The following is a 52,252-nucleotide window of genomic DNA, read 5'->3' as shown; positions in this document are numbered from 1 at the left end:
TTTAATATCAAATATGAAGTATAAATTCGTTCTGGTAAACAGTCTTTTTTCCTATCTTATCTTCTAAGTATGTTTTTGCATATACAAATTTTTAACTTCTACCTGCGTCGTGTTCCTCCCTACTGAGTATTCTGCCCCTCCTTGGAATGACGTACTATATCGCGCCGTTTGTGCCGGTCTTCGACGAGGTATGACATCGGCCATTGTGGCGTTGAGCATGGTTTAGACCTGATCGAACCTGCGAATGGAACTGTACCGTTTACCATTCAATGAGTGATCAAAAATTTTCCAAATTGTCATCTCATATTTTCACACAAAGATTATCATTGAAATACATTTACAAGTTTATTGGGAAGGTATGAATTATAATAGAGGTAAAAGAAATTCGAAATATATTCAATAAAAATGTGTTTTATAAAATCAATATTCGATTTCATAATACGTTGCTTACTCTAGACGGCATAATATTCAGGCGCTTTCACCCTTTGTGTCCAGGACAAATTGGCAATATCCTGCCCTGCCCATGCAATACGTTCCAACGATATACCTATTTTCGAGAGATATCCTGGAATGTTAAATCATTTGTAATGTGTAATGTACATGTAAGTAGAGATCTTTCAGAAATTTTATTTTACCAAAGGAATTTATTAAAGAGTTATTATTATAACCTACCTTTAAATAACTATTTGCAACCAAACCTTAAGATCTCTGAATAAAACTCCATTATAAGGTTCCAGTTGGGCAGAGCCTCTTCACACATTTAGTACCAGCATGAAGGTCGTACAAGAAATATTCCTGGCTAAAGTCAGAAGAGAGAGAGAGAGAAGAGCAGTGCTAAAAGCCTCCACCAAGTCTCGTTATTAGCCGCCTTTTTACACTGTTTTTTATCATTGGCAATTTTCAAGTCGTAAAATAAGAATAAATTATTTGTTAATATAAATTCTGAAACTGTAAATGAGTTAAATATAAAATAAAAGTAATTTTTAATACTCGCATCTAATACTGTATGAATTATTGTTTAATAAACTTGTAATACTTTTCAATTTACATAAGAATAAACAGTCGGCCTTGTCCTCGTTGACCCTAAACGGTGTGTAGTTACTTCTCTCGAGTCGTTAACACCCAAATTATGGTTCAATATAAAGACCTTACCCTTCAAATTTATTGTTATTCTTGAACCCACGCTACGAACTTAAGTTGGGAACAACCTTTTCTGATACGCAATAATTTTGAATTGGTTAAGTTTGCCATATCAAAGTAAAAAAACGAAAATACCTAATATAAATATACAACAGATTATATTAAATATTAAATATATATCAACAGATTTAGATATAGTCGTTTAAGTACAACAATAGTTATGTTAGAAGACACTGCACTTCTTTAATCATATATGATATATGTTGTTTTAATGATAAAGTCACTGGCAGATTCAATTATAATTTTAAAAATACAAATAATGGACTAAGTTAAAAATTTAAAGGGATATAGTAGGGTGTGTGGATGTGTAAATCACACGTGTGTAGTATATGTGTATTAATATATATGTGTATATGGGAAAGTATGTGTGCGTGTATCGTATAAGTGCAAGCTAATCGATATAAAAGAAAAAATGTAAGAATAATTCTATATTAGTTGTTTTTTTATTTCAAGACAGAGAAGGCAGACGGTAACTGAAAAAAATATTTTATGTATTATATTTATTCATTATAAAATAAAAAAAAATAAAATTAAAAGAGTAATTAACGTCTATCGTAAGATTATTATAAAATAAATTATTGAATATAAATAAAAAGTACAGTAGAACCAATCAATAACGTGGTGTTGCTTAAATTTTTGTAGTACAAAAGCCTTTGCATGCAAGACTTATAAATTGGATATAATAAATAATAATTACGTACATTTGCCGAATAATTTTAAATTTACAACCTTCTAATAATAAAAATTAACCATCAACATTTTGTCAAGTGAAAAATTTCACACTTAAAAAATATTAAAGTATTTATTTCAAAGTTAAATTAAAATAGCTTTATTATATGATATTTTTACAATAATATATATCGTCAGCTTAAAATTGAACTTACGTTAATTCGTAAAGCGTTATCTACTTAGTACTAACATGAAACTTTGTGTGATTTGTAATTTTTTCGGATGATTGAATTAAATTTTTTTTAAAAATTAAAACAATATCCAAACATCGTGAACATGCTCTAAATTAGAGTTATATGCCAATTTACAGAGCCTATACTTAATAAATATATTTAATTTATAACCTCGTCGTTTGGTAGTATGTTATAAAATCATATATATTGACATATAAATGCGTGAAACACAGAGAGCTAAATAGCGGTTAAAGTATTTATTGTTATTATCGTGAATAGTTAACAATTCGCTTACTTTTACAATAGAATAATCCATTCGAAATATCGACACAATAAAAATACTCTAATAGTATAACATTCACATTTTAAACTCGTTCATAATTGTATTAATAATAAAATAAAAAAATAATAACTTCGTAAATCACTTAAGAAAGCGTCATAAGAAAGTTCAGGGACACTTAGAGAGAAAGAGAGAAAAAGAAAGATGAATGAGGAGATCCGCAGAAGAACTAAGAACGCTGACATGGCACAAATACTTGCTCATCTGAAATGGCAGTGCACTGGGCAAATCGCTCGTGCAATTGATGGCCGGTAGACTCTCAAGTGGCGACCACAAGCCGAAGCGCTGGTAGGCCCCTCCAGAACGTCAATTGGCTGAAAAGAATAAAAAGAAGAATATAAATTAAACTTGTTTAATATCATCACGATTGCAACCTTATTAAGTCCACATATAGATGCCTCCCTTAGATCCAATGGGAGCATTTGGAATCGGAATATACCTAGCGTCTTTCGGCGACATTACCAAGTTCATCTGTTGACCTTTTCGGTTAAATTCATACCTCATTGGCTATCCTTGCTATTTATTCTGCCCACTGCTATTTAAATTTGCCAATCCGCTTGGCTATATCGGCTACATTTATTCGTCAACTGATTTACTCGCTTATGATTCCATCTCACAGATTAATTCCGAGATTTTCTCTCCCCACGGCTATGCTTGCTAATTTGGCTCCAAGTGAGAGACCACGTTACATTGCAGAAGTCATACTCAATCTAAATTTAAATAATATTCCCTATATTTAAAAAAAATCTTTGATTACATAAAATATTTTAAAGTGTAAAGACCTGAAGGATTACGTATTACGGTTATAAATAACATGTTTCGAGCAAATGTAACATTATTAGACGCTGTCCCTTCAGCATTTTTATAGACGATATTTTACGTTTAATTTTACATAAACTCATATTCCAACCCCATACCCTCTGTCCCAGGGGGTTAGAAGCTTGCTGTATGAAAAAGTACAAATTTAAGAATACATATTTACTTTTTACACGTTTTTTTACATTGTGTCATATTTTGCCCTTTTACAAGAGGTTTATTAAAAAAAGTTTTTGATATTTTGTTTATAGGACATTCATAAGTTGTGATAATGGAAAATGTATCCATATTTCTATGGTAAAAGCAAAACATAGACATGTATGTACAGCGTGTTTGGTTATGGGCATAAAAGCTTGAAAGGGGTAAATTTTTAGCTTATTTTCTGACGATTGATTTATAATGAGTAGTAGTTGCCTAATGGTAGAAGACTAAAACTTATGATTGGGTTTGATCCCTGGAATATAATCTTAAATAATTTACATTTTGTGCTTTAATTATGAAGGATTGTCACTGCTCAAAAACAAGGGTGATGGGCAAGTGTAGCATAATACCACACTGCGATTGCCAACCCGCCTACCTACCGTGGTGATTATAGTATATTCCTCCATAGATATTTTTGGGGGAGGTCCATGCCTGCACTGGGCATCTATGACCTGAAACAACAAATTTATTGTAAACTCTATCTAAAATTATTGGTTTAAAAAATAATTAACATCGTAATATAGTATGAAAAAGTGTTTACAAAATTCAGATAACTTATAATAAAATTAATTATGGTTTTCTGTTTAACAAAATTGAAATAGAATTTCAGAGACATTACTTTATACAGAGTGATTTGAAATAATGCAAAGGCTTCGAACTAGTGACATAACGTAATGTATATAAAGATAACTCCTTGTCCAAGGGATCATGACCCTCAGCAATGAGAATAACGATACTGGGTAGTCACCTCATTTGTACAAGTGAAATTATCTAAGAGTCATATATTCATTAAAATAACTTGAACCATGTCGATTGTCTTTTTTTACGGCCTTAGTTATTGGGTACCTTCTACACTCCCTATCTTGTTGTAGGACAGGGTTTGATATTTTTTAATATTTTTTTCAAATTATTACCTTTTTTTCTGTACTCTTCTATCATTCTTCATATGATCTCTCTTTCCTCCTCTTTTATTCAACAATTTTCTTCCTTTTTTATATATTCTCCTTCCGCTTCCGTCGCCTTGTTCCTTAAATATCACAGATCCGGGTTATATCGCATTTCTTCACCTCTATTTAAATTTGTTTTGTGCTATATTACATTCTTATTTTATATAATAATTTATTACGAATTATGACAGTTTCCAGTTTTTATTTTATTTATCGAACATTATTTTGGGAATATATTATTTCTCCCTAGTTCTTTTCATTATAGTTTTATTTTTCTTTTCTCTACCTACTGTTTATTTGGTTGCTTAGTCGACCTATCTCCGTGTCGAATGTCTTAAGAGACAACCCGAATATAACGAATGACATCATGACAAGAGTGAAAATTATTTTCTATTACCCACCTTTGCATATATAAACTTTACCTGCTATTTTTCATTAAATGTCAACGACCTGAATATCCAGAATATTCATATACATATAACACACATATATCATCATACATGTTTAATACGTCATAATTCCAAGGTTTAAACGTGAGCATATTGAATTTATTTATCCTGCCGTTAACGTTTAATAATAGCCGATATAACACAGCGTATTACCAAATCGGAGTAGCAGTGTACAGTCCATATGGCGCGCAGAACATATGGTCGATTGGTGGTTAAGGTTCTAAAGAGGAGACCACAAACCGACTAGCACGGCGTGGCATATCCGCCCATAAGATGGAAAGACAATATTGTTAAGTTCATCAAGACCCAAGATTAACCAAGCGGTCCTATTGTAAATTTACAGACGAAGTCTATGGTGATGATATTGTAAGACTTTACAAGGTCTGACACGTTGATGACGACATAGAGTGTCGCCACATCTCCTGGTCGTATTTTCGAAAAAACAATAAAGAAGGTGATATGTAGCAGATCACGTAAGAAAAAGGATAAGATAACAAATTCTTAATAAGAATAAAGAGAATATAGCTATAATACAATAAAAGTGTAAATTCCGAAATAAAAATAATTTAAACTGTACGTACTGTGATATACCAAAAAAGGATGCGGCGAAGAAAGAGAGGCGACGTGTGAATGGAATGTAAATAAACGGTAAGGGAATGAAAAGAAATCTGAAGAACCGAAAAGGAGAGTGAAAGTAAAAACACAATCCAAAAAAAATACATTGAAAATAATAAAGACCATGTTCTCAAAATGATAGGAGGTCTTAAAAATAGCCTTTTTGAAGAAAACCCGTACACAGTTGCCAGAAACAAAATTAATAAATTTTATGATATATAAAGAAAACATATTATCGTACATATTATACCTTTACGATATTATAGTAACATATCAATCTGTATTGCTAGATTATTTGAGCATCACAATTCACATGCAAATTAAAAACATATGCGTAAAAATAGTTTTTCCGTCCTGTGATAGCGCTGGCACGCGTCCAATATTCTGGAAAAAACTACATTTATTTTTTCAAAGCGAAAATAAAAACGATATTTTGCCTTTTTAGCTTGTACACACTGTCGATTTAGTTAGAAAAAAATAAACAGAATACAAATTTCGCAAGTCTAATTCGTTATCATTATCTTTTCAGCCAAAAGACGCTGCAAACAGGCTGCTCTAAGATACTTAGAATTTAACAAGACTGATAGCGTTATAGAAATACTTTTGTTTTAATTTATCATTCACCTCTAAAAAGTTTGTGCTCAAATATTTAATTCTCACTAAATGTAGCTTCGGAATGAACCGTACGATTAAAAAAAAATAAAGATGTGTTCGATAAAATTGTAGGCGTTGACCCGTTTGATTCTAAATTCAAAATTCTGTCTGATACCACGTAAACGACTTATCACAATATTGATCACCATATTCATTTTTAATTATAAAATGTAAAGCTAGATTAAACAATACAACGAAACAAAGATATGATAAGGCTGTGCAAGAGTTTCATCCATAACTTGTTGACATACACAAAAGTCGAACTAAACGGTTTGACAACTCGTTTTTAGTGAGAGTCACCGAGATTTTGAACGACCTGTCTGGGTCTATTTTTCCTGATGAGTGGAACTCTGAAGCCTTCAAGAGTAGAGTGAACATGTTTCTTTTGGATGTGCGTGCAACACCTTCATCTTCATCTACACTTTCCATCGGGTGAGATGGAAGACAGACGCTTATTCCATTACTACTATATAAAAAAATTAAAGTCACTAACGTTGATTTGAGAGTCAATATAAAAAAATAAAACAATATTAACTAAACAATAGCGAATATATAACTGTTAAAACAAAAATAGAAAAGAATTACAAGATAATAACTATAATCTATTGTTGATATTATTGTTACACGTTTTACATTTTCACGGTTGACACAAATCTCTAGAAAAAGAGAGTGGGACTCTATTACTACGAGATTACTCTTGTGCTATCAAAATATAGTATATACAGGTTGATTGGTTGAAGCTTTAAAAGTTTCTAAAGTGTGAAAGTACTATCAGCAAAAAGCTTTAAAGCTTTTGTAACTATTTTCGAGTTCCGCGCATAAAAGGCGATCAAAACATAAACTTTTCTGATAGAGACACGATATCCATTACCCAAGATATATATTTGTCTTGAACGATGGTGTCGATTTGAGCAAGTCTGTCATCACGCTTTTAAAATACCAGACTATTTCTTCGATATGTCTACAGGTGATTGGTTAAAGGTGTTAATTTCTGTAAAGCTCATTTGTTAACAAAATTTTCAAACAAAGGTTCTAACAAAGGTTTCAAATTTTTACATACTAAAAATGAACTTTGTAATGGGACTGGCCAATATAAGGAATGAAAAATCTGCGATAGATAGTATACGATAAATAATTTTAACATATAATATAATTTTTAGAATGCTTTCTCTAACTATATTATTTTTGTTGACTTATTGATTATTAGATATGGTAAATATGTTTACATCAACAGTACATGATATTCACTCCTTTGAAGCTTAAACAACTTTAAAAAATCATAGATATATAAGGGATATATCTATCTCTCTATAAATAACATCTCTTTTATATTTATAAATTTTATGAACCTAAAAATATAAGATAATATGTTTAAGCCAGATGTTTTTTCACTTCTATACGTTGTTATAAATTTTAAAAAATTACACGAATAATATTGGTGCGTTCGTAAACGCGGTAAGCTTTTCGCATTCTAAAATTTCGGTGACGCGGAATATAAAAACAAAGTCGTTTATTTCAATAATGGCTCCAATATTTTACCTGTGATCGGCTATAATACCTAACAGAGATAAACGAAAAAAAATTACGAGAAAAAATTAGCGTTTTCACGGCATAAAGTTAATTGGTGCCGCGCCGGCTTGGAAATTTTTACATAAAACTGAACGGGTAATTTAAATTAAAGCAATTGGCCAGTGGTAGAGCTGTGATACTTCCCATCGTAGGTCGTTGGTTCGTTTCCTGAAATACAACCATAAATAATTAAAACTTGTGTGTGAAATTATAATATAGGATTGCCATTACTTACAAGTTTCCAAAGGATTGGTTGAGTCAACTTATCAAATAAGATTAGTTTTCTGTTTTATGGCAATGATTTTCTGATTCGACTAGGGACATATCACAACCTACCTAGTGAATATCTAGTCAGGATTATATCTCTCAATGTGAAAAATATTTGACATGTGAAACTACCAACAACCTAACAAACCGAAACTAAAAGTACGACGACTCAGCGATAATAAAACGAAGTCCCGAGTCAGACTGACCGCGCATACTCATCCGAGAGACTGTAAAATAACTTGGGCCGGCTATAAACTCCATGCGGCACCCTAAATATCTAAGGAACCCTTACTTGACAAGTTTATGTACAAGAAAATGCTTTTGTCACATATGTGAAGAGAAATTCTCTAATACAATGTAATCTGCTAAAACAAAGCTACAAAGAAATAAAGTACACTCCCCGCTTCTCGCTTCTGTTAAAGCGGAATATAATTAAATTCCCCTACTCATCTCAACGTCAAGATACTCACCACACATCGAGCCACCGTCGAGTACGATGCACCGAACACGCATCACACAAATACCTACAACATCCGCGGCCGCGTCCGCTTCGCCTGCATTCAAGCAAGGGCGATCAGGGTCAGTCCGTGACTCTCGACCGCCGAGTAGTCCTCGCTTCGCAACACTTACAGTCACAACACTATACACCTACACGCGTATAGTCCCTCTTCGTGTTAATTGGGATACAATCACCCGGGAGAATTTTTTTAATTATGAAATAGGAGGTCCGCTGGTTCAATATCGATAAAGGTACCCAAAGCCAAAACCGGCTAGAAGCATAAGATCAATCAAAACACATATAAATAAAATAGAAACATCTTTTTCGTTTGCTTTATCACCCTTACTCTATCTCATCTGTAGTAATACTAGCTCGTGTAATATAACTTAAACTTACAGCGTTACCAAATCTGCTGCATAACAGAATTCTCCATCGCCTTGAAAACTCACATCTTCTTCTAGCAAATTCACTGATACGTGCAATATTAAAAACATATGTAGCGTCACATACGCTCATCTGCAGAATTACAAGTACCAGAAGCGATACATATGATAACAAATTTCAGCGACGTCGATGACTTATGCAATTTACATGAATGTATCATAGAAAATGCGTAAAAGATACTTGAAACATTACAAATACTTTCAGTAGCACTACCAATGACACAACAACATAAAATTGCTGCGTCATTGGCACATGTAGCATCTTACACAAATGTATTGTCTTGTCTCAGCGGGCTGGTTTCCGCAACCAAGCGACACTGCGCTCATTTTGCATCACGGTTGTCCTTACTCAAGCCAATTCAGCTCCTCAGGAAAACCCAGCAGACCCTTGATGTTGCTAGCAATCTCGGAGAAGCACCTCAGTGAACCGAGATGGTTAACTCTATAGGGTGCTACAACCGGAACACGGAAGTAGTTCATGAGCAGCAGTCTCGTCCTCTTCCAGGCTCTGCACGAAGGATTGTCCGCAATGCCTGATGTAAATAAATTTTTGTTACAAAAATCATGATCGGTTAAGGTTCCTGCCACTAAGATCAGGTTCGCGACTGCCGGAGCAGGGCGTTAAAGAGCCGGCAGCTTATGGCACGTCCATTACTCGGTTCTTGTCGGTAGAATTCGAAATGTATCGTCGCATATACGCAGAGATAGACACCCACAGCGTCACAGACAACTCCTATTTCTGTTTTCTATTTCTATTGAGATTCAGCATAGAATTGTTACGAGTAAAATGAGAACCTTTAGCAGATTTAACTCTGGAATTATTCCTAGTTATTTCATTGACTAGATCTTAATACTTTTTCACCTTAGTTATGTAATCTTTGAATTCATTTGTTTCCCAGGTAACAGTAATTTCTACAATTACCACACCTTTCCACGTTATCAATAATATTTATAAATCTAGTCTAGAAGACATAATTTCCATGTCCTGTGAAATTCCATACTCTTTATATAACGTGAAGTAACCGCAACGATTTAAAAGGTTCCGCACTCAAAGCAAACGCAATCAATCAACGCCGGTAGAGAATAAATCACGGGAAGCATTCTTGACACTTGCATCTAGGTAATTCAAAACGAGACCATTAGTAAAGAAAATACGACGTTTGTTTTATATAAGAGATTTAACACAGGCGATGTCGTTTATTTATTTATTTATTTTCACTTTAACAATAAAATGTTTTTTAGTTATCTATGCTGTACAAACAGCTTTATAAATCTAAACAAAGAAACAATTTATGTAAAGGTATAAGAGGTGGTCTTATCGCACGAAGCGATCTCAACCAGACAACCTTTGGATATAAATGAGAGACAGGAAAGAGAGGGCAGTTACATTACATACTTACATATGTCGTTGTTTTACAGTAAAAGATTTTTTTGTACTTTCAAAAGTTATCAAATCGTAGTCATTATCATCATAATTTCAGATCAAGGTTCACTACTGAATATAGACCTCCCCCAATTTGATGGTGTTATTTGTTCCAATAGGCCCGGTTGAAAGCGGCCTCTAATAAAAGTCTTTTCATGACCTTATTGAGACCGTGTGTCCACCGACGCCACAAAGGCCGTCACCGCCACTTTAACTAGCAAAACCGCTGGGATTCTGTTGACTACTTTGTTCGTATCTTTTCATTCCTGTTACAGCATTTTTTACATTATCGAATTTATGGACATGAAATATTTTTTTTCCTTTATTTGAATTTTATTAAAAATACATTTAATTATTTAGTTAGTTAATATTCTTTATTGTACACGCTACAAAATATATACATAGTTGCATAATAGTAGAGCAAAAACCACTTAAATGACCACTTGAGGTAATTTCTTTTAGACAACTATGGTATGGAAACAGTAACAGTATAAATAACGGATAGTTAACGTGTATATATAGACAAAACTTACATATATACATCCATAAACATACATTCATATGTGTATAGACTTGTAATAAATATAACTTAAGCAAACTTAATTATTATTAAATAGCTATGTAATTTAAATGATAAATTTCATGAAAAAACTATAAAATGCATATTCCGGTACCGGGAATCGAACCCGAGCCTCCTGGGTGAGAGCCAGGTATCCTAGCCACTAGACCATACCGGATACAGCAAAGTTAGTGTTTTTTAACCATTACATCAAACGTTTGATGTGTATTTAATGTTATATGTGGTATAAGAATATGATGAATCTACAAAAATACATAAAATCGAAGTGTCTATTTAAAATTTTAAAATATCCGCATTTCACTACATGAATATGAATATAAATGGTACATATACCAAAATTATTTATTATTTAATTTTGTCTCTTTTTTTTTCCAGCTAATCTTAGAAATGGCTCACCGATTATGAATTTTGACTGGACTTATACTGTCCAATGTCTGATGTAATGAATAGTAACTTCGGCTACTTTTATTTCAGAAAAATTCTTTAACTAAAAAAAAAAAAAAACTAAATAATTCTTTTGTTTAATTTAACATGGACGAAGTCGCGGGCACAGCTTGTAACAAATAAATGAGAATTACTTTAATGTATATTAGTCAAGTACTTAAATATATATATATATATATATATATATATGTATAAATATATATTTATATATATGTATATGTATATAGTGTATATGTGTGTGCATCTGTGTATCTTTAATACCAACAAACAACGGAACTTCAAAACAATCCATATAGAATGTGCTGATAATTTATTTGAGGGAGATAATCAAAAAACAAACAAGCACAAACTTAATCTGACATATAGTCTCACGTATTACGTACGTATTGAAATTGGAAGTCTATTTTTCTTAAATATAGCTGAAAATAATTACCCTCTATATACAGCGTGATTGATTATTGATTTGAAAGCTTTAATGGCGTGAATACATGTTTCATTCATTATCAATTAATATATACAACACCCTACACATAAATTATTTGTTTCAGAATAAAGCGTTTTAAAAAATTAAGTAAAAAAAGCATACTATAATTAATTATTATTTACTATCTGTACTAACAAATTTTGTACTCCCAAAATTTATTGGCCTGCCGTATTCAAATGGAAAAATAAATTCATGTTATTTGAATTAATTTAAAAAATCATTCCATGATTCAATACACGTACAATTCTAATGTAAATATCACACGATAATATCATTAAGAATTGATATATGAATAAACACAAGTAATTTATTTTTAATTATTTCACCAACATATAAAGCTTCATGTAACGGTCAGAATCTGTTTTAAACGAGGTACATAATTCCAGGGCAGCCTGGCGTTGCAGAGGCATTCATATTATGTTTAAATGACGTAGGCATTTTTGCTTGCCAGCGTAAAAATTGGGTTTTCCTTGGATATTTGCCAACCTGTTATCACAAGAGGTAACATATGTTATGCACGAACAGATAACAATTTTCGATTTCCTTAACTTGTTATGACCCTTGTAATAAGTAAAAATGAGTTTTTATATTTATAAATTCGACGAAGATATAATAAATTTATGAATAATTATACGTATAAGACGAATATTAAAACAACCATAGCGTCATAAAGTCATATCTCACTAACGTTCTTGGACAATATTTGATATATAGCAATAGAAGCTCATGAAACGCCCACTACTGGCCATGGGCGTCCCACAGATTTATATCTTTACTCATAAAGTTGTGTATTTTATTTTATCTTCGCGAGACACCGATGCTCTTCCTTCGTATGTATACATAAATATATATATAATTATATATATAGTATGTACATAAACACACACACACACACACACACATATATATATATATATATATATATATATATATATATATATATATATATATATATATATATATATATATATATATATATTTGTGTGTGTATATATATATATAGTTATACACACATCTATATATATATAGATGTGTGTATAACTATAGTTTACGATTGTTATACTGTGCAAATACGAACTCTTATATATCATATAAAATAGTGAAGAAAAACCATAATCAAAACCGATCAATTATATAAATAAGCCAAAGCATTTTTGGCATACGATAAATTAACCTATTGAAAGATTAAAAGTGTAAATAAATCAAGAATTTAGAATATGCCGAGAAGAATTTTAGAGCTATAAATATTTTTTTTCTCCTATATTTCACAGACGTTAGCGTCCGTGCCTTTGCTTTTATAACAGCTATTTTAAATTTCGAGTTTTGTTTTGCTCGCGTTTCTGCATATCAGTGTTTACTGTCTTTGAAAGTATTCTTAACTTAAATCTTAGGTTTAAATATCTTGAATCTCACTGAACTACTAACTCTAGGCCCCACCCCTAAGAGGCCCGCCAGTGCGAATGAGTTGAAACGTGGTTTTTGCGTTTTAAGATGCCTAATGTCTTATCCTTGGATTAATTAGAAGTTTAGTTAAGATTATTTACGGGTACAGGGCTACCTTTCCTATCTCCCTAACGAAACGAACATCTATCCCTTAAGCAATAGAGCACCACATCTGTTAAGTTTTTAAAAAATATTGTTCCTACAAAATTTAATATTAATATCATTCTGTATGTTTAGAAATTCATTATATATGTATTCACTGTGACACAATAAAATTCCTTGCTAGCGTAAATTTGTCCCCAATTCAGGAGAAAGTTGAGATGGATCGTAAAGTTCCTAAAGGTCGGTATGAGGCAGTAAAAGTCGAACTACTTCCTGAAACGAATATCCCCTACTTCGATGTAAGCTTAAAAGTTCCGTTACGAATTGTATAGAAGATATACACATAGGCTTATCTTACAATTTTATCACTAAAAGCTATGCCTGAAATAGCATCAAAAGTTTATATTAAATAAAAGATAAAAACTTTGTTTTCTGACATAATTTGTATCTACTCATATAATCAAGTAGGAAATCTAATCTGAATATCTCATATACATTATCTTGAAAGTTTTCTTTGAAAAAGTATGATTCTATGTAAGAAACATCAATCATGGCTGTAAAAATATTTAATTAAATGAAGGTTTTATGCCATAAATAATTGACAAAATTCAATGTCCAAAAAAATTATAGTTTCAGTTTTTTATTTGAGTATTGCAAATACACTATAAATATATTAATTTGCTATATTTTCGAATTTGAAAAATTTAATTTTAATATATGCATCATACTGTATTTCTATACATGTAGTAAAAAGTTGTTATTTTATTGATACAAAATCATCAGAGTCATCAGAAATCATCAAAATATTATATATATATATATAATAGTATCACGTATATTGTTAGTACACATCTAATGTTTGATATAATTGTCAAAAAATACTGACTTTGCAGGATCCGGTATGATCTAGTGCCTAGGATACCTGGCTCTCACCCAGGAGGCTCGGGTTCGATTCCCGGTATCGGAAGATATTTTTAAATTTTCTAATAATGGCTTCAACGTGTCCTGCAGTGGATCTAGTCAGTGTCCTTACGACAGGTGTTAATGATAAGAAAACAAAAATGTTTATCTATTTTTTGTAAAATTTAGATTAGAAATATATTGGTCTCATTATCCAAATGGGTCGCTAATGTCACTTAAATGCCGCAAATACCATTGCATAGCACCTTGTGATGCAGCAAGCGATGACGGCAGACTGATGGAACGACGCGGCCTATGCTTCACCCCGTCTCTCCGAGCGTATACGGGGCTGTATAACGATTTCGGTAGCACTATAGCATTGAATTAAGTGATATACAAATTATATTTCAAAAGCAATTAATATACTTTGAAATTACATCTGCCATCGGATAACAATAATTTTATAATCAAACAATTGAAATATCGTCAAGCCGTACTAAGCGTTTTCATACTACTTTTATAGTACAAACAGTCAAGGTTTTTTCCAACTAACTATAACTTCGAAGTGTTCAAGTTAAGAGTAAATAGATTTCTTCTAGGCAACTGTGTAGCATCGCAGACCTCGTCATCGTTTAACATCAGGTAAGACTGAGGTCTAATGCTTTGCCAATAGTCGATATTAAAAAAAAATTACGCAATTTCCCCAGATTATGAGTTCAACTAATTACTTTCCACGTAAACCTCTCGTTTGTCTGTTTTTAGCAACATTTTTTTTTAATTTTTTGTAAAATATACTTATCGTTATTATGTAGTTTTGGGCGCTGTCGAAAGATGGCGCTAGTAGTTTACCCAAATATACGTAGATAAAGAGTCACCGCGCGGTAGAATCGTTACTAACCAAGAAGAATCGACATGTAGACAACATATCAAGGCATAAATGATAATAGAATCCTCTCATAATTCTCATAATTCTAATTACTACATTTTTTTTTACTATAATGAAATTTTTTACGTAATAAATTTATGCCAATTTATATATTTAGTGCTCATAATGTAATTTTATTCGATGTTTATTAGAGTGAGTGTACGTCCAAAAATTAATGGTTTCAGAAATAATATATAAAGTAATGATGTACCATAATACTAACACTGTGATCGCCAACTCGTCTGCCAAACATGACGATGTGGTATATCCCCTATAAACATCTTTGAGACAGGCTTATACCTTATAGCGGGCGCCTATGAGCTGAAACAACGACTCATGGGGTATTTTTTTAGATTCTGTGGGGCTTCTGTCCGGAGCACAAAAAAAGATTTGAGTATTCAATAAAAAGTAAACGATGTAAATTATTTTTGGAAGTATATGAGCTATAACAGAGAAATATTCTTAGTGGTGCTTCAAAAAAGGTGATATCAGCTTGACCGACATCATTCAAGTAATTGTAGCAATAACAAAACACTTCGAATTACGTATTTTATGAAAGTCTCAGAAAGCTTTTAGCAGTATAATCCGCTGCTAGACGTAAGATATTGGAAGGCATGGGTAGGGAGGGAGGAAGGGGTATTGCTCTGTTAACATGACTTGCAGATTGACGTGCGCAGTTGTTTTTATTCCACATGTATGCTAGGGAGATGCTGCTGTCCATCGTCGGTGTATTTTTTCTCTTAACCAGCTCCAACGACAACCACATGACTGAAGGTGAGGATTCTATTCGTAGGTACACCTCTGCTTTCATATCAATACACGAAATCACTTCGATAAGTCAAGCGTCTTCAGATAATAATAAAAAATAGTAACCAACCAATAAGATATAACGTTCGCTGTATAACCTGAGTGGACATTGAACAAGTCAAACTCGTTTATTTGGAAACTCTAATAGAACTTCGAACATCGTAAATTGCAGATGTTGTCTCCAACTTTCAAACTTTACTTACCGACTGTACGAATGCTCCGTCGAACAGTTCTTTTTTTATCTACATAAACTGATATGTGTGATATAATATGGTTTAAGAATATATGGTATAGTAAGAATATATATAGTTTAATTATACTACGATTCATACAGGGTGTTTGATTATAGGTGTGAAATATTTAAAGGGATGAATATAAAGCTCCTTTGCTGTCAAATAATTTATAGTATATTCCATCTAAAATCAACAAGTACAGAAATAACAACATTCTTACGTTTTGAAAATTCCAATTACTGTATATTTATATAAAAATTATTAACTTTTTACTATCTGTCCCTGAAGTTTTTTCACAGCCACAAGTTACAGGCTTGTTGCATTCACATTCACAAAACACTTTCAGAGTGATCAATTTATACTGAGTGATTGAAAATAGATGTAAAAGCTCTAAAGCTTTTTGCTTACATATGATCTATACATTTAATAGACCTATATATTTGTTAATATACATGCTTTACGTAAAATAGCATGACAAAAAAGAGAACCAGATTTAATTCTAGTTTTAAATTGGGCTCTTTTAGCATTCTTTTTATGGCAAAATTGTAAATGTGAATATAATTTGCTCAAAAACTCAACAAGTCGATAATCGTGCACAAGTTTTTGCAAATACTCGGCGAATTAATAAAGCGTAAACAAAAATAAAAGGTGGAGCCTACAAATCTCTCGGCACGTTTTGACTTGCACTGTCTTTAAAGTAGGGTAATTTGACAACGACAATCCGAGGCATTAGTTCATTATGAAAAAAGGACAATTTCCCAAAAAAGTTTGGGAATCTCTGGTACAATCAAAAATGATCTATCCATTCATTCGAGTAGTGGAAGCCCAGCGGTGGAGACCTAAGACTTGAAACGTAATTCACAGTTTGTGCATTAATTATATAGGGTTGCCACTGCTATCAAATAAGTTTCCAGAATATGGATGTCAAAATCCTTTACGTGCCAACACTGTGACCACTAACCCGCCTGCCAGGCGTGGCGATTATGGTCTATCCCACTATAAATATCTTTGGAGATGGTCTATGCTTTCCAGTGGGCGTCTAGAAGCTGAGACAAAGACGACGATCTTTTCGAGGCCCACTTTATACACTAACCTTTTGATTTTCGTTTTTCTACTGGGAGATTAAGCTCTCTGTCATAAAATCCGTCTTAAATAGTTTTTTGTACGTTTATTCAAAAAAAATTGAATCATATTTTAAAAATGATTTTAAATTTATTTTAATCCATTCATAAATAATCATAAAAATCCTGGATATATAAATATATAAATGTATGTTTTTAAAATAATAATAACCCAACACAGATCGGCGTTTCAGATCATTATTTTTCAACTTTTCATCGTGTCAACTTATCCTGACTACAGTAACACCGGATATAGTTAAATAAGTGTATAATTGTGCAAAAAAAATAACTAAATATCCGTGAATAATATTTTGGTTGTGAAATAAAAAAAATAGTTACGTAGTTAAAATGTTTTATTACATTTTTACAGTTATGTTATTAATACAAATTTAAACACATTGACATAAAGAATTACTTTTATTTTTAATATGTGATCGCGTCGATGTGAAATTCTATATGACAATAATATTGTACGGCCGTTTATTAAGTTCTTCGCCCACGACTCAGACGCTATGAAAACGCGTTACTGTCGCGCTTCTCTCGCGATGTAGAGAGAACCTCCGTTGTCTCCCAGACGCTATGCAGTAACGCGTTGGCATTGCTTCTGTAGCGCGCTGTAAATGCGACTAACAGGCCTTTAATAAACGTACGACAATATTGCTACAAAGGTCAAGTAAAAATATAAGTACACAATCGCCTCACTTACAGCACATAACGACAGGCCAACGTACATCGAATGCTGCAAGATGATAGTAAAGAAAGTAATGAAAATTAACAAAACAGATACAGGTCGATAGAAAAGAAATAAATAAACAGTTGAACCAATTAAATAAATAATCAATAATTCTTTGATATAGTAATAATAAATATATTTAAAATGATAAATAAGTATATACTATGAAAATAATTGAGATAACAAAACCTATGATATTAAGGAACGGGGCAAAGGAAGTGAGGCGACAAATGAATGTTAGTTAGTAAGGATAAGAAAGATAGAAATTGTAGAATTTAATTAGAAGAAAGATAGACCATAAGAAGAATAATATGAGAACATAGAAAGAAAAAAAAGAAAGCGACAAAATTATGAAAATAAAACAGACGACACTGTACACTAAAGATCCAAAAACCAACGCTACAAAAAGTCGACATGGGCCAACATGATTTCTCCAGTAATTGGATAACTTACATTTAATACGAGCTACAAGTTACAATTTGATGCAATTAGAAACAACGTCGAAAGCTAAGAACAAACAATTCACACGTATATATTGCTTTTTATACAAAGTTTACAAATTCTCAAGGAAGCCTTAAGTTAGAAAAGGACCAATATGTAGCTACTTCCGCCATGCAGCAGTAGTCGTGCAAAAAAGTGCACCGCCCGCCAGCCCGCTGATAAATGCGCATGCGGCAAACAATGCGAATTACACAACTACCACCGCAAAAAAAAACGCCTAAATCCATTATAAATTGAAAGTATTCTTAAATTATTTATATTCATATAACGCTCCATTGAGGAGCTTACAATATTTCATTTAAGAACATAGCTAACATATGTAATATATAATTTTTTTTCAATAAAGGTTTTGGTAAAACTTATATGGCAAAAAACACGTGTTTCCTATAAGTAGTCAATGTATATTGCAATAATTTCTTGGTAAAAAAGAAACTCTATTTACACATATAATACATGAGGTTAGAAGTGGTAGTGGACAGGGCAAAACTCTTTAAAAACTGATGGCCGTTGTTGCCCAAAAATACTTCTGCGGCCACCACAAGTCTGTAGACGCAATGTGGTAGATCTCCCACGGGGTGGAATGACGACATAGTTAAAGTAGTGGGAAGTCATTGTGGCAGTCTTTGGAGGAGACCTTTGCCTTGCAATAGAGCTTTATCATCTGATATAATGATGAAATATATCATATCAATATTTCCCGTACCTTTAACAAAGCGACCGAGAATAATCCAATTAATGCTTTACAGTTTATTTTTCTGAAAATCTTTTGCTTTTAGGTGATTTAACAAAAACAATTGGTTAGTGATTTCTTGATTAAACAATAGTTATAACCTTACCGACATTACAACCGTGCAGCAGTATTACAATCTAAAATTGACTAGATTAATTTTGCTACTATTGATATATAGGTAAAATATTTAAATAAGAACAAGTACAAACTCTTCAGATAATTTGATCATGGCTCTGTTGTTATAAAAGTTCGCTTCTCACAAGAGACCACTAATTTGAATAAGAACAATCACGTAAGAAGTGCAAATACTGATAAATTTAAGAACCAGCTTTTTGTTCACCTCGAACATTTCAAAAACGTTAAAATCCATTTCCCATATTTCGGTCAGTTCTATGAACATTTTAGTTTGCTGTCTCATATTCTTTGGGAGATCATGGTAAATTACCATGTTTTTTAAACTTGTTTTTATTTCTTCCCTAGCTTCCAAAACCTTTTCACAGTAGTAAGATATAAAGATGATGGAGCTCACCTCACCTATGTTCCAATAAGTCGTCGTTAATAAATTTAAAAGAAATTTATCATTGTTTTTTATTTTTACTAAGCTTAAAGATGACCAGAACACTATGAGAATGAATACAAAAGCTGATACGATCGCCATTAGTATAATAAGATTGTATATATCATTTATCATTTTAAATGCTTCACCCACATTAATGAACGCTGATGCCAGATCAAGTATTTTGTTATTTCTATCAGAAACTTGACCAATAAAATTATAACATTTATCAGATTTATCTTTCTTTAACATTGTAGTTGCGTAAGTCATTCGCTGATTCCGATCGCTAATAAACTTTATAAAATACTTCTTCATCAACTCTAACCGTTGTCGGAGAAAAAACATCATTTCACAGAACAAAATTATTTCTATTTTTCTTGCGAAATATATAGCGCTAAATAATATATCTATTTGGCCTTGTAATAAAATGGTTACAGTGGCCATTAAAATGCAGAAAAGTATAAATATCACAAATAATTTCTTACATTCGCTGCTCGAGTTCTTGTAAAAGCTGTCGTTCATGCGTACATGCAATGAAATATCGATATTAGCTAATATTTCGAGTACTTTCTGGTTATCCTGAGCGTGAAAAAATATCACCGCAAAGTTCGTTAATGCAAATTGAAGTACTGCAGCTATCCAGTGAAGTGTAAAAATTAAGTTTCCCAACACATCTCTCTCATTAACCAGAACTTTCACTTTAGGCACAATGCAAACAATGGTGGCTATTGATATCCATAACAAAGTTATTATTACAGCAATGATTTTCATTCGCAGATTGATCGGCGTCAGAGATCGTCCAATGACACGATACCTGATTATTCCGTAACAATACTCGATTACCAGCGAAAGCTTCATGTTGTTCACCATGTCATCGCTTATTTGAGCCACGTTTCTTTCATAGTTCATTTTAATTATGTTCAGAGGTTGTTCTGCTTTCGTACGACAGTTCCGTTGTTCATTAGAATTAAATTCGACTATTGTATTAATGGAACCATGAAAACTTTGTTGCGTCGATTATGTTAATTGTTTCAATTCACCTTGATGCCATATTGAACGAAATATCATTATTAATTCATTTCAACCGACAACATCATGTCAGACGATAGACGTTCACTGCTGTGTTTATATTAAGCTTTGAAGTCTAAGATTAAATGAAAAATAACTAACAAATTTCTATTTTAGTTGCAATTATTGATTTAACTCTAATCAACACTTACTTAGTACCTATTTCTTCCATAGCGGGTCAAATGACCAACAAAACGTGACTTTATATTTCTTGCTTGAATGTATAAAACATGGTTGTTAGGAAGGAAATATCATAAATTCAAATTCCTATTAAGAACGCAAAAAGTAAGGATTTTGGTACATTGCTCATTACATTTTTTGCATTTTTAATGTAAAATTTCAAAATAGGTTATTTGACCCCTTGTGCTATGATTTAGTGTTAAAATATCTAAATAATCACCACTAACACATTTAAAGAATCACAATAAATTTGATCACGGAAATTAGCACGTTCTTATATGACTCCACTGATTTGAATAAAAATAATGAGGTAAGAAGTACATATACTAATAAATTTAAGAACTATCTTTTTGTCTATCTGGAACATATTAGAAACGTGAAATTCCATTGGCCATGTTTCGATGAGTTCTATGAACACTTTTGTTTGTCGTCTCATATGCTTTGGTAGATCATCATAAATTATGATGTTATTCAAAATCACTTTTATTTCTTCTCTTGCTTTCAACACCTTTTCGCAGTAGTAAGAAACGAATATGATAGAGCCTAGTTCAACAGCGATCCAAAAAAATGTTGTAATTAAATTGATTGCTATTTTGTCGCTGCTAATTACTTTCAAAAAACTTAAAGAAGTATAGAATATTGAGAGGATGACTAGAAAAGCTGAGATAATCATCAACAGGATGATGAAATTATATATATCATTAATTAATTTAAAAGCTTGGCCTGCATTATCATAAGCTGTTGCCAGATCAAGTATTTTCTTATTCCTATCAGAAACTCGGCCAATAAAATTAATGCATTTATCACGTTTTGCGTTGTTAATTAACTTTCTAGATGTGTAACTCATTTCTTTGTTCCGATAAGACAAAAACGTTATAAAATATTCCTTTATCAACAGAAGCCTTTGTCTTAGAAAATACATGATTTCAGCAAACACAATGATTTCTATTTTTCTTTCCAAATATGCAACTAGGAATATAACACCCTTTATATCTATACGCACATTTACGTAACAGTTTACTGTAAACATTAAGAAACTAAAAATAATAAATAGAACAAATAATTTTTTACATACGTCTTTTGAGGTCTTATAGAATGTATCGTTCATGCTTGCGTGCAATAAGATGTCGATTTTAGCGAAAGTTTCTATTACTCTTTGATTATCCTGAGCGTGGATAGACAACACCGTAAAGTTTGTAAATCCATAATCAAGGCCAAGTATCGTCCACTGCAGTGCGAACAGTATATTTGTTTTCACCATAATGTGATTGTACAGGGCCTTTACATTCGGTATGATGCCCATAATGCAGATCGTGGTAATCCATACAGAAGTTATGATAAAAGCAATTATTTTCATGCGCAAATCGATCGGCGTCAAAGATCGTCCGTTGATGCGATACCTTAATATCCCGTAACAATACTCAATAATCAACGAAGGCTTCATACCATCCACTATTCTATCGCTTATATGTGCAACTGCGTTTCTTCTATTCTTCATTTCAATTGCCTTTGACATTCGTCTGCTTTTATACGTTACTGGATTGCAAATGCATTTTTTTAATACAATTACTATTTTTTTAATGAAATAGGTAATCATACATTTTGTGCTCGTTATAAATAGCTATTGTATTAATTAAAAGAAAACAAATGATTACATTACTTCGAAACGGATGGATCGATTGTTCATTTCCTAATGGACATTTGCTTGTTGGTATTTGTTTTTGTGTGAAGCATTTTATTTTCTTTGGTTATTAAAAGTGTCTCCCATTTATTATGTAAAATAATAGTTTATGATATAATACAAATATGTACCTTGCCAGTTAGACAGTTTCTTTATATATGGAATACTAGCGATTTTAAATTTGATAAATAAATTTGATTCTTTTGTAATTATTTCAAAATTAAATAGGTGTTATCCAAATTCAAATGTACGTATATAATTTTCGTACCAAGATTATAAAACTATTGCTGTTTACAGTATGTATCGTATTAATGGAGGATTTACAGTAAAATGCTGCTCTTACTGCACAATTTATAAAAAGTCTACCTTGAAATCTAACTTTTCATTTAATTATCATCATCTTTTCCGCTGTAAAACGTCCACTATTGGACATAGGCTTTTCCCAGATATTCCAACGAGACCGGTCGTCTGTTTTCCTGATGGGTTACCGTCCTACTGCGGACTTGTTGGTCTGTCGTCTTTACTCCTAAAGCCACCAACGGCCATCTGTCCTTAATAGAGGAGTCGGCTTGAATTAAATCTTATCGTAAGGCGCCTTCTTAAACAACTCTGTACCGCAAACAAAACTAGAAAAACGACGGGTCTTAGTTCTTTTGTCAGAACATTTTTTTTTAATTTTCTCAATACTTTTTGAATGTTACTCTTATTTTTCTTCTTTCATTAATCATAAGTTATATGAGAAATTTTGGGTTTTATCTCTTACATATAGATTCTAGTTGGTTACCAGAAATGTGTTCGTTTCTAAAGACTATGTTAATCTAATTATTAGACTCAAAAAACTGAATATATGTACGGTACGTATGATAATGTTAATTGCGTATCAGATGTAACATCTCCAAACTTTCGTCAATCTAGCATTTGCGTTTTTTATATACTAATCTCGCGTTATTTCGCCATTTTGTATCATAAACTGTCTCAACATATCTTATTAATCATCCAAGAACATCGTTTATTATATTTCACGTGACCGATACATAAAAACCCTAATGTATTTTTTAAGATAATATTTTATTATAGCCTCTAATTGTGTTATTAAACAGATAAGTAATCTTCAGATTAGGTACGGAGAACATTTGTTTTATAGTCTTATAATTTAGGCCAAAGCTGTACGTTATTTCATCGTATTAAATAAAAAATAAGATATGTCGTATTTTTTATATAAATACGTTAAAGAACGACGAATCTTCAGAATTGAAAATTTCCATTCTCTGAAGTAAGAACTTTGGACATCTAGTCTATTTCGAACGAGTTAGTGATGTGGAAATACAAAGATAGGAAATTTTCGGTTACTTATTCTAGAAATAATAGAATTGGAGTATAGGAAAAAAGATAAGAAAAACGCGCTAGTAATTCCTAATTCAAATGGCTAGCGATCGATTTGTTATTTTAAAGGTAGTAAGTTTTTTTAAGACGCCTACCAGGGGTAATCAAACTGTTTTGTGAAAGAGTTCCTTTTTCTTATATGAAGAGGTACCACAGATTCTCTTCGTCAAATTACCCACAACTTTAAACATATAGAAAGTTAAAACGCTTCTGTAAGAAATGTACACTTTGAAACATTACACTGTACATTCTCACGTTTGCTTTGACTAAAGAGTTCTACTAAAAACTTCGTCAAAACGCTCTTGAAATAATGACATGTATGGTATCGTCTTGAGCCATAAATAACGCGATCCGCTACTGGAAGGACACTGCTACCTTATATCGGGCCCCCGTAAGTAACAATAAAAGAAATAAAAACAAAAAAAGGATGTATAAAACTTCAGATCCTTTTTTTATTTAATGATCAATCGCTTTTAGTAAGTCCTAGTGAGGTTGCTATTTTCTGTACTAAAAGTCTTGAATTTACACGTAAACTGTTAAGACTCTGTAAGCAATAAGCATAACTATTGGTCATTGCTCTAGACTTGTAAATATAATTAAACTTATAAAAACGCCTCACGTGTAAAAAAAATCGTAGGAAATCAAATCTGACAAAAACTAATAACTTTAATAACTTTATTTTTATATGTATGTACGTATCTTTGACATATATTTAGTGTAAACTGATATGTTTTATATATTCAATTAATAATGAAATTACAATCGATATGGAATCAAAAACTGAAATAATTGATATAACCTACACAACACATTTTCATAGTTCCATTAATACAATGGTCGATTTTAATTATATTGAGTAACGTAAATACAAACACATGCATTTACACTCTGTTGACGTACGAAAGCAGACAAACCACGAAGACAAATATTTAAAATGAACGATAGAAGAAACTCCGTTGCAGATATAAGCGACAGAATAGTGAACACTATGAAGCCTTCACTGGTAATCGAGTATTGTTACGGAATATTCAGGTATCGTATTAATGGAGGATCTCTGACACCGATCGATTTTCGAATGAAGATTATTGCTGTAATAATAACTTCTTTGTGGATTTTAGTAGCATATTTATTCGCCATAATGCCGACAGTGAAGATCCTGTTTAATAAGACAGTTGTGGCGGAAACTGTAATTTTTGCATTGCACTGGATAACTGCTGTTCTACATTTTGCTTTAACAAATTTTACGACTCTATTTCTCCGCGCTAAGGATAATCAAAAATTAATCGAAATTTTTGCTAAAATTGATATTTTATTGCACGCAAACATGAACGATGGCTTCTACGAAGCATCGTGCGGCGAATGTAAAAAAATATTTTTTGTATTTATTATTTTCTGCATCTCTATAATTACTGTAAACTTTTCATTAGAAGGTCATATAAATACAATGGATATATTATACATCTTCATATATTTCAAAACTAAAATCGAAATAGTTTTGTTCTGTGAAATTATGTTTTTTCTCCGACATCGGATGCTGTTGATAAAGGGTTATTTAACAAAGTTTATAAGCGGTAGGAAACAGCGAGTGAGTTACGCATGTAGAAAATCAATAAATGATACGAGAAGAGACAAATATTTTAATTTTATAGGTCAAGTTTCTGATAGAAATAAGAAAATACTTGATCTTGCATCAGCGTTTAATAATGCCGGCGAAGCATTTAAAATGATTAATGCCATATACAATTATATTGTATTAATGATGATCATTTCAGCATTTGTATTTATTCTCACAGTATTCTGGTTTTGTTTAAGCCTTATAAAAAGCAACAATCAAGTCATTGTAACATTATTAAAGACCGTGTTTTGGAGCATCGCTGAGTTATGCTCAATCATAATAATTTCTTACTACTGTGAAAAGTTGTTGGAAGTTAAGGAGGAAATAAATATGATTTTAAATAATATAATTTGCGATGAAATAACAAAAAATATGAGAAAACAAACTAAAGTGTTCATAGAGTTAACCGAAATATGGTCAATGGATTTTAATATTTCAGATATGTTCCTGGTGAACAAGAAGCTAGTTCTTAAATTTATCAGTATTAGCACTTCCTGTCTAATAGTTCTAATTCAAATTTCTCACCTTCTGTAAGAAAATGAAGTCACTATAATTATATAGAGAACAAGCAAAAAACTTATTTAATGTTACATTCCTTACAAGGTCACCTACTTCTGTATAACCTACTTCTATCCCAGACAATATGGATACATTGCACTTATTTATACAAATGTTATAACAAAAACAGTATTATTATTATTAGTAATTCTTCTAGATTGAGATTCTTCTAGATAGAGGAACTATTAATATCTAAATTATGTTATAAACGATCCCATGGAAATATTGTTTAATAGGTAACGATTATTTTCCTTTAATTATGGCCTGTATTTATATTACCAAGAAATGTCCGGTAGCAGAATTTGTAATATATATTCACTTTTTGTGTAAATATTAAGCAAAGGAACTAATAAATTACATTATTTACGAGGACCTATTATTCATATTACCATTTTTGAGGAATAATTAATTTGCGTTTGCAATGAAAGCGCATTTAAAAGTCTTTGGTTCGAAAAGCGTTAAATAAATTGTATCGTTTAAAGATTATAGATGTGTTCATGTAATGAATTGGGAGAAATATAATATTAGTTAGTAGAACGACACAGGAACCAGATTCTTAAGCCATTAGGAAACATTTAAAATACAGCGGGGTTCCAATGTGAATAAAGTATATATAAACTTATTACAAATATTTACATGTTTGCCTTATTAATGTGAAACCTTAACATGAAATAAATGCATTACATTTAATATGTCTTTTGACTTTTATCTTTACTCTAGATTTACGCACTGCTTGTTTAAAATTAAAGTAACTTCTTATATGTGTAACTTATTTTACTTCCTCTATCTATAAAAATGTACCAAAATTGCATTCTTTTTTTAATTTTTGTCGGTCAGTCAGTGTGTTTATTACGGCTAATCTCTGAAATAGCTGGGCTGGAAATTATACTGACATGTGGCTGTTGTAATAGTGAGTAACTTAGGTTACTTTTATTTTGGAGAAATTCTCAAACAAAAGATAAAAGTAAACAAACTAAATATATTTTTGTTATATTCTAAGCGAACAAAGTCGCGGGCACAGCTAAACTAAAATATAATTGACGGTCTTTTAGTAAACAAAAGCATTTACTACAAAAAGCAATGTTTTTGCTACTTTTTCCTATCATTTAATAATAATACAAAAATGAAATGCGTGAACATACAAAAGCTATACTCACAGGCTTTATGGTGAGACATAGAGTTATAAGTTTAAACAAGACGCTAAACTGTTTCTATAACCACAAGCTTAAATACTTCTTATTATTTTTATGTATATTTAAACCGTTACCGAACTGAGTATTGAATGGTAATAGAGAAACGATCATAATGTCTAGACAAATATTTTAGTTAAAACTGGTAGAAATCAATTTATAATATTATATAACTTTATTTAAAATTAATTTATTTGACATAGAAATTTTTATTAATTCTGAAATTCTCACTAGCACACAGTCACACACGCGAACACGCACACACGCACACACGCACACATGCACACACGCACACGCGCACACACGCACACACGCGTACACACGCACACACGCGCGCACACACACGCGCACACGCACACACGCGCATACGCACACGCGCACACGCACACACGCACACACATAAACTTATATATGTATAAATTGATATATTTTTAATTGATTAACAGAACGATTACGTACTCGTCTATAATGTCATACATTTAACGCAACGAGGCTGTTAATAAACAAATGAATCGAATATGGTATTACGTTCGACATGACATCAAGGAGAGTTGAAACAGTTAACATAATCGATCCAATACGTATTTCATAGTTACTTTTATACAATCATCAATTTTAAACTGTATTGGCGAACTCAAGCACAAACACACTCTATTGTCGTACCAAAGCAGACGTACCGCGTAGAAAATATTAAAAATGAACAATAAAAGAAATGCCTTTATACGCATAAGCGACAGAATAGTGAACAGTATGAAGCCTTCGCTGTTCATCGAGTATTGTTACGGAATATTCAGGTATCGTATTAATGGACGATCACTGACGCCGATCGATCTACGAATGAAAATCATCGCTGTGATAATAGTTACGTTATGGATTTCAGCGGTCTGCATTATTGGTATTTTGCCCATAGTAAAGGTAATGTTGATTGAAACATTTTTGATAGAAAATGTGATTTATATCCTACACTGGATAATAGCTGGTCTTCATATGGTTTGTACAAACTTGACGGTGATATTTTTTAACGCTGAAGACAACCAGAGGGCAATGAAAATATTTGCCGACATAGATATTTCGTTGCACGCAAGCATAAACGATGGCTTCTACAAGACTTTAGGTAGCGAATGTAAGAAATTAACTATGTTATATATTATTTTTTGCATAACATTGGTTACTGTAACATATACCTTAGAAGGTAGTATAGATGTAAGTAATGTATTATTTAGTTTCACATATTTCGAAAAGAAATTAGAAATCCTTTTGTTCTGTGAGATGACGTTTTTTCTCCGACATCGGATGCTGTTGATAAAGGGTTATTTAACAAAGTTTATAAGCGGTAGGAATCAGCGAGTAAGTTACGCATGTAGAAAATTAATAAATGATACGAGAAGAGATAAATATTTTAATTTAATTGGACAAGTTTCTGATAGAAATAAGAAAATACTTGATCTGGCATCAGCGTTTATTAATGCAGGTGAAGCATTTAAAATTATAAATGATTTATACAATTTTATTATATTGATGACAATCTTTTCAGCTTTTGTGTTTATTCTCTCAGTCTTCTGGTCTGGTTTAAACTTTTTAAAAACAAAAAACAACGGTCAAGTTGTTGTGACGTTATCAACAATGGTATTCTGGAGTATCGCTGAGTTATGCTCCGTCGTATTCATTTCATACTACTGTGAAAAAGTGTTAAAAGAAAGAGAGGAAATAAAAATTATTTTAAAAAATATAATAATTTACGATGATTTGCCAAAGAATATGAGAAAGCAAGCCAAAGTGTTTATAGAGCTGACCGAAATATGGCCAATGACATTTCATGTTTTCAATATGTTCCAGGTGAATAATAAACTGGTTCTTAAGTTTATCAGTATATGCACTACGTATTTAATCGTTGTTATTCAAGTTTTTGACCTTGTGTGAGAAAGCTAAAGCGTCTGCATTCACAAGGCCATAAAAATATTTACTGTAGCATTTGAAGAGTTCACATGCACTTGTCAGTTAATGTCTGTTTATTCATAATAGACAAACAATATTAATTATTTATTTTTATTTATATTATTATACAATAACATTATATTTGTAAATCAATAAAAAATATACCATCGTGAAGCTAGTGATTACCAAGCGAGATAAAGGAGAATACAAAAAAAATCCATTGAAATGTGTTTAATATTCTGATCATATATAAAGTAAGTTATAAATATTTGTTCGTATTTGCCACTTATATGAGTCTGTAAAACCTACCATTTGTTATCCAAGAACACGACTCACATAACTAAAATATTCAAGTACTTTAAGCGTGCCATTTAGAAGTCTTTAGAAAGTCGGCAAAAAAGTCTTTTGTAAAACTAACGATACATAAGTTTTAAGTTTAAATAAAACTCGATATTTTAAAAGATTAATATAAATCAAGGGATTATTTATGTAAAAAAATACTAATAGTGTTTATAATCTGGTCCTGGGTTTTGTCATAGTTGTACACTAGTATTTGCTTCTATATTTATTTATATACAATTCTCGTGACACGTGTTAGTTGCCAAGGTCTGTAGAAACCGTTTAGAAAATTTTTATGACATTAAATGAATCTAAAAAATATATTTCAAGCCCCTAAATGATAAAGATGGACCGCAAATTTTTTTTATAAGATTTACCATTAGATCTACACAAAACTCTAAATTTTCACTTTTACAATATTGGCTATTTTTAATAGTAATATAGTACTTCAATAATACCATTCGATCAATTATTCCCGCTGAAAGTGAATATATAAGTTCATATGCTTCAAAGTCCATCTACTCAAGCATTTTCGAAACAACTGTTAGATATTGGGAAAGAAAAAGTTGCTATACATGAAAATGGCTGCATTAAATTACCGAAAGATTTCTACATAATCGTTGATTCGATGCTATTATAAAGCATATTTCCCAATATATACACGCAATATATAAAATACGACTGACTGGCAGAAAGGGCAGCTTTATCAATAAAAAAGTGGACGTGAATGGTTTGAATCTTCAGATACAGCAGTTGTTACCACAGGACATGGTGTCATATATATAATATAATTTGCGATATCATCGAAGATGGGATCATCCAACAGAATTTTTATACTCGTTTGATTTTCAACCGAATCTCCGATTGTATTTCTCCACAATTTGAAACCATTTAAGCTGTGCAACGGCACGCGGATAGTCATTATAAAATAAATGAAAACTTTATTGAAATCACCATTTCAAATGGCAAGTTTCGAGATAAAAATTATTTGTATCAGAAATCCCTATTATATATGCTAATTCAATTCAGGCTTGTTCAATTCCCTATTAGACTGAAATTTGCAGTAACTATCAATAAGTCAAAAAATGTCCATTGGAGCTTCGATTAGATCCCACCGTGTTTTTCATACGGACAATTAAACGCGGCGTGTCAGCTAAAGATGGACTAATTAAAAATATTGTACACACTAGGAACACGCATTGAAGGAATTATAATGCTTTTTTAGTTTTATTGTTTTATTTATTAATATACAGAATTTTAAGATATTAATAATCATAAATAAAAATAAATTAAAGATGTTTTCTAATTTTTAAATTCTATCATAATTCACAGCACTTTCTGCCTCTATTACCTACATCTTCACACGCTTATAAAAAATAGTTATTATTTCTGTTGAAGTAATTTATTTAGCAAAACAACGTTAGCCAGGGCAGCTACATTGATTTTATAAGCGCTTGACATAGTTAAAATACTTGTAAATAAATTCATAGAATGAAATTCATAAATGTAAGCCAATAAGTTTTAAAAAATTGAATCAATAATGATATCACGTTGAAAGTGGAATCAGGGAGAATCTAAATTATTGATACAACACGCTAGTCATAGTTTTATTAATACAATGGTCGATTTAATTGCTCCGGGCAACGAAAGTTCAAACATACATTTACATTCTCTTCACGTACAAAAACAGACCAAAATAAAAGACAAAATTAAAATGAAAAATAAAAGAAATGCCGTTGCACAAATAAGCGATAGAATAGTGAACAGTATGAAGCCTTCACTGGTTGCCGAATATTGTTACGGAATATTCAGGTATCGTATCAACGGACGATCTCTGACACCGATCGATCTGCAGATGAAATTCGTTGCTGTAATTATAACTTTATTATGGATTTCAATAGCCTACATTGTTGGCATTAAACCGAAATTAGACATCGTGTTCAGTGAGACATGTATGGCAGCAAAATTATTTTTTGCAGTACCTTGGATAGTCTCTGGTCTTAATTTCGCAATAACAAACTTAACAGTGATATTATATCACGCGGAGGATAACCAGAAAGTAGTAGAATATTTCGCCAATATTGATATTTCACTGCACGCAAGCACAAACGATGGCTTTTACAAGTCATCGAGCAAAGAATGTAAAAAGATGTTTATTTCATTCATAATTTTTTGCATTTTATTATTCGCCGTGACCTATTTCATGGAAGGTTATACAGATATAACGGATATGTTAAACAATTTCTCATATTTTCAAAGGAAAATAGAAATAGTTTTGTTATGTGAGATAATGTTTTTTGTTCGACAGCGGCTGTTGTTGATAAGAGACTATCTTATTAAATTTATAAGTGATCGGAATCAACTAAAAAGTTACCCATGTAGAAGTTTAATTAAAAATGCAAAACTCGATGAATGTATTAATTATATCGGTCGAGCTTCCAATAGAAATAACAAAATACTTGATCTGGCATCAGCTTTTTATAATGTGGGTGAAGTGTTTGAAATCATTAATAGTATATACAATTTTACTATATTGATGTTGGTTGTCTCAGCTTTCGTATTCATTCTTGCATCAATCTGGTGTTCTTTAAGCTTTTTGAAAGTAAAAAGCAACGATAAATCGATGGATATGACATTATCAACAGCTGTGTTTTGGAGCACTGCTGAGGTATGTTGTATCCTTTTCATTTCCTACTATAGTGAAAAGGTTTTAGAAGCTCGTGAGGAAATAAAAACTGTTTTAAAAAACTTTATTATTTACGATGATCTCCCAGAGAATATGAGACGACAAACTAAAACTTTTATAGAAATAACTGAAATATGTCCGATGGCTTTTTACATTTTTAATATGTTCCAGGTGAATAATAAGCTAATTCTCAAATTTATAAGTATTTGCACTTCTTACCTAATTGTTCTTATTCAAATCAGTGGCCTGGTGTGATAACAGGTTTATAAAAATATTTATTATGGTTTTTAAAGAGTTTTTTTTTATGGCTTGCTTTTCCACAACAATATATTATATCAATAGTCGCAAATATATTAGCAATCGTAGTACGCTCAAAATTGTTAAAAATCAAAAATATATATAATCCTATATACCAGTGTTTCCCAACGTGGTGCCCACGCCACACAAGAGAGCAATGTAGTTTTTAAGGGAGGCAATTAGAAAGTGGACTCGACACGAGTTTTACTCTTTCGCTTAAATAAACAAAAGTACATGTGTTACATAGAAGGGCGTAAGAGTTTTAGAAAGGCTTAGGTGGTGCATGACACATAAGAGCTAAAAATTCTGATATAGATAATAATTACAAAAGTCTATAAACTGTAACCTAAATGACAAAAATAACAGAACCTACCTACCAGTTTTAAAATAAAAATGATTTTTATTGAATACAAATAAAAAATATATATTTGTTTGTCTTTAAAACTGTATGAAAGTTTAACATGAAACAAATGCATTACATTTGTTTCATATTAAACTTAACAACAAGCTTGATGTAACACATTTAAATACTTTGGACTTATTCACTATTACGAAAATATACATAAAATAAATGTTATTCCTTAGATTAATGTGTGTAATAATAAAATTTTATAAAATTATTTACGTATGTTACTCATTTTACTTCCTTTATCAGTACATTCATAAAACCATTTTATTAAGCAATAACCTTTCTATACAAAGAAATGACATTGCAGTATTTATTTGAAAAGTTAAAATAACTGCTTTTTACTATATACATATGATTATATACACGGTGTATATACGAAAATTACTTTTTTTTAATGTTTGTCTGGTTGTTCCGACTGATCTCTAAAATTGCCAGACCGATTTTGACGGGATTTATACTGGCAGGTAAAAAGTAACCTAGGCCACTATTGTTTTTAAATAAGCGAAAAAAAACCTTTACAAATTATTTTTTTAGAATTTCACGCGGACGAGGTTGCGGGCGCAGCTAGTTATTTAATAATAGTAGCAGTTTATTTGTTAAATAAATCTATGTATCTTAAATTACAAATTCTCAAGTTTTCTTGTAAAGAAATGCTGAATGATGTATATTTAACTACATATATTTGAGATACTCGCTGCGAAGTGTCAATTAAAAATAAAAATTGTTTTACAATGACGCGAGAACAATGTAGTGAGTATGAGAAAGGGTACATACCTTGAATTGTACTGTGTTCAGACATCCATAAAAAAATTAGTTCTTACATTGTAATTTTGCATCTTTCCAAATAATTATTATATCATAACATAACCTGGATTGAATACATTACACCATATTTATATACGAAAAAAATTAACAATGGAATTTCGACAACTACATTAACACAAATTCAGAAATTTGAAAAACCAGCTACCCAGGTGGTTAATACATATCTTAGAAACCTTGGGTCAGTTACTTATAATTACTTACAGTTATTTATTATTATTTAACTGTACAAGCACATGTTTCAAATTTACTATACAAAGAATTTCGAACGACTATCACCCCCTTTATGAAGTGAGATAAGTTTACTTAGTTTTACAAAAAGATTAAAATAAAGTACAAAAAAGCATGTAATAAGGCAATTAATATGTTTCAATTACTATTTTATTTTAAATTTTTTGGATCTAAGCACATTATTATAAAATTTCGTAATCCCTAAAAACTAACAGACAAATCGACATAAACTCAAGGTACTTGTTTCCAAAGAGGAATTTATCTGCTTTCGATGGTGAAGAACTATACTCTTAGCTTGAATTCACATGTTAATATAAGCAGATATTCAGCTCAAAGAGTCTCTGGTGTATTTGTGATACAGCGGTGGACCAGGCCGTGGTATACACGATCACTTGTCGGCTCTCATATGGAGGGTTGATAGTAGACTGCGAAGCGGAACTAAGTAAGAAAATCACAGCAGCATCGCTTAGAAGGCTTTGATCTAAAGTCGGAAAAAGAAAATTTTTGTACCAAATTATATAGTTCGCTATATATATATATATATATATATATATATATATATAGCGAACAATAAAAAAGGTAGAGTGAAGAGGAAGCACTAGAATATAGGAAATAAGAAATAATTAACAAAATCAATAAGTTGTAAGAAAAACGTATTGAATAAATAATTTCAATAATAGAAGTAGTTACACAAGCTTAAAATAAGCGATACATTTCACTTTTAAAACTTTTACACCTATATCCAATCACCGTATTTAGTATTAAAAATAAGAATACGTATTAACAATAAAATGACTGCATATTGTTTAGAGTGGCTTTAGGAACCAATAGTGTATGGATCCAAGTTTGTTAATAATCTACCAATATAGGACGTAAGATATATTTGCATTACTCGTAGTTTTAAGAATTTATTCTTTAATAGTTGCTTATTTAACATTATAAAACGTATATATCGAACTTTTTATGCTGAGCCTAAGTAAATAAAACCTTTCGTTTAACGGCAAAATCGTTCTACACGTAATTCGAATTAAAGTGAAACAGTGAACATTATTGACAAAACTGTTATTATAATTTCATTAATTTGTACACCATCAACAATATTAACATCGATAAATAATTTCAATCGTACTAAACGACTCGTGTCATTTACGCATGTATTCACACACCATTGACGTACGGAAATAGACGATAGGTGAAGACAAAAGCAAAATGAAAACTAAAAATAATGTCGTTGCACAAATAAGCAATCGAATAGTGAACAGTATGAAGCCTTCATTGTTTGTCGAGTATTGTTATGGAATATTCAGATATCGTATCAATGGACAATCTCTGAAACCAATCGATCTGCGAATGAAAATTATTGCATTCATCATAACTTCGTTGTGGATTTCTATTGCCTATATCGTTTGCGTCATTCCCAAAGTGAAGATTCTATTTGGTGACAGAGTGGTTCTAGTGAATGTCGTATATGCATTACCCTGGGTCGTTATCGGCTTTCATTATGCTGGAACGAACTTTGCGATGATGATATTTCATACTGAGAACAATAAAAAATTATTGGAAATATTCGCTAAAATCGATATATCATTGCAAGCGAACGTGAATGATCAATTTTATAAAACATCGAGATTCGAATGCAAAAAACTGATTATAATATATATCTTTTTCTGCGTCGCAATGGTCACATTAAACTATTTCTACAAAGTCGAAATAGACATTACAGACCTATTATTTATGCTCATATATTTCGAAAGAAAAATAGAATTAGTTGTGTTCTTCGAGATTATGTTTTTTCTCCGACAGAGGTTGCTGTTGATAAGAAATTATTTTATTAAATTTCTAAGCGATCGGAATCATCAAATAAGTTATACCTCAAAAACTATAATGAAAAATGTAAAACTAGATAAGCATGTTAATTTTATTGGCCGACTTTACGATGGAAATAACAAAATACTTGATTTAGCAACAGCTTACAATAATCTAGGCGAAGCTTATGCCTTGATTAATAATATATATAATATGCTAATAATAATGACGATTGTATCTGCGTTTATATTCATCCTGGCAGTCTTCTGGACTTCTTTAAATTTCTTGAAGATAAAACGAAACGTTCAAATTGTTAGGATGTTGTTGAAGGCAGTAGTTTGGAGCATCGCTGAGTTATGTTCAATCGTTATAATTTCTTACTACTGTGCAAAGGTACTGGAAGCTAAAAAAGAAATCCAAAGTGTTTTAAATAATCTTTTGATTCACGGTAACCTTCCAAAGAATATAAGGCAACAAGCCAAAGTGTTTGTAGAGCTAACCGAAATATGGCCAATGACCTTTTACGTTTCTAATATGTTCCAGGTAAATAAAAAATTGGTTCTTAAATTTATCAGTATTTGTACTTCATATTTAATTGTGGTTATTCAATTCAATGACCTCATCTAAAAAAATACAAAAGTATGTATAAATAAATCAATAAATATTTTAACATAGAATTAGTTAAAAACTATTAACTTTAACTCTTTTCTTATTCGCCGTGATTCTGGTAGTTAAGAAAATATATGCTAAGAAATCTATTAATAGACTTAAGAGAAACGTTTAGAGCTAGTTAAACAAAAAAAACTTTTCCTTTACTCCCTTTTTCTTGGGTGGAGAGAAACAATGTTTTGCTTAATGATTTTTTCACGTTACAAATTTTTTCATGCCCATTTTTTGTACTTCTCAATAATTGTGTATTAGAATAAAATTTCTGTAATAAATATATATTAAAGATATAATTCTTTCTATACTTAATTTTCCTTTCTTACATCGCCTTCCTAACTTCACCTTCACCTCCAGAATAACAACCCTGGTTTACATTTCAATTATTAATTGTTATTTTTTTATTTTGTTTTAATTTAGGCACTGCAAGGTCTAGGCTACACCCAAAAATCATCTCGGTGGCCGGTATTGTGCTGCTCGCCTCCAGCGACAACCTTAATTATGTCGTCGATTCACTTGAACCTTAACTACGAGGTTCAATTATTTTTTGCTGCAATAACATATATCCATTTGAAGGAGGCCTTGCAGTGAAATTCCTACGGCTAAAAAAAGATATTATAAAAAAAGTTAAATTTTCCTAATAGTTTATTCAAAACGAACAACAAATTGACCGTTACTGTATTCTTTATTTTTAGGTGTTTTGGAAAATTAAATGTATACATTACGATCTTTTGCATCAAGTGAAAATTAAAATTTATAAATAAAGTTATTACTATGCGCGTGTGTAATATTGTAAAAATAAAAAAGTGTGTTATAAAAAATTTCACGTGTCAAATTTATTTCACATCCCATATCCGGAACATGATTGATGATATTTTTTATTCAGGCTCCTTTTCACCCTGAGGGAGTGTAAGTGTGGGGTTGGAACGTCACTCTGAATAAAAATAAAATGCAAAAATATTTTGCGTCAAACATGTAAAGCGTAGTGCCGGCCGTACGGTAAAATTTTACTATGAGACTATTTTATAATAAATAAAACAACATTTTTTTATTAATTATATGTATATGTTACGTATATATGATTACAATTGCCATTTTTTATTATTATTTATTATTATCGTTATGAGTATTATTAACGCTTTTAAATCGTCAATTATTTTAGGATTATAAGTAATAAGCTGTAACCAGCTCAGAAAGCTTATCCCCTAAAAATAGCCGTTGCTATTTAGTTCAAACTCATCAGTTGCTCTTTTAAAATATTATATATGAGTACAATGAAACCCGCAAAAGATTTTGTTAACTTTTCAAGATGATTTTTTTGTTACAAGTTTATTTTTAATGCATCCGTCATAATTTTTTAATATTTAACTAAAGGTATTATGACTTCTATTGTTACTATTTTATAACTATGGCCGCAAAGTTGACGCTTGTTCATCGATAATACTCCAATCTAGTAACATTTCAGTCTTTTAATACGTAGCAACTCCAGTCGAAGCTCCGAGGGTTCAAATAAGGGTTATTGGTAGCTTAGCGCTGTCAACACCTTTAAACCTAAAAAACTGGAGACACCATTTGGGCGGCAAAGACGCGTGTTTATTTGTGTTCGGACCACCATAGGAATATCTTGACGAGATACTACAAATATTCTTGAAGTTTTTAATCGAACATAATAAATTAAAAATCGAACGTAACGCTTTTTAAAAACATTACTGAGGTTAATACTCCGTCATATACAGCAATATCGAAGTTCTTATAATATAGGAACAGATAAAACAAAACAACTAAGAAATTAATTATTTTATTGATCAATTTATACAAGTTTTGACGAGAATTGCCAATAAAATAAGTTGTAAAAATCGAATAACTGAAAAATTATAATTTTATTATTGCCGGACAATAATAATTCACGTCCAATCTACAGATATAAAACCGAATTGCGCATAAAATTTTATACTTTTTATTACGGATCGTGAATTTTATGAGGAACAATAAATAATACTTTAATCAACAATTGGATATTTTTAAAGAACTTAATGCGTAGGTATTCTGTTATGATCATTATCAGGGCAACTGAATATATTTAATATTAGATTCACTAAGAAATAACTACACAAAATCACTCACTATTGGTCTATTTGACAAGCTTATAGCAGATAAACAAGCCGTGGAGAGGGCTATGCTTGGAATTTGACTACGTAATCAAATCAGGAACGAAGAGATCCATAGATGAAAGAAAGTAAGATACTTAACATAGTGTATTAGTATACTTGAAGTAATGTCGCGCAGGCTACGTAGCTCGTAGGGCGTTCACCTACAAGGTAAACATACGACTTTGTTAAGGTCAAAAAAGATGTAGGGTGCAGATCACCTCCAACAGGTCCTCAAAGATATTTATAGTGAAGGTTTATATTCAGCAGTGGACGCCGTACTGCTGAAATGTTAATGACACTGGACTAACCGCATTACATCTATGGTATTCAAAATTACCAAACATAAGACCCCGTACACCAGGTCCTGATGCAATAACACTTTCTGGAACAGCACTTTCACTTTCACTCGGACCAAATCAGGTAAATATTCACCGCTAGTTAGCTCAATGAACGCAGGTTTTTAAAGAAAATGATGTTTAATTTTGGATTTAAATTGAACCAATATATTTTGAAGAGTCTCCGTCAGCAGAGTTCAGCCCATAGACGCCGACTGCAATGCATACGTCTTCCCCAAAAATATCTATGGGGAGATATATAATAATCGCTATGCTTGGCAGGTAGGTTAGCGATCGCAGTCTGGTATTATGATATGCAGAGGTGGCACCTGATCATCCTCTGGAAACTTGTTGAGCAGTAAGTAAACTACATAATTAATACACAAAGTGTGAATTAAATAACACTGTACCTCGGGAATCGAACTCGCGACCTATTACCGCAAGTCTTTTATTTAGTTCTCTACCGCTGGGCTACCACTGATGAAGTAATAAATATTCTCCTGTTATAAAATAAAGCAAAAATTCATTCATATGTATGGCAGACTAAATAACTTCAAATTACAGCATTTTTGTTATGATTTTGTATTTTAGACATGAAAATCGAACTCGCGACTTAAAATCGCAAATTTTGGTCTTCTACCGCTGGCGTGCTTAAATTATGAAAAGTATCGACAAGTAAGCATTACATCATCATCTTCATCATAATTTTAGCTGTTACGTCCACTATTGGACATAAATCTCCCTTAGATATTTGTTATGGAATCGGCTGGAAGGGACCAAGTGTAAAAGTGTTTGATGTAGTTACGTATCAATAATTATTTTTTTATTTTGCAGTTTTATAATTATTCTTATTTATTTCACATCACAGATCACATATCTTTGATCTAAGATACGCCTGTTTGTATATTATATTTTTAATATTAACCCGCAATTAATTCTAGTGCATCTTTTTAGAGAAAACTTTTCAAAAATAGAAATAAAAATAACAATAAAACAAGCGCGTAGCATCGCGAGCTTTCATGAACTTTCGCGAAAATCTAAATTTCATATTTAACAAAAAACGAACATTTATATCGTAGATTTCTTTTCACCGTATTTCCGGTAACCAAATTACAGAACACGTTTCAGACGTTCGCGTGAAACTTTACTTTGAAAGGGACCGATTTGTATTCAAACCTTTTCAAAGCTCAAGAGGCTAGTTAAATATAAAATATTGCTTATATATTGTTCAGTACGAAATTCTAATGGAGAACATAAATACAGAAAATCTTTCTTACTTCGTCTTAAAATCACCATGAGAGTATACTATTATTAGAATTAATAACAAGAAAAAGATGATAGTTGCAGATGTAAAATATATCTCCCTTACTGTCACCTAGTGTATGGTACAGCCTATCCAAAAATCAAAGGTTTTAGGAATAATAATAAATAACTTCATGTTATAATAAAATAGTAAAAAATTTGTTTTTAATATTCGTATTAATTCATAATTAAATTATTTATAGTTTACAATCAGTCCCTGAAGAAGTATTTCCAGAAGTTATTGGCCTATCACATCCAATATAAAACAATTTATACAGGTGATTAAAAATAAGTGTAAATAAGTGTAATAAGTGTAAATGTGATAAACTCAATTCTTTAAAGTATTAGCACTTATACCCAATTATCCTGTACAAAATCTCAAAATAATAATGTGAATAAAGCTTCTGCTACCTACATTGTACCGCTTGTAATTTTCTAATAAATAACTTTTTATTACTTAATTTTTGAGGCGAGTGATTTCGGAAACAAAATAATAAAAGAACGTCTTATTTAATACGGTTTATATTTTTGCTTTATTACGGGTTGCGCAGTCGGTGTTAATTGCGGAATTATCCATATTTTGCTGGCAATAGAGTGCAAGTCCTCAAAAAGCGACGTAAATTACTAAACTAAGAAAGTTTCATATATCTGAAGATAGAGAATAAATGCCTTCTACAGTAGACTCGTTATTAATGTCCTGATTTTGAAAAACGTAACTACACCCGTAATAATTTTATAAAATGTAGTTTTATTTTTCTTAAATCGCTACACTACTCGATCCGTCACTCTTTTGTGACAACTTCCAGTAAAAGGATTGAATGGTGGGGTTGTACAGCGTTTTGATTATTGAGTCGGGAGCTCGATCACTCATTCGATAACCATTGAAGTGATAAGTTGTGGAAACTATGCTAGTTGGCCTATAAGAGTTTTAAAAGTGGAATAAAAGTATTTTTTATATGTATACGAATTATTTTAGTATTTAGTTGAAACAAAATATTGATAGGTAAATAATCGATTAAGTTTTCGCTTCGGTGATAAATTGCCGTCGGAGGGTGAGGTCCGATGTAGCGGAAAATTTAAAAATTCCAACACGATGACGCAACGAAAGGCTCCCGTCTCTGTTTACTCTTATTGAATATGTACATTGAAATTCAATTTTTCAAAGTTTCTTACTATACAATAATATACACTTTTTTTGAAAAAAACGATAATTTTATTTTTTAACTCTAAATGACCCTTTATCGATCACTACACCCTATGTAATATAGATATACACATATGTCGGATAGTTATTGAAGGTTTAGGGCCCTCACTGAGTAGGCTGATTTCATAATCAAGGAAGCGAATTGTCGCTAGATCATCAATGTGATCTCTGCGGGAAGCCTACGCCTTACAATGGACGTGTATCTATTGGGATTATAACGACGATTTAAAAAAATAGTGAGGGCGTAAGTAGGCTCCCCTAGGACGACTGATAATATTATCAAAGTTGCGAAATGTCGCTAGATCATCGTGATGATCTTTGAAAGAGGTCTATGCTTGCACTGTAAAACATTTGCTGTCAATCATATAAAAGCGTGTTAGGACGTAATCATTATGAAACCATTACAACAAACTTATTCGTTTGTAACTATTTTGTACACAGCGTACAACAAACTTATTTTTGTAAGCATTTATTATTCGTTATTGAAACATTTCATCAATAAACAAAGGTAATAATTACACTGAAAAAGGTTTTTTTTTATTGCACAGCAACATAACTATAGGCTTCGACAATGAATAGCCTATACTATTGGTAAGTTTAGTTATAGTTATCATATTGAATGCATGCTTAAGTCCTTTTTATTAAAATTAAAAGTTGTAATATTTAACGATGCTATGACACGTCAAGTCCAGTTTACTAAGAATATTGCATATAAGATAGATGGCGCTAAAGGTTGAAATTTATTTAAATTTGCGCAACTTGTAACGATTTGCTTAAAGTTTTCCTCCGCGAGTTTCAATTACTCGGTACATTAGATTTGATCCCGCTAACGGTTCGTTGCGGCGATAAAGCGTACATTCAGTAATCGGTTTTGTGACAGTGATTTATCTCTGAACACACGGTATAAATAAAAATTGTCATTCCGTATGAACAATCCGCTTTACAGTTCTGTGATGTATTTGACGAGAATTTTATTTTATTTATATATACTTTATCATGAAGAATAACTACACGCTCAAAATAAATAAATAAAAAAAATGTTTATCGTTTTCTTCATGTTAGCCGGAGGACAACCAAGGATCGCCTTTCCTTACTTTTTCTATGTCTGTGTCAAAAGTTATAAAAACGGAGAAGAATGTAATAAATACAATAATAGATATAATTATAAAAGCATAAAACATGAAACAAGAGTGCAGGAAAATGTTAATTTTACCAAAATTATTAATGCAGAGAAAAATGAAATACAATATCTGTGTCCAGGTGAAATGGTGAAGGATGAGAAGAGAATGTGTGAATAAAAATGATTATGTGAATAAATTATTAATAAAATATTCTTCCTGTCCAGACATCCATGACAGAGGAGTTGCAGAAGTATTCAAAAACATGTCGTAAAAATTAAAAAAAAAACATTGCCTATGTCGTTGGTCTACCTAATGAAGAACCTACTCACGCTACGTCTACCAACGTGATCGTAGTCATCACTCATGATGGTTTCGGCTCTTGCGGCGGTCGAATATATTAATAAATTTATTACCTTATTACAATACTAAAAATAACAAATTCTTCTATTATACAGGATATTATAAAGACTAAAGTAGCCTGCTCGGTTTATTCTGACCAGAATGATAGTTTTAACCGGAACTGGTATTCAGGTTTTCCCAATAACACATTTCGTAGAAGTAGACCACTGATCTAGTGAGACACGTTTGAATGTATGTATGTGTACGCGTACTTGTGCCACGTGAGAAGAAGCCACGTGTGACATATAGCCTTGTATCTGAAAATACTTAACTGTACAATTCACAAAAAAGCCAAAAATAGGTAGCCACAAAGGCTAAAGAGTTTCCTGTGAGTGCGAGTCAAGTTTTCTGCTGCGAGCTGTCCCTTGAGGTAAGCGTTTGTGAATTATTCCTTCTTAATTCAGGCTGTAATGAACTTGAAGCAATACCACGGACGTTGCACAAAGAATTGCTCGTTTGAATTGGTAGTGAGCGGGGACAATCGCTTGCGCAACCAAAAGAGGCCGAAAGATTCCCTAGTGGCGGCCACGAGCCGGTGGACGCGGCCTAGGTAGGCCTTTCACTAGGTGAACTGACACCATAGTTAAGGTCGCGGAGGGTTGCTAGATGCGGGCAACATAAGACCAGACATCAAGGCGATATTTGAGGGAGGAATATACCTTACAGGCCTTACAGTGAGCGTCCATCGGCTGAAAAGAAGAAACTTGAAACACATTAACATCTAAAATATTACCTCGTCGTTGTCTTATTTCAAAGTAGTATTCAATTCACACGTAATGGTCAAGTACGTTAAACCAACACAGGTGGGACTGTAAACATGAGATAGTCATTCAAAGATATAAATAATCCACAGTTGTAGACTAAACTTAGTCCAGACTTATTTATGCACACCAAAGGCATTTGCTCTAATCCTGTTATCCCCGTTTCTCCTGTAAATAGCTAAGATAATTTAATCCATAAGCTATGCTCATACTAGAATTAGCCAGATGTATTATTAAATAAATTATCTTTATTTAAAATAAGTAATTAAAACTGAACTACCCATAATTATATCATACATATTTTGTTAAAATCTGAGACTATAAAATACATTCACATTAAGTGAAATTGCGTGTAATTTCAACAAAAATGAACATTGTGTAGTCGATTAAAATTTCTTGTCATAGATTATTAAAATATAAGTATAAAAATACCGTAAATGATCCTTCTTTATTAATGTTGAGTTATAATTTTAGAAAAAAAAAACTGTTCCGTAGCAGCGTAGACAATTTTCATCTACGGCGTAGATACAGGTGTCTACGGCGTAGTAAAGTGCTACGAACCAACTACGCGTCTAATTACTTTGTGCTCTCGTTCACTTAATCTCATCGAGTATAAGAAAATCACAACTTTGTAAATACTATACTAAAACTAGAATACAGATCGTGAAGTAATACATATTTACATTTATTTACAAGAATATGATCAGGTCAAGAGAGTAATGGAGAGGGCAATGCTCGAAGCTTCACTACATGATATATCCATAAATTTCTGGATGTAATCAGAGCAAGTCCGGTCATCGTGGAGAACCTCGAAGGTTCTACGCCTTACAGTGGGCGGCTATGGACTAATGTGATGATGATGATGATGGTGATGGAAAATAACACAGAAAAGATAAGTATAATACTTACCCAAAAAATATATAATAATTCGGAACGTTACTCTATGGTCGGATGAAAGGGGTGATAAATAAGCAATTTATTTTCAATAACACGTCGAGCTTTTGGAATCTGCTGGATTTTATTTTGCAATTTTATGCTAGAGTGTTTGCCACGGAAATACGTTGTTACAAACTGTATTAACTGTAGCGACATGTTCTCGAATTATTTAATGGCTAACTATAACTTACTATTTAATGGATTCAGGCGTTACATTGCGGAAGCCCATCCTAAATAAGAAAGGATATATATATAACTTACTGTTTCCCTTCTTGAAATAGATGAATTTCGAAGATGTGAAATATAGCTTTTTTACTGTCAGTTAGTGTAATAATTAAAAACGTATTGATAATTAAGTAAAAAAAGGCTTTTTTTAATTCTGATTATTACTTATTAAAACTATTCATGTTTTCTATCAGCTATAGATAGACTATGTACTAACGGAAGTTATAAGCGTGTCGCATACAATTAAAAAACTTATTTAATTAAATATAGAATCATCACTTTAGAAAAGGTGATTTCTAAGGAGATATAAAGCTTTATCCTGATGAAAGCTCTACATTGCTTTGTTTAAAGCTTGGATACAATTTTCGCCAAAACATCTAGGTTGGACAATTAGCCATACTGAATAGCAACTAAAATTGGAGTTTAGGCTGGGTGCACATATAATTACTTGTGAAGTTATAACAAAAAAGTTTATCTTTTCAACCCTACTAAAAATTTTAAGTTACGTATTTTCATTTGAGTTATTTACACCAAAGGAGACGTGAAGTTAAAAGGTTTTTTTGACCCGGCTTAATAAATGGATGCTCTGACGGCTGACCTGCAAAAAATCCATTTCGACTCGCCCAACTTAAATGTCAGTGGCCATTGATTGGGAACGGCGTCATTAGTTCGGTCAACGACTACATTCCTGATAACAGCTGTGTTTTTTATTTGTATTGTACTAGTTCTGGAATATCAAATATAAATTTTTTATAGGTAGATGGGAGTGACTAAACAAAAATACGTTTTATAATATTAATATCTTATCGTTAGCTGCTTTCGCTTACATATATATATATATATATATATATATATATATATATATATATAAGCGAAAGCAGTACACACACACACACATATATAAATATATATATATATATATATATACATATGTGTGTGTGTGTATTTTATAGGTAGAAGAGAGTGACTAAACAAAAATACGTTTTATAATATTAATAACTTATTGAAATTGCATCAATATGCATGCAATTCACTCGTTATAATTTTGCAAAGTAATAAAATAGTATTAGTCTACAATTTGTACGTCGTTCAGACACGTCTAAATTCGTTGTCTATCTCAAGTAAAATTATATACTTGTAAGACACCTTTTCTGATGTAACAATAAATCAAGCGATGTTTGGGAATACAGAGACTTTTATTGTAATACGTACTTAGTTACATTATATTTTATTCAAATAAAATTATACAATAGTCTGACATGTAAACAATGATACGACTTGTAAAGTTCATTTTAAAGATCCCATTTATTATTTCATAGTTTTATAACACTTTAAATGGAAAATTTTATCAATAAATCAGTAGTACAAGGACATATGACAGTCTTGTAAAATGAAAAAGTAATTAATTTTTTTTATATACTTTGTTAATTTTGTTTATACTTAAACATATACATTATAACAATCTGACGGTTAATAATAAACTGGTGAGGAAGACCGAATATTTATGTGGTAAGCATTAATGAAGGTTTTAACTTGTATCTCCCTGGCATTTGGATTTGTCAACACTAATTTCTTTTTATTTACTTATTCAGGTTGTGTATAGTAACGCACTTTATGCATTATAGCATTTGCATATTTTCTACCAATTAATCGATATAAGAAGATTCGCACAACACCGTTTTCACTGATCCAAAGCTGAAAACAATATGAATAAAACAAAAAGTTTATTAATCTGTTTCCTTTACTTAATGTTAGTAGAACATTTAAGCAAGCCATTTCAGTCATTGATGACGAAACTTTACCTTGGTCACAAAAGCTTGGTAACAATTTTCGAAAGCTCACTCTCATGCGAACATTAACAAAATTCACGAAAAGTTAGTCTGTGCTCAGAGCATTGGCGAAAGTCAAAATTCCGTGAAAATTTCTTTTTGTACCAGAAACAATACGAAAAGTTTTTAATCGCATTAATGCATACATTCGACGAATAGAAGTAAGACTTTCCAGTAATTTTACACGTATTTTGATCTTCTTTTGTTTTATCTCTTGATCATAAACTTTCTCTTTTTGTAAACAGCTGTTTCGATACACTATTTTTATGCGGTACTCATAAAACACACTATGTTCAATGATTATACGAACCATTATTTTATAGATATGCCTATAGTTTCCAAAACGCATTGCTTTTATAGATCTTCCACAAAACATAGCTATTGTCTATTCATTGTTAAAATAAATGCATTTACTAACAAAAATTCTATGAATTATAATTTAAAAGTAGGAAAAAAAATAAGTTTTAAACACAAACAATTTTATTATATATTTTTTACACTCTTTTATTGTTTCAAACACAAACGAAATAAATTTATTTAATTTTAAATATATTAACGTAGCTGTGAATAAATCTGGTGTAAATACAAAATACTAATATCTAACTACGTATAATGTAACGTATTTATGTAACATTATGTTTGTGTAAGGTAAGCCCGAAAATTTTTATTCTACCTGTATTTAAATGTTAATAGAAATTGTTAAAAATAATGGTAATTTAAAATCTGGCCGATATATTTAGATACATCTTACATATATGTTATAGAGGAGAAAAAAAATTAACCTTGCGGAAGAAAACATGCTTAGTAATGCCTTAAAGGTCCATGTCTTTGGACCACTATGTCACAATCTCTATTTGCAAGGATTTTTTTCGGTTTTTTATATATTATATTAACAATTTCATATTCCTTGAACGATGCAGTATAGATAACAGTTTGGTCATTATGTTTATTCGGTTTTCATTTTGAGTTTTTTAGCAATTGGTTGTGTAACTAATAATAAGTGTGTGTGTTATTTTATTTTAGTAAAATTGTAATTACTTTCAATAGAAATTACTAAATAGATAGACGCTTCATACACTCTTTAATATTGGCTACAAATTAGCCTTTCAGTGAATTAATTTCAAGTAATCAGTATTTCGTGACTGCGTTTAGATAGTAATGAAATTAAACTTAAGTGCAGGTACAGTCAATACATCAATAATTTAGTTAATCTTACAGTTTAAGATTTCAGTAAGTCTTATGTCTATAACAATACTAAGTGTTACAGTTTATAAATCTCTTTATAGTATCTCTAAATAGAAATAGATTATAGTTTTGTCACACGTCACAAATTTGAATAATAATGATTAGGTAGGAAGTGCAAATACTGATAAATTTAAGAAATAGTTTCTTGTTTACCTGGAACATATTCGAAACATAAAAAGACATTGACCATGTTTTGGACAGCTCTACGAACACTTTAGTCTGTCGTTTCATATTCTTCGGGAGATCATCGTAAATGATAATGTTTTTTAAAATTTCACTTATTTCTTCTCTAGCTTCCAATACTTTTTCACAGTAGTAGGAAATGAACAGAATACAACACAACTCAACAACGCTAAAATACACCGCCATTGATAACGTCATGGGTAGACTTCCATCATTAATACGTTTAATTTTCAAAAAACTTAAAGAAGACCAAATTACTGTAAGAATAAATACAAAAGCTGAAATGATTACCATTAATATGATAATATTGTAAATATTATTAATAATTTTAAACGTTTCGCCAATATTATTAAAAGCTGATGCCAGATCAATTATTTTATTATTTCTATCAGAAAGTCGACCAATAAAATTAAAACCGTTATCTACTTTTGTACTATTCATTAACTTCTTAGATATGTATCCCATTGGCTGATTTCGATCGCTTATAAATTTTATTAAATAATCCCTTACCAACAGCAGCCTTTGTCGGAGAAAAAACATCATCTCACAGAACAAAACTATTTCTATTTTCCTTGCAAAATAAATTAAACAATACATTATGACCGTCTTATCTAAAAAAACATCTATGGAATAGCTCACAGTTATTATTGAGATGCAGAAAAGAACATATATAATAATCAATTTTATACATTCGTCCCTCGAGGTCTTGTAGAAGCGATCATTCATGCTTGCGTGTAACGAAATATCGATTTTAGCGAACATTTCAATTACTTTCTGGTTATCCTGAGCGCGGAAAAATATCACCGTGAAGTTTGTTACCGCGATATGAATACCAGCGACTATCCAGGGCAGTATATGACTAACTTTCCATGTTTCAAGTGGCTCACTTAACAGGACTATCACTTTTGGCATTATGCCAATAATATAGTCCATTGAAATCCACGATGAAGTTATTATTGCTGCAATAATTTTCATCCGAAAATCGATCGGTGTCAGAGATCGTCCATTGATACGATACCTGAATATTCCGTAAAAATACTCGACAAACAATGAAGGCTTCATACTGTTCACTATTCTATCGCTTATTTGTGCAACGGCGTTCCATGTATTGTTCATTTTAATTTTGTCTTAGATTCGTTTGCTTTCGTACGTTATAAGAGTGTGAAGGTTTGTTTCCATTTGCGTTGTTCCATTTAATTAAAATCTACCAATGGGTTAATACAACTATAAAAAACAAGTTGTATAGGTTATTTTAATTATTTTAAAACTTTAATCCACATGCATCGTTATATCATTATCAATTCATTTGTTGAATAAAAAGCTTACACTACATGTATGACTCAGACATTTACATTGCTTATTAAAAAAAAACTAATTAAATATATTCATTTCTCTTTAATAAGTAAAGCCTTTTGATATTCAGTCCGTCTTTTTTTAGGTATTTTCTTTAATTTGTCTAAAGATGAATAAAAAACCATTTATTTTTTTTTGTTAACTTTTATGGCAAAATATGGCGTGATGTTCATATTTCTCTCTTACTTTAGAATACCTCTAATACGGTTTCAATAATTTTGTATTTATTTATAGAAAGATTGTTAAGAAACGTTTTAAAATTAAAGTTTTTATAATATATAAGTCTAAATGTCTCGTGATCTACATACTGCAATAAGACAAGACATATTAAAAATTTAACAAGAAATCTTCAAATTTTAAGCCCTTTTCTTCTTTTTTTTCTCTTTTACATAACTTAAGGTAAGAAAAGGACCAATATTTAACATCGTTATTAATTTAATAGAAAGCTAGCACTAAAGTTAGACACGTATATTAATTTTTTAAGTGAAAAAAAATTGTGTATTGCGTATGTCTATATAAATGTGCAGTATTTTAATAAGAACTATCCGAGCATCTTTACCGTGAACATATTGTAAAACAGAGTGCCTTTTGGTAGAGTATGTGCTCAATAATTTTTGTAAATTTACTAATAGATAAATATACATGGTAGCCTGTTATAGAATGGTTTCTTATGAATGAGTTAGATACTTTATGGAATCGAATAGCGGGTATGGCAAGTTTATTTTCATTTCGTACTTTATATTGGTGACAGATAACTGTTTGTCTAAAATTTACTAGAATTTTACGTACACACATTAGGTTATCGTAAATTTATTGTGAGTGTAGTATGTTAATCTCTTTGTATTTATTTCTCAGTGACACCCGTGGACTCATTATGTAGATAGTTCGAATAACCCGTTTCTGAAGTACCAATAACGAATAAACGTCAGATGCATTGCCTCAAAGTAGTAGACCGAAATTTGATATAGATGTAACGGTTTAAAATAATAATATTGTGGCCGTAGAAGTATACAGAACGCTATACGAAGAAATGTGGCCCGGACCTTGTTAGAGAGATTAGTCAAAAACTTCTGTTAACTATACTTGTAGAACGAAGTAGGTTCTCATTTTACTTTTGCTGTAGAACAGACGTGTGAAGCACTCGACTAGAGTAAACTGGGAGTTTTTCTGGGCGCTTTAGTAAATATGATCAAGCTGTTGCTACTGAGTCGCGAAAAGTCAAAAATCTAGTACAAATTTCAGACAAATTTTTTGGTCGTTTTTTTGGTCTACAGGGAATATCTCGTCTAGTATAAAGTCCACCTTTCTTTACCCATTGCCGTAATATCTAGTTTAACGACACTCGGGTCCAAGTGTTACGCGTCAATGCGTGATAAACAGATCAGACTGATGCGTATAAATCGTTATGTGAGTGTTTATTATTAAATATCAATATAATGATATAAATTACTCGCATGCTTGTTTATGTTTGATCCAATAATCTGTACATGACCTCGGCTCGTGATGTATACGTCTGGCCCGACGATCTATACGCGAGCCTGGCTCGTCATATTCATATTTGGGCCATAATTTTTTATCACGAGACAAACTCGGTAAATACGGCAAGGTATTTTAGCTACTTCGTACATAGAGAATTATTTAAGATTTTAATCAGTTTACAGGAAACTGTCGTAATTTTTAGATTGATTTCTCTATGAATTTTCGATACAACTAATAAGCAAATGATTTGAAAGAATAACATAGATACCATAGAAACCAGAAAATTTAAAATTTACATTCTTAATAAAAATAACAGCAAAGCAATGAATTTCAGCTCAATTTTTTGTGTCTTTGATCTGTCTGTCGTGACTGCAGTCGGACGTTTGAAACGTACACGAAATATTTAATGGAATCAGGCGTTACCTTGCGGAAGTCCATCCTAAGTAAGAAAAGGACCAATATTTAGCCACTTCCGCTCATGCACGCCACTGCCCCGTGGAGGGGTGAAACACGTGTTGAGTGATTTGGCGGTGGCAGTTGTGTGATTCGCATTGTTTGCCGCATACGCATTTATCAGCGGGCTGGCGGGCGGTGCACTTTGTTGCACGACTACTACTGCATGTGCGGAAGTGGCTAAATATTGGTCCTTTTCTTACGTACACGAAATATTTCTTGTAACAAAAAGGCGCTACATCTATCGGTTATGGAGTGAAAAATAAATTATACAGTTAATTTATTTTATAACGCTTCTATTTCATAAATATTAGATTACAAAAAAGTGTGTGAACTCAGAATTTAATTTATAAATATATAATTATAGCAGTGAATATATCTAAATAGCGGATTTTTCTAATTTAACATCAAAGCAATATTAAATTTGATCCTCTTGTTACACTCAAGGGTTACATATTATAATACATACGTTTTACTTATTTTTATAGCATTTTATATTACGTTATTTTATTAGAAGGGCGTGCCGCTGA

At 31.4% G+C, this 52,252-nt stretch overlaps 7 protein-coding genes and 2 non-coding genes across 9 annotated transcripts; 5 read left to right on the top strand and 4 right to left on the bottom strand.

Moving 5' to 3' along the window:
* Positions 1 to 10,990: 10,990 nt before the first annotated feature.
* On the bottom strand, positions 10,991 to 11,062 carry TRNAE-CUC (transfer RNA glutamic acid (anticodon CUC)). The gene has a single exon. It is a non-coding gene; the product is annotated as a tRNA-Glu (tRNA).
* Positions 11,063 to 14,273: 3,211 nt separating this feature from the next.
* On the top strand, positions 14,274 to 14,345 carry TRNAE-CUC (transfer RNA glutamic acid (anticodon CUC)). Its single transcript has one exon. It is a non-coding gene; the product is annotated as a tRNA-Glu (tRNA).
* Positions 14,346 to 19,584: 5,239 nt separating this feature from the next.
* On the bottom strand, positions 19,585 to 20,793 carry LOC137918506 (uncharacterized). Its single transcript, XM_068761326.1, has one exon. The coding sequence runs from the start codon at positions 20,791 to 20,793 to the stop codon at positions 19,585 to 19,587; it is 1,209 nt and encodes a 402-aa protein (XP_068617427.1).
* Positions 20,794 to 21,406: 613 nt separating this feature from the next.
* On the bottom strand, positions 21,407 to 22,630 carry LOC137918504 (uncharacterized). Its single transcript, XM_068761325.1, has 2 exons — positions 22,579 to 22,630; positions 21,407 to 22,125 (listed from the first exon to the last, which is right to left on the bottom strand). The coding sequence occupies exons 1-2, from the start codon at positions 22,628 to 22,630 to the stop codon at positions 21,407 to 21,409; spliced, it is 771 nt and encodes a 256-aa protein (XP_068617426.1).
* Positions 22,631 to 25,130: 2,500 nt separating this feature from the next.
* LOC137918503 (uncharacterized) lies at positions 25,131 to 26,345 on the top strand. The gene has a single exon (XM_068761324.1). It carries the CDS (start codon positions 25,131 to 25,133, stop codon positions 26,343 to 26,345), a length of 1,215 nt encoding a protein of 404 aa, XP_068617425.1.
* A 1,910-nt stretch (positions 26,346 to 28,255) lies between these two features.
* On the top strand, positions 28,256 to 29,479 carry LOC137918436 (uncharacterized). Its single transcript, XM_068761241.1, has one exon. It carries the CDS (start codon positions 28,256 to 28,258, stop codon positions 29,477 to 29,479), a length of 1,224 nt encoding a protein of 407 aa, XP_068617342.1.
* A 2,068-nt stretch (positions 29,480 to 31,547) lies between these two features.
* On the top strand, positions 31,548 to 34,758 carry LOC137918502 (uncharacterized). The gene is made up of 4 exons (XM_068761323.1): positions 31,548 to 31,776; positions 31,861 to 31,984; positions 32,093 to 32,501; positions 34,600 to 34,758. Exons 1-4 carry the CDS (start codon positions 31,548 to 31,550, stop codon positions 34,756 to 34,758), a joined length of 921 nt encoding a protein of 306 aa, XP_068617424.1.
* A 729-nt stretch (positions 34,759 to 35,487) lies between these two features.
* LOC137918408 (uncharacterized) lies at positions 35,488 to 36,711 on the top strand. Its single transcript, XM_068761209.1, has one exon. It carries the CDS (start codon positions 35,488 to 35,490, stop codon positions 36,709 to 36,711), a length of 1,224 nt encoding a protein of 407 aa, XP_068617310.1.
* Positions 36,712 to 45,901: 9,190 nt separating this feature from the next.
* On the bottom strand, positions 45,902 to 49,499 carry LOC137918501 (uncharacterized). The gene is made up of 2 exons (XM_068761322.1): positions 48,729 to 49,499; positions 45,902 to 45,907 (listed from the first exon to the last, which is right to left on the bottom strand). Exons 1-2 carry the CDS (start codon positions 49,497 to 49,499, stop codon positions 45,902 to 45,904), a joined length of 777 nt encoding a protein of 258 aa, XP_068617423.1.
* Positions 49,500 to 52,252: the final 2,753 nt, after the last annotated feature.

The sequence above is a fragment of the Battus philenor genome, unplaced genomic scaffold, assembly GCF_028537555.1.
Source record: "Battus philenor isolate CCGP_79_NKW_IND1 unplaced genomic scaffold, ilBatPhil1.0.hap1 SCAF_14, whole genome shotgun sequence".
Taxonomy (NCBI): Eukaryota; Metazoa; Arthropoda; class Insecta; order Lepidoptera; family Papilionidae; genus Battus; species Battus philenor.
This window is presented reverse-complemented; position numbering and strand designations above follow the sequence as displayed.

Bases quoted from the DNA above. Each gene is read 5' to 3' on its own strand.
- LOC137918436 (XM_068761241.1), top strand. From the start codon at position 28,256: ATGAACAATAAAAGAAATGCCTTTATACGCATAAGCGACAGAATAGTG.
- LOC137918504 (XM_068761325.1), bottom strand. From the start codon at position 22,630: ATGAAGAATAGAAGAAACGCAGTTGCACATATAAGCGATAGAATAGTG. The intron at 22,126-22,578 runs GTATGAAGCCTT...ATGTGCGTATAG, and splicing joins AAGCGATAGAATAGTGGATG to ATATAAAGGGTGTTATATTC.
- LOC137918501 (XM_068761322.1), bottom strand. From the start codon at position 49,499: ATGAAGCCTTCATTGTTTGTCGAGTATTTTTACGGAATATTCAGGTAT.
- LOC137918502 (XM_068761323.1), top strand. From the start codon at position 31,548: ATGAAAAATAAAAGAAATGCCGTTGCACAAATAAGCGATAGAATAGTG. The intron at 31,985-32,092 runs GTTTATTTCATT...ATATTTTCAAAG, and splicing joins AGCAAAGAATGTAAAAAGAT to GAAAATAGAAATAGTTTTGT. The intron at 32,502-34,599 runs GTATGTTGTATC...TAATATAAGCAG, and splicing joins TGTTTTGGAGCACTGCTGAG to ATATTCAGCTCAAAGAGTCT.
- LOC137918503 (XM_068761324.1), top strand. From the start codon at position 25,131: ATGAACGATAGAAGAAACTCCGTTGCAGATATAAGCGACAGAATAGTG.
- LOC137918408 (XM_068761209.1), top strand. From the start codon at position 35,488: ATGAAAACTAAAAATAATGTCGTTGCACAAATAAGCAATCGAATAGTG.
- LOC137918506 (XM_068761326.1), bottom strand. From the start codon at position 20,793: ATGAACTATGAAAGAAACGTGGCTCAAATAAGCGATGACATGGTGAAC.